The sequence below is a fragment of the Opisthocomus hoazin genome, chromosome 13 (genome assembly GCF_030867145.1).
Source record: "Opisthocomus hoazin isolate bOpiHoa1 chromosome 13, bOpiHoa1.hap1, whole genome shotgun sequence".
Classification (NCBI taxonomy): Eukaryota; Metazoa; Chordata; class Aves; order Opisthocomiformes; family Opisthocomidae; genus Opisthocomus; species Opisthocomus hoazin.
Window position 1 is genome coordinate 18,618,542 of NC_134426.1, and position 60,948 is coordinate 18,679,489.

The 60,948-nt window shown below is 61.2% G+C and overlaps 5 protein-coding genes across 16 annotated transcripts in view; 1 reads left to right on the top strand and 4 right to left on the bottom strand.

Moving 5' to 3' along the window:
- The window catches only part of HORMAD2 (HORMA domain containing 2), a 24,896-nt gene extending 11,817 nt beyond the window's left edge, over nucleotides 1-13,079 (top strand). For 6 of the 9 annotated variants that reach the window (XM_075434372.1, XM_075434371.1, XM_075434373.1 and 3 more), the window contains 5 exons: nucleotides 390-541; nucleotides 1,117-1,370; nucleotides 2,226-2,334; nucleotides 3,420-3,481; nucleotides 12,737-13,079. In XM_075434372.1, coding sequence (XP_075290487.1) covers nucleotides 390-541; nucleotides 1,117-1,370; nucleotides 2,226-2,334; nucleotides 3,420-3,481; nucleotides 12,737-12,841 — 682 coding nt within the window. In that variant the 3' untranslated portion in view covers nucleotides 12,842-13,079. Of the gene's footprint in view, nucleotides 1-389; nucleotides 542-1,116; nucleotides 1,371-2,188; nucleotides 2,335-3,419; nucleotides 3,482-12,736 lie in introns of those variants that run through there. The other 3 variants (XR_012765411.1, XR_012765410.1, XM_075434375.1) reach the window with 3 other exon arrangements.
- Nucleotides 13,080-33,145: 20,066 nt separating this feature from the next.
- Nucleotides 33,146-35,537, bottom strand: LIF (LIF interleukin 6 family cytokine). The gene is made up of 3 exons (XM_075434438.1): nucleotides 35,519-35,537; nucleotides 33,723-33,901; nucleotides 33,146-33,583 (listed from the first exon to the last, which is right to left on the bottom strand). Exons 1-3 carry the CDS (start codon nucleotides 35,535-35,537, stop codon nucleotides 33,146-33,148), a joined length of 636 nt encoding a protein of 211 aa, XP_075290553.1.
- A 5,176-nt stretch (nucleotides 35,538-40,713) lies between these two features.
- OSM (oncostatin M) lies at nucleotides 40,714-42,139 on the bottom strand. Of its 2 annotated transcripts, XM_075434920.1 has the most exons (3): nucleotides 41,883-42,139; nucleotides 41,548-41,763; nucleotides 40,714-41,081 (listed from the first exon to the last, which is right to left on the bottom strand). In XM_075434920.1, the coding sequence occupies exons 1-3, from the start codon at nucleotides 42,132-42,134 to the stop codon at nucleotides 40,818-40,820; spliced, it is 732 nt and encodes a 243-aa protein (XP_075291035.1). In that variant the 5' UTR covers nucleotides 42,135-42,139; the 3' UTR covers nucleotides 40,714-40,817. The 2 variants fall into 2 exon arrangements, with proteins under 2 accessions (XP_075291035.1, XP_075291036.1); XM_075434921.1 differs by having other exon boundaries at nucleotides 40,991-41,763.
- Nucleotides 42,140-45,916: 3,777 nt separating this feature from the next.
- CASTOR1 (cytosolic arginine sensor for mTORC1 subunit 1) lies at nucleotides 45,917-50,682 on the bottom strand. Of its 3 annotated transcripts, none has more exons than XM_075434656.1 (9): nucleotides 50,548-50,682; nucleotides 50,396-50,466; nucleotides 48,419-48,612; nucleotides 48,210-48,342; nucleotides 47,842-47,965; nucleotides 47,130-47,243; nucleotides 46,965-47,047; nucleotides 46,760-46,850; nucleotides 45,917-46,672 (listed from the first exon to the last, which is right to left on the bottom strand). In XM_075434656.1, the coding sequence occupies exons 1-9, from the start codon at nucleotides 50,658-50,660 to the stop codon at nucleotides 46,177-46,179; spliced, it is 1,419 nt and encodes a 472-aa protein (XP_075290771.1). In that variant the 5' UTR covers nucleotides 50,661-50,682; the 3' UTR covers nucleotides 45,917-46,176. The 3 variants fall into 3 exon arrangements, with proteins under 3 accessions (XP_075290771.1, XP_075290769.1, XP_075290770.1); XM_075434654.1 differs by having other exon boundaries at nucleotides 46,443-46,672; nucleotides 46,756-46,850; nucleotides 46,965-47,060; XM_075434655.1 differs by having other exon boundaries at nucleotides 46,538-46,672; nucleotides 46,756-46,850.
- Nucleotides 50,683-51,275: 593 nt separating this feature from the next.
- TBC1D10A (TBC1 domain family member 10A) lies at nucleotides 51,276-60,403 on the bottom strand. The gene is made up of 9 exons (XM_075434843.1): nucleotides 60,161-60,403; nucleotides 57,862-57,961; nucleotides 54,661-54,768; nucleotides 54,392-54,498; nucleotides 54,007-54,121; nucleotides 53,708-53,773; nucleotides 53,239-53,428; nucleotides 52,801-52,955; nucleotides 51,276-52,632 (listed from the first exon to the last, which is right to left on the bottom strand). Exons 1-9 carry the CDS (start codon nucleotides 60,364-60,366, stop codon nucleotides 52,252-52,254), a joined length of 1,428 nt encoding a protein of 475 aa, XP_075290958.1. The 5' UTR covers nucleotides 60,367-60,403; the 3' UTR covers nucleotides 51,276-52,251.
- Between the last annotated feature and the right edge of the window lie 545 nt (nucleotides 60,404-60,948).

The window sequence follows — 60,948 nt, forward strand, 5'->3', positions numbered from 1 at the left end:
TGCATCAGCTTTATATGGGATTCTCGCCTCATTCCTCTCATTCCTGAAATTGCTTAGGTGAAAGGCACTTATTTTATCGTCCTTTGATCCAACTTAATCATGTTCAAACAAGTGAGTCATGACATTTGTATAATGGGGTCCATTGCCCCAGCTTCAAAGTCTGTTCAAATGTAAATGTCGTGCCTCTTAGTTTAGCGCTGCTGTTTTGCTGATGCCACGCCATCCCTGGAGTCTGTTTCACTTCCCTGTTTATCTGGAAATTACATAAAGGCATTGTAGCTTTGTTGCTGGTGGTTTCAGACAAGTCAGTGGGCGCACTGTATTTGTAATTAGATCGTGAATATTCATGACTGAGGAAAACAAATCTGTTATTCTTCTTCTGATTGTAGCAACGAAGTGAACTATGTGAATGGGGTGTGCAGCGAGGACGTTACACAGGCCAGCAGGCTCCTGATCCGTAAACTCTACCTGTTAATGCAAAACCTCGGGCCGCTTCCCAATGACATTACCCTGACCATGAAACTCCTCTACTACAGTGATGGTAGGTGGAGGACAGCGTGCGCTGTGGGGAAAAATGCCCTTTCCGTCAGTTTCGGTGCTGATCGTGAGCCCCCCTAAAGTAAGTGAAGCGTAGAAAGGTGAAGTGGTAGAAGCTGTTAACTGCTAACAACGAGAAATGGTGTAAAACACAGTAAAGCCTTCTGATACATAGGGATGGCAGACGCTTTTTAAGACAGGGTTGGACATCTGTCTAAGAAGTGCAGCCATGCAACGTAAAAAGGAGACATCCTTCTCCTTCACAGTTTTTGTGTTTGTTTGTTTGTTTTTTAAGGAACAGGCATCCCGCCTTTGTCAGGTTCTGCTCCAGAAAGCTGAGCACATTAATGGTATCTCAGCATCCTAAAGTCAGTGTTTCTTTGAGCTCCCTGAGAACATTTGCTCAGCTCATTTTTTTGTTTGCATTCTTTCCTTTCTTCCTGAAAACAAAAAAACAGAGTATTTTTGGTAGTTGATGTTGTTACTGGAGGCTGGTGTACACCCGTTCTTTATAGATCAGATTAAGGAGCGATGGAACTTGATTTCTCTGACATTGGTGGGTTCTTTCTCCCTGTGTAGTAACTCCCAAAGATTACCAGCCCCCTGGCTTTAAGGAAGATGGCAGCCCTGGTGACCTCTTGTTTGATGGCAATCCTGTCAACCTGAGAGTGGGGTCGGTCTCCACTGGGTTCCACCTCATGAAAGTGAGAGTGACAACTGAAAAGAAAAGAATGGGGACAGTTCAAAGCAACCTGGTGGAGAAGAATGGCCCTACTGAGATCTCCCATCAAGGGTTGGACTGTGATGAAGAGGAAGAGGAGGGGAGCACAAAGGTACAAACAGCTCTATTTGGCTCTCACTGGAGAAATGGAGTTTACCCAGCAAAACTCTCCTTAAAAAAGTATTTTCTCTGAATCCCAGTTTAAGAAGTGTTTTGGCTTGTGTAGGGCAGCAGCGCTACAGCAGGTCGAACACTGAGGCTGGGGGTCCATAGACAGAAAGTGAATTTCATTCCAGCGTCTCCACTGACTTACTGAGTCGAGTATGCTCTCCCAGGAGAGGGCCGCGATCGTACAGACACACAACACATGTGTGTGCACATGTACACACGCACACGTACACACAGGTGTGCACAGAATGGGGAAAATGGCAAAGTTTTGCATTTCCACTTGGTATTTCTCAGGACTAAGCCATGTTCCACCATGTGGTTAGGTGGGATTCTTTCCGCTTGCTGCCAGCCATCTAGAAGGTGTCTGCTGTGTCTAGTTTCTCTAGGCCCCCCTCTGTGCTTAGTGGAGGAAGAGGCGTCTTTAGCAGATAATTCAGATAATTTCCTTGGACAACAAGGTAGGCTGGAATGAAGGGTCCTCTGGTGGTGGTTCTCCAAAGCGGCAGAAGGAGCAGCCTCCACTAGTAGCTGAGACCTGGCGATTTAATTTTAAATGGTCGGTACAGGGAATAAACCCCAGCATAACTAACTCCTGAAGAGAGGAAGCCATTTAGGTGGGAATTCCATCTTTTCTTAGAAAATGTCTCTCCTGAAGGACCTGTAGGCTTGTGAGAAGGAAGGCCTGGGCACCGAGGAGCTGTGAAAAATCTCATCCCTATTGGTCCTGGGTTCATGGACTAACCACCTGCGTATGTTTTTTAGGTTACCCTGTTAAGACAAAGCATCATTTGCTTTACAGAATCGCCCTGTCCCTGTCAAAGCAGATTCAAGTGAGTGTGGAGAGGACAAAAGTGACACTCATCCAGGCTGGAAAAAGGAAGCATCTTCTTGTCACCTTCAAGATACAGGTAAACGCCCAGTTTTGGAACTGAGGGAGCTTGTGCTCAGGGCTGTATCCTAGCATAACACTTAGCTGTTCTCACTTACTGAGAAACGGGTGGACGGAGTTTGTCGGGCTGTCTGAATTTTGTGTTAGATCAGATTGAACTGTAATGAAGCGCTTATTGTGTATGTTTAGTTTGTGAACAGAAACATTCATTTTTTTATCAGTATCTTTCCACTTCTTTATCTCAGCAGTTTTTTTTCAGTTGTGGAGGAAACGCACGGTGTCGTCCATACCGAGTTACATTATCTACGTTTTCACCAGTGCTCTTCTCCTTTAGCTGTTACAGCTGTTTAGTTGGATTTTGCTAATGACTTCTGTGTGTGAAAACATACATGAAAATACATGAATAAAAGCCTTTTCTCACACTTCAGTCAACCTAGCTTCTGATACACCATGCTGTATTTGACCTTTGAGGCTCTCAGATATAGCCTGTGGAACAATACCATCTAGTGACAGAATGGTAAATAGCATTCCTGAGCTCCCCAAACAGTCGAATAAAGCTTGCCTGCCTACGAAGTCACCGTTTCAGGTCTTTCTCCTGCAGCTTCTCCCATGACTAATAAGGGGTGAACTCATACCGCTGCCTTTTCCACTGTGGGGATATTAACAGGATCTTGCTCCTCTACCCAGTTGCCAGTTTTCATGAAGTTGAGGCGCTTTGGGCCACTCCATCCAATGTTGTTGAAACGGTCTAATAAGGTCAAGAGTTATTAGCCAGGGGACAGCTCCCCTGCATGCCCATACACACACACACGGGATAGAGCATATGCAGGCATAAGCTTGGCTTTCTTAGAAAACCAAGTTAAACTGGAGTTTAATCGATAGGAGCTGCTGCAGGTTGGTGTGTTGCACGTTCAGATGACACTTTACACTGAAATCCCTGTTTCCAGGAATAAACTGCCAATGTTGGTGCTGCTAAGGGTTACACGATTTCAGACCTGGCATGGGATTTTGCTACAGTGGTTTAGTCAGGCTTCTGGATTTTATTTCAATGAAATGTAGGGTTGTAACTTCAGAGCTAATTCTGATACGGTGTGTGCCTTGTAGGTGGAAAGAAGACAGGAGTAAAGGAGACTGGCAGGATGCCTTGCTCAAGGGCATCTCAGCAGGTAAGCAGGTTTTAGTGGCTCTAAGATACGCTGGGCAAGGTGGAATTCATTGCCACAAAACATTGTCATCTGGGATGGCACAAGATTTAACTGACATTGGTGGATTTATTGTGCAGTATTGAAACACATAGAGGCTACAAAATATTAGGGCATAGAGATACAAGATACAAGCATGAAGGAAGAAGCTTTCCATGGTCAGCTTGTTTCATACTATTTCATACATCCAGTACAAGAATTTTGCAGGGTTTTCTGGATTTGGCACTTGTGAATTACACAGGCAGACTAAACATATCAGTGTCCCGACCAGGCTGGTTCACCTGTGTGTGTTTTTGGATTAAGGTTCTGAAATCACCACCCAGTGTTAGGTTTGAAGGGTGTGTTTGTCTGTTGCCTAACATGGTCTTCACCTCTCCTTGCTTGCTTCCAGATTCTCTTTACATGTGAGTCACAGGTACGTACTGGATCCTGTCCCTTTTGGCTGCCTCTGTAGGATAGGAAGAATTATCCCCTGGAGGTGCTGATTTCTTTTTCAGTGGTTGTTGGGGCAACCCAAAGAACTAGGGTAGACCAGACATGTAATTTTAGATAAGTAATGTTATGTGAAATTAGTTCTGTCCTGAAGGCTGCCCAGGCCAAACCCTGAGTCAGAATCAGAGCTGGAATTCATGGGCTTGGGCAGAGGTTTTTTCAGTGACAGGGCAAATCTCTGAATACCACCAGACTTGCCACTTGATCCTCCTCCCATTCAAATTAGTTGAAAATCGTGTGAGGTTGAGTGTTCAGAAGTTAAATCTTTACAGGATAAGTTAATGAGAGTAGGAAATTGCTACTAAAATTTTCCCGACCTCTGTTGAAAAGAATCCCGGGGTGTCTAACCCAGACAGCAACTGGAGACTACAACTTAACGTGTCATTCAAAAGGCATCTGTGAAGTATTTGCCTTGACTCTGGATCTTAGAAATGAACTTCTGTGCCTAGGCTGGTATTTTTCAAACTCTAACCACTTTTTTTTTTTTTTGGTGTCCCATCCTCCAGTTTCCTTCTGATGGTTGTTTATTCTGTCGTCTGTGTGAAAACAGGAGCCTTTTTTGTTTGTAACTCGTGGTTGTCCCACTGATTCATGCTCTGACATTCTTTCGGGTCTGTCCCGATTGTAAGCAGAGCACCAGACACCTCTCTCTTGCAGCATGTGAATTTCATTAGAATACAGTAGCGATAGTGAGAGTGTCTGAAGGTGGTGGAAACAGTACCAGTTACTGAAAAAGAGAAGAGTCACTTTATCCATTGTATGCTTCCAAAGACTTGGGAAAAAAAAAAATTAAAAATCCCAGGCCCTGTGCCTGGTAGATTCTGCATGGCAGAGGGGTTTTTTAGTGTATTCTTTGATATGATTTTTTGAACTGTAATAGCTTACAAGTTGGCTAATATTTCAGTCAGCTTAGGGAAAACCAAAGTCAAGTCACCAGTTAAAAAGTGCAGATCATCATTGTAAAGCCAACAGTGTCATAAAAATTTGACACCATTTTCCATATGAGAGGGACTTTCCCCTCTTTTCTGAGGGAAGTGGTTAAAACAAATGACCATTGTGTATTCCGCCTGAATCAGGAAGCCAAACTGGTGAGCGTAAGTTTGTCTGAAAAAATGAGGACAAGCTTGGGTGGACGGGAACTCTGCGTGAGGTATTATCTAACAGGGTCAAGCACAGGTAAGATGGGTAGAAGTAGGTCCGTTGGGGTGTGAATGCAAACACCTTGTTGCTATCCAGACTGCAATACAGTCGAGCAATAGCCTTTTCCAGCTGTCAGGTGTGTTCAGAGAAGCTCTCTGCTTTGAAGAGCTAGAAGGTCTCCAGAGTGACTTGTTTTCTCCTGAGTTTCAGTGTTTATTCAGCTTGGTGTGTGAGGGGCCTCGAGAACCACCCTAGCCTGGGCTGTGGAGGTCTGGTTTCCTTTGGGCAGACATGAGCCCTTAGACTCGCAGTGCTGGTGCGTGACTTTGAGTGTTGGATTTCCACCAGAAGCAGATCCCCTTGGACTAGCTCACAGAATGATCGCTCACATACCAGCACTGCTGTAAGGAAGCAGGCTAAACTGGACGGTGAGGAACGGGCGCAGAGGGCCTGGGAGGGAGACCTGCCCTTCTGGGGCAGCCATGTTAGCTGTTCAGCTGTCCATGTAGCAGCACCTCAGGGACTGGTCTTTGAAGGTGCTCTCTATGCACTTAAACATTCAGCCCGAGATTTTCAGAACTAACTAAAACAGTTTGGAGTGCCCTAGAATTTGGTATCTGTACAAGGATTTGCTATTCAAGAAGTATTGAGTTCAGAAATGTGGTACCTGCGGTCACAAGTTGCTCTTGGAAACGTGGATGAGCCTGTTGCTGCTCTTCATCTGAAGTGAACTGCTTTATTCTTTCTGATTCCTTGGTTATCAAAAATAAAAACTGTGCTGTTGGAACGGAGTTTATTGGTTATTATCTCCCTGACCTATAGCTCTTCAGGAAGACCAGGAATGAAAGTATTAAAGGCTTATTTTTATCTAATCGACATGGGAGAGGCATAAGATGCGGATCTGCCAAAAGAGAAGCAGCTATTCCTGTCCAGTTAGAGCCGTAACTGGCCTTTAGTAATGGCCATGGAGAGTCTCTGACAGAGGGCTTCTCAGATTGGAGAAAAATTTACATGCACTCAACTGGCTTGTTATCTGCAATCTCATGATTGATGATACTTAGGATCAAATGAGAGATTGCCCTTTCCCAGCAAAGCATCTCTGTACTTAATCATCCAGAGTTAGACACCAGCATGTAAATTAGCCTACCTCTGCTGACTTCAGGAGAGTTTTTCTGATTGCATCAGCCGAGGATTTGGCCCAGTGTGCTATCTTTGTGTGTCCTGCTACTTTCCACTGGCATTCTAGTTGTGAAGAGTTGGGTAAAATAGGGAATTGCTGCCCATTGATTTAGCTTATAGAAATCTGGTGATGAGAGTGGGGTCCTGCACTGAACTTAAGATAACTTCTGGAATTCTTCAGCATACTCCTTTATCCTTTTGTGAATCCTGTAATGTTCTTGTCCTGCAGATTGATGTTGGTAAGTGTTGTCTTCATGTAAGCAAACGTTGTAGTGGAATGAGTTTGGAATGGAACAGAACTACAAGATGAGTACAGTCTGACCATATGGATGCCTCTGCAGGCTTTTATCTCCCATCAGGAAGCTGTGGGCTGAAATTCTGGGGTGGTCCGTCGAGCACAGTCTCACTGCGCAGTGAAGCAGCCGTGCAGGGAGCCCTGAATCACCCCTGACCGAGCCTGCGCCAGAGCTGGAAATGGTGTGGCTGTATCAGCACAGCACAAGTCAGTTCTGCCTCCCAAGTTTCTGGCGTCATTAGCTAGGGCCAGACACCGCTTATGCTGCGAGACCACTGTGGGACGTGAGGAAGCGCGTTGACAGTTGGCCTTGTGTGGACATAGTTTGGATCAATGGTAGCTCGGGGGTCTCTGCGCTGCGATTCACTGCCTGCTGTAGGCACGCTCCTGCCGTGCGGGTTAGCTCTCTTAACTGGAGCTGTCTGAAAGTTGGACGTCTAGGGAGAGCTTCCTACCGAAGTGGTGTAACTCGGTGCTGGTTTAGACCTCAGAGGATAGCCTGTCTGGCCTCCAGCTGCTGCTCCCATGCAGAAGGCTTGGCTACCTGGCCATGTCCCCTTTGTCCAAGGGGACTGTCTAGCCGTGGAAGCCAGTGCGAGCAGAATCCTTCACAGATGACACATTGCGAGTAGTATCTGCCATGTTTGCCAGTGATCAGTCTCCTGTTGGTGCCCAGGGCCATGGTCATCCTGACGGAGGTTTGTCTGCCTTTGCTGAGCTTCCGTGTTGTGCGCAGCTTCTGTCTGAAAGTGAAGGTCAGCGCAAGTGGATTCAATGGCAGAATAACAGCTTGGAGATCGAGACCTTTGTTGTCTGATTTTTTCCCAGGCAAACCACTTCTAGAATTGCCATGACAGAAAGCAGTTGAAGGGTGAAGCCTGCCATTTGCAGAGCAATAGGAAAGCATTTTTCTGTGGCAATGTCATTATCTTGAACTTTTGCAGAAAAGAAAAAAAAAGAAAGGTTTATCTCTAACTGTCTATCAAGAGAGCAGTATCTGATGAGAAGTTCCCAGAACATTTTCTCCTCCAAACCAGCTGAGGCTACACAGACCCAAACAATGAAGAGAGAAAGATTCAGAGATGAGCTTGCCTCGCTCCTTCCTGTGAGCTCAGGCCATTCTGGGAGGAGTGAGCCAGGGAGGTCAGGAAATTCCTGGCTTCTCTCAATTCACGTCAGATCCTTAGCTGTGTCTCGGGGCCGTTCATCCCTTTCATGAGTTATCCCTGTCTAGTGTGCAGGAAACAGTTTGCTAGTGATCTCTTCATTCAGAGGTGAGGCCCATCACCCTGCGGATCCGGGGAGATTTAACCCTTGCGCCCTCAGAGTCCCTGACAGCTACCACAGGGACCTCCGCGGGAAGACGTGGAGCTTCCGCGCTGGCTGCCTTTATGTGTGTTCATAATGTACGTGTCAGCAACCAGACCCTCTAGAGAAGTCTGCATAAATTAAGGTTGGACAGATCCAGTATCCCATGAGGGACTGAGCTGGTTAGCAGCCTAGTAGGCAGAAGGAGTGTCCGTTGCTTTTCGCCTCCTCAGTTAGCATGCTGGGATCTTACAGGAGGAAGGCTTCCAGTCCGGGAGGCATGTTGGATTGTGATCCTGCAGTCAGAATGGCCAGCACAGCAGCATTACAGGGTGATTGAGGGCCCTGGAAGAAGTTAGAAGGAGAGGGACTGAGAAACTTTTTTTCTTCAGATATTTCTGAAGAATTTTTTTTTCCACACTCCGGAAGAATCTTTTGGTTTGTGCTTTAAACGCTACCAGATACATGAGGTACAGGGTAGGCCCGTGAGACTTCCAGTTTGAGAAAAAGAAAGTACGTTGAATGTCAGAGATTTTAACAGTGAGCTATGGAAAGGAAGAGGACTGGTGGTAGTCAGTGATGTGTTGGCATGGCTTCCTGGGGACAAAAATGTGGCAAGCTTCCACAGAAGCACCACAGTGACTGTCTTACATTCTTCCACCTGCGTAAACTGGCTTTCATGCTAACCAGCATGATTCTCCTCCGCTTGTACAGATGAAAATCGGGATTAATTCCACTGATGCCAGTGTGATCACTTTACTGGAAACTGATACAAGACCAGGGCTGAGCCCTATATCGAGCATTTAACCACTGTGCTGCCTTTGTGGAGTCACTGAGGTCAGAAGGGACAATTGGAAATTGTCATGTCCAACCTTCCTGCTCAAAGCCAAGTGAAGTGGAGCAGGTTTCTCAGGACCTTGTCCAGTCAGGTGTTGAGTATCTCCAAGGACGGAGACTCCACAGCCTCTCTGGACAACTTGTGCCAGTACTTTTTACTGTGAGGGCAATCAAAATGTTTGTCGTTATGTTTGAACGGAATTTCCTGTGTTTTAGCTCGTGTCTGTTTCCCCTTGTCCATTCACTGGACACCATGACATGCCTTGTGAACCTTGATTTTTGCTGTGCTTGGGAAGCACGGAGCAGCCAACGGTCAGTGGGTCGATGGGAGTTACTGCCTTCAACCAGAGAGAAGCGGCCACTCGCCAGGGATGCCTCGGGTCTTAGGGGGACAATTTCAAGAGCCACTGGCTTGATTTTTGAAAGTGGCAAGCATTTGCTGTGCTATCGAGTCAACGTTAGCTGCAGCGGCAATCGCGGGATACATCAGGCACTGGGCGCTCTGTGATTAAAGTTTCCTGATGATGAGAGACGTCCCATGACGCCTGAGGATCGTTTTGCCTTATTTCAGCAGTTAAGTCTTCTCTCTCTGTACTTATTCTTCTGGCTCGCTTGATGGAACTGGGCTTCTTTTGACATTAATGTGCTTCTGAATTTGTCAGGGTAGTTACAAGGTACCAAACTAAACATTCCGTGTCCCTAACAAAGGGAACTCTTCTGAGGGCATAAAATTTGCCAAGTACCAAACCTCAGCATGGGGCAGGCCAGGGACAAAGAGGGATACAGTCGAATGCTCTTGTGCAATTTTAGCTTTTCTACATAGGATGCCTTGGGAAGCAAAACACATGTCAGAAGAGCTGTAAATTCACTTCAATTTATGCTGGGAATTTTTGGCCGGAATACGTGGGGACGCTGGGGATTGAAAATTGCGGAGCACAAAACTAGGTCCTGATTTTGTCTATCTAAGAATAGCAGTGTGGCTGTGGTCTGCTCATTCTGCTTCGTCCACCAGTCTGCCTTGGGAAGGCTTTAATCTAAGTCTAATCTATTTTTAGCCTGATATCTTCTCCAGACAATGTGCAGCTGTCCTGCTAGTTTTATGCCAGAAATTAGTAACACTTGTATGATTCACAAGTTAACGGTATTTTTACAGAAAAGTTCTGCAGCAACATATTACTTTTTTACACGTAGTGCGGTGTTGTAAACCAGGAGGTTCAGACGCACTCTGTGTTCATGGTGTGACCTAGACCCAGAACTGCACCTCGGACTGAGAGTCAGGAGGTCGCGGGGCTGTTCCTGCCTTTGCTACTTGACTGGGTCTCGTCCCTCCTGTCCTGTTGTCAGCGTGGTCACTTTGCAGGCCAAGCACGCGAGGGTCCGGGCCTTGTACCGTGTGCTTTTATAGCACCTGGCTCGTCAGTGAACCGGGGGCCTTGGGGTGGTTGTGTAAGACGAAAAAACAACATTCGTACAGCACAAGCTCTCCCATCAGGTGTTCAAAGTCAAGCATCTCAGTACATGGGAAAAATTAGAATTAATCAACCTGTGGAGGCTTTGATTGTGTGTTTAGTCAATGGGAGGGATTTCCTGCTTGTCACCACACCGTTGAAGAGGTTTATTTTCTGGTTAAAGTCAAATAAACATACGTAGGATCTGACTTAATCCCATTTAGAGCAACATTTCTGGGGAAGAAGCTTGAGTGTTTGGTGAAGGATGGGACCTGAAAGTTGGACTTGGGGTCTGTTTCTGGCTCAGAGTTCCTACGTGAACTTGTAGCTGGGCACGGGCAGGACAGGACATGTTGGCTTCGGTGAAATACGTCACATAGCTGACATCTTATTCATTCAGTAGATGAACGATGCTTGTCGAGAGCACTTGGTGGCTTGCAGAGATGTTTTCATTCTTCTCATCTCAGGTTCCTGTGAGGTGGTCGTGCGGCCCGTGGTAAAGGGGAGGTAAATGTCGGAGAGTTGCAGTGGGCTCTGCGTGAGCAGCTGCTCGTTGTGGTTGTTTCTCCCACCTCAAAAGTATCCCATCCATGCAGAAAATTTTGGAGGAATAGCAAAGGGGTAGAAACTTCAGTGAGTAGTTGCCTGTGCTGCAGAAGATCCATTCCTCAGGAGAAGAAATAAAAGCACCGGCTCTCGCTGGTGCTCTCTTTGTGCGGTTTAGGCTAAAGTAGAAGGAGAGCTGCCTTTTTCAGGTGAGTGGGGGTCATCGCTTTGCTGTGTGGGCAGCAGGACAGGGTACAAACCCTGCAGCTGTGTTAGCACGGGAGAGGTTTTGGATGCAGCGTTTTATCCCCTCTGGGCCCTTTAGTTCGAAAAAGGAAGCAGACAGGTTAAAACGACGCCAGGGAGAGGAAAGTAAATAACTGCCTGAGGTGCCAGTTTGAGCAGCTGGGTATCAGGTCGGGAGCTGTAACACAGAGATCCACTCACTGCTCTTTCCTCAAGCAAATACGCCTTGGGCAGCGCTGGAAGCGTTGTCAGCCCGAGTGTGCAGGACGAAGGAGAACCTGCCCGTCCCACTTTAGCAGATTCTTGTTTTCTCTGGTTTTATGGAAAGGAAATTGTACTTTCTGCATTAAGCAATATTGTGTTGCTCATAGTGAAGAGGAGGGAAGAGGGAAGGAAAAACAATTTGAAACACGATAGACAGGCACAGTGAGGTTGTTTCAAACTGTTTTGCTGTTAATCCATAATCAGAGTTATTTCACACATTAGAAAGACCATTGCTATGTAGAGATTAACCAAAGCCTCATACCAAGGTCAGACAGAAAGAAAGCCTTGATGACGCGAGTGGGGAATTCTGTAATGACCACATCTTGTAATCTGGAGACCTTGTGCCTGTCTCCAGGATGCGTTCTGGAATAGCTCTTTAACAACTCCTTGTGTTTATCCTGCCTCCGTTATGGGATTCCTCATGTTTTACGGTGAAACTGGAGTAAAGTACTCCTGTTTTGGAGCAGGGGCTCGGTTAGCACTCTTTTTCCTCTGCATTCACCTTGTTTTCATCCAAATGAACTTTCTTTTGGTGGCGAGGTTGGAGTGGCGTGCTGTGATGTGTCCCTTCAGCTCAGTTCCAGTGAGAGCAAGAGAGGTTACATTGCCAGACTGTGTGCTTTGTCCCTTCTGGGTGGGCAACAACACACGTTACTCTCTGCAGCTCCAGATTATTATTATTGTAAAAATGCAAATATGTTATGTGATAACGAGAATAAGTGAGTTTGTCACTTGGCACAGCCAGAGCTCCAACTGTTGTTCTGGCTGTCCGTCTCGCTGTGGTCGGTCTGAATTGCCTCTACCGTTGACCTGTTTATATTTGAACATTTATGCGTGGCTCTCAACCTTTTGGTTTGTGAGCCTCTGAATATTTTTTGAGGGAGGTTTGGGTCTTCCTAGAGGGATTTTAAGCCTCTTGGGGAAAAGCTTGCTTTGCTTGGTTATTTTTCGTGGACTCACAGGTAGTCTTTGAAGTCTGAGATCAACCAACTTGTGTTGAATTTCCCTGATGTACAAATAGTAGTACTGTGTGTCTCCTCTTTAAAGGTTGCTTCCAGTGACCGCGAATCTGACAGAAGAGTCCCCCGTCTTTTACGTACTTTTATGATTATCTGAGGTTGCTGAAAAAGGCTATGCCCTATAAGCTATTATTTCTCAAAGTTCTCCTTGCTCCTGATATTTTCTGTTGGTGGCGGGGAGATGGGTCCTGTTCCTTGTGCCACCAAAACCATTCTCTGTCCCTGAAGCTCAACCTGTTGCATTCACAAATCTTACCATCCCAGGTCCATCCAGTACTCCAATTTTGATTCCTTGCCTCGTTGGTTTTCTGGAGAACAGGATCACACTGAACAAACCCAAGAGGATCCAGGAAAACACGTTGTAGTTTTGGGAGTTGTATTTCTTGACTCATCTAGCCTGAGCCTGTACCGTGAGAATGATCACTGTTTCTGATGGTTCTTACAGATAAGCTGCCTGAACCTTGCCTTTAGCCAGGAAGAGGTAATAGGACCCAAGAAGAAAAGAAAGGTCAGCGAACCAGAGGAGCTGCTTCTGAATGGCGGGAAATGATGGCCGTTCTGACACACAATACATTTTGGAAGGTGTGAGTTTGCATTGTTGACTCACTAGTAAAGACCTTTACTCTCTTCCAGTATTTAACTATTCCACATGCCGCATGTATTTCTGCATGTTTAGTTGTCTGGTGCAAACTTTGGATTGTGAAGAGACAGCAAGCACCGTAATTGTCATGACAATGTCAACCAACAGCACTTGTTTGATGTTCTAAAGTTGAGGATCTATGACTCCATGTGACTGGTGTCTGTGTGCTTTCTCTCCGTCTCTCTTGCCCCCCACCCCCACCCCCCCTCCCAACTCCCTGCCCCCAGCTAAATTTCCTCCGCTGTGGCTGGACTGTCCTTTGCCAATACATCATCAATATTTAATGGCACTGTTTCAGGATGAACTCTTTGAGGTATCAATGCCAGCAAGCAACAAGTCTCATGGTTCACTAGATTGTGCCTAACTTTGTCCTATCTGCTGTTTCCGGAGCGTAGATTTTTTTTCAAAGGAGGGTTTTTATCTGTATTGAATACAGAGATAAAGTAATCTATACACATTTTCTGCCGGTGCTGAATGTTTTGTTTTCTGACGCTGCAAGTAGTGTTGCTATGACTATATTATCAGCTTATTTCTAAAACAGCAACCCACCATGTGCCAGGAAGCTTAGGCAGTTGTACGATATAAATATACAACACATTTAAAACCTGACTTTAATAAGGGTGCCTTGTGGCTGCAAATACAGGTAAGAACAACAGCAACAAAGGAAAAAAATTCTGCATCCCATAGAGAAAAGGTGCTGTGCTTTGTGTCACGTGGATTGCATGGCAGGCACTCTGTCAAGCCCTGATGGCTGTTACTGGAGCGGGAGCAGAAAAATGGTCTTAACTAGTCTTACACATTTTAAAAAAGCTGTTCAAGGAGCAGCCTTTGCATTACTTTACCGCAAAAGAAATACTGAAATATGAAACGGTGAAGAAGAGAATGTAGTGCACTCTCTTCCCAGGGTAATGTTGGTTGCCTGAAGTATTCCAATCTTACAGCGATGGGGAAGTAAAAGCACTAGAGTACAACAGAGTGATGCACCCAGTAGTGCAGCAGCTTCCCTGACACTTCAGATACGCAGCAAGGGTGTTTCAGGACAGGACTTACAGAATCATTGAATCGTTAAGGTTGGAAAAGACCTCTAAGATCGAGTCCAACCGTCGACCCATCACCGCCATGGCTGCTAAGCCACGTCTGGAAGAGCAGCAGCGGTTTTGGATGTAAGGTGTTGCGTTCATGGTGTATGTCGGGCAGCTCTGTGGAAAGCAGTGGGGATTGCTGACAAGTATCTGACCCATAGCATCCAGGGCATCTGATGGAAGGTCCTCAGCCACCAGTGCCATCGCTTGACACTCCGCGTTACCCTATCACCGTTAATATGGGGATGACTTCTGCTGTGGCAGTGCTCGAGGTTGGCTCCTGACATCAGGGATCTTCTCGCTGCTGAAACAGTGCTCTTTCCGTGGCTGGATAAAAGGTGGGGCCTGGTGCATCTCTCTGCTGCTTTTGCTCTGGCTGGCGATCTGGACGAGTTGAAAGCCAGACTGGAACTGGCTGACTGGGTAGAGAGAAGGCTGAAGCTGAACACCCCTGGATGTTCGGTCAGCCTCCTTCCCCAGGTAGCCGAGTAATGCGTGGCAATCCTGATGCTCATACCGCAGCTGTCCTTACTCGGCCCAAGGCAGACAGACCACCGACTGTCCCTGAGCCTGCAGCCGTGTCTGGCGGGTTTCGTGGCTTGATGCCTATTTCACAAAACTTGCAGAGCATGAGGGTTCTCCGTTTTATCCTCGCTTTCAGTCCTGTGTTTTCATTTTTGCACCTGTGGCCTAATAAGCCAGTTTGTTCACATGCCAGAGCAAACCAGGAATCTTCCTTCTGCCCAGATTTTGTAATGGTGCTTGCTCTCATGCCTGCACATCCACGGGAGGCCTGCGTTCTTCGCAGGGCAGCTACAGCTCGGGACCTGCCTTGACCTGAAAGCTCTGCCCTGGCACCACTAGACTCTGTGGCCTGCGTACTCCTGCAGCCCACTGACTCCTGCCTGCCCCCAAAGCCGTGTCGCGGTGGCGTGTTGTGCGTAGAGGAGAAAGTCAAACATGCCTGTGATGATGGCTGCATGAACAGGTTAGTCTTTCTCCTGTACACGTGCTGCCACGAGGCTTAGGGGCACGCCGGCTTGCTTGGGAGATGTCCCGCAGCGAAAGCGGAGTAAGCTGTCTGGTGTTACCACATAGTAAGAGTGCGCACACAGACACCGTGAAGTGGATCCACAGCTTAGTTGGCTGCACGGTGTCTTGGTCTTGTAGCCATGGCCAGAGACTCACTGTCTCAGTTCGCATTGGCTTCTAATCAGTTATTTTACGGTAATGACTTCTAGTCATTTTCATTTCAGGCTTGGGTAGAAAGAAAGTAACCTGTGATGAACTGCCACAGTAAGCGTCTGATTTTTCTTTCCCACAAACTTGTGGTTGCCATCAGATTCTAAGAAAAGTCTTTCCATTGCAGATTGGAATCGTGTAAGCCACTTACACATATCCTTTTATTTATTAGCAATTCTGCTTGGCTAGCTGAAGGTGAAGAAACCTTTTTCTTGTGTTTCAGTCACTTTTCTAGTTAATACTCATTAACTGACTTAATGTATGTTACACATCAGCAGCCTGATTCACTACTGACATAAAACAGAAGCAATTCGTTAGTAACGGTCCCTTGCCAATTAGTGAACCAAATTACGTTTGAACAATTTTCTTCAAAGATTCTCCTCCTCCCCCCACGCATCATTTGGCAAGTCCCCTGGATGCTTACAGTAATTATGTGCGTGCAGTGAAAGGAGACTGTTACCTCCTAAACCAAAATAAATGAATATGTGATCTTTGTGCTAATGTAGCAGTGAGTAATACAAAGAATCACAGACATCCTCCCTTTGATCTCCCAGAGATGCGAACAGCAATTAAGATTACAAGCTGCTTGAAAAACCTGAATATTGGGAACGTTCTGTAAGGGGAAAGTGAATGCTTCACAGGGTTTTTCAGAAAGTCGGCGAAGAAAGGGAACCCTTTCTCGTTTTTCGTGACCACAGGCTTTTTAATAGATGTAATGTGGACATCCTCAACCTGCCGAGCCGCAAACAGGTTGGCGGTGCTTCTAAAAATCGTTCCTTGTTTCTGGGATGGTGTTTAGCAAGAAGAGTAGTATCTCTGTTTCAAACTGAAAGTCAAACTGAAGTCAAACGGAAAGCGCATTGTCTCAACCACATCCTTGAATACACTGTCCTCAACGAGAAAATAACCCCAGCCCCGGCACTGCGCAGCGAGCTTGGGAACAGGTGGCAACCTTCGTTTTTCACCTGAAAACCGAGGATTCTTTCGGGATTTCCACTGCCACGTGCCATCTACGAAATCATCTGATCTGGTTGCTGCTGCTTTCGGTTTTGGAAGGAGAGCAGAGAGAAGAAATGAAACACAACGCGGGAGCAGGAGAAATGAAGATTCACACTTAAAACAGGTTTCAGTGGAGTGTGGAGGGACCTCTGTCCGTGGGGGTAACACAAAAACCATACTGTAACACTGTCCAAATGAGCTGAGCGATCATTTTTTTGCTCCGGTGGGTTTCTGAGGTGATACCAGTAAATACCTTGGACACACCGTGCTAGAAATGTGGTCAGAAACCAGCTAGTATTTTCATGAGTGTAACTCTAATCATAAATCTTTACCTGAAGAACCGTTCCGTGAGATTACCATCTCGGGATTTTGGCTGGAACTTTAATTTTGTCGGTTCTGCATTCTTCCTCTTGAGTCAGCAGGTAAAGTATGTGGCTGTGGCCTGCTGCAGTGCAGCGCCTGCGTCTGTCATGCCACAGGGCTGCCCTTCTTGGGGGCCAAGGTCCTCGTGCCAGCAGCATAATGTCACCCTGCTGGAGTCCCACCCACGTGTGTCGCTGGGCAAAGGCTTTTTTGTTAACGGATGAGTAAAATTTCATCAGGCTTTTGTTGTCCTCACGAGGTAGGTAAGAGGGATTTGCATCTGAGCTGGCACATTTTCCATGAGCAGTTTCCAAGGCTAATTTAAGTCGGGCTAGCACGTATATCTTTCCTTTAAGCAGAGGCTGAGATTCCAAAGCCTCACAGGAGTTTTCCGTAGGAAACACCGCCCTGGGTATCTGTGTGCCAGACGTGCCCGTATGGCATTTCCCGGAGCATCAATGACCTACTGTTCTAATGCAGAATCGATTGGCCGCCTTGTGACGTCTGCTAAACACCTCGCTGTGGAGTTTGTCGTTTATATGCTAGAAAAACAGGAGTTAAGGTACTCTGGCTGTCCAATACCCTTGGATTCGACACAGTGGTCGTACTGTCCGGTTGTCGCGGAAATAATACAACTGTCCCCGTTTGCTTTGCATGGTTTCTGCTGGACAGGCTAACGATTCCCCGCGCAAGAGTCTTGACGTTTTCTTGCCCGATGAGCTGATGGCTTAGCTCTGCATTTAACGCCTTTCTAAGGAGGGGATCTTTGTTGTGGGGAAGACAGAGCCTTTAGCCAGGTTCCAGGCCTGGTGCTGCTATTGACAAGAAAGCACCCAAGGCCGGCCCTGGAGGACCTGGAGGAGGCTCTTGCCGGTGGGAGAAGGGGGCTGTGGTAGGCACGTCCAAGGTACCGGGTTCTTTTACAAGCACATCATGCTACATTCCGCTCCTATGGCTTGTATTTCTTTACAGGACGTGCAGCGAGGCGATGTTTATTCTGATGAAAGTCGAAGCTTGATAACAGGAAACCAAGTCCTCTGTGCAGTAAATTGACCTTGAGTCACACACAGACCTTTTTTTCAGTAACAGAGGGTAAGACTGTCTAAAACACAGGAAAATGGTGTCTCTAGAAAACAAAGTGGCATTTTGAGTTGGCGAGAATCTCCCCAAGCCTTTGCCAGCCTCGGAACCGTGAATGTCAGCCCGAGCAGGTGGTGGAGACGCAGCCGCGGGTCAGGGCCTCGTCAGGAGACCCGGGGGCACAGTCGCCTTTTGTCCCCGGGCACTTGTTCTGAAAAGTTCAGTCTAACCAGCACGTTGAAACTGCGCGCCCGCGCGGGTGAGGCCCAGCGCCGGGATGCGGGAGACCTCTTTGCGTGCCCCAGTGGGGATGTGCCGTGGGCTGCTGAAGGACTCCTGCCACTCCACTCCTCCTCCCGTGTCGAGAGCGCTGGCCGTTGGGGGCAGGAGCCACGTCTCATGAGTCCTTGCAGGAGATGCTATTACAGGGCTTTGGTCGTGTCAGATGTTGCTAGATGGTTCCACAGCTTTAAGAAAACAGCATGATGGATGCAGGTGTTTTTTTTTTCTCTCTGCTGTTCCAGCCTGGCATCTGAGATCTTTGCTCACACACCTCCAGCTGTCCTCTGCTACAGCTCTCCAGTGTCAGCATCTTTCCTCCCCATTTACTGAAGACTGGATCTTGTTCACTGGAGGCAATAACTCACCATTGATCATTCCTGGAGGCCATAAGATCAGGCATCAGCAGGGCTTTGGTGATTCCTAGCTGGGTCTGCTAAGCAGAGAGCAGGGAAGGGACAGCACAGGTAGCTTACGACGGCTGCATTCCCTGTCTGTTCTCCTAAAAGCTCAGGTCAGCTACCTGTTTGTTGGGTTACTTTTCAGCCAGAACCTTTGCCTGGTCTGGCCAAGCCTGTGGCCAAGGGGCTGATGATGGTACAAGGAGAAGGGTGAAAACGAGCTGGTGGCTGTGGGGCAGGGGGCAAGGACCTCTGGTTTTGGCACCGACCTCCAAGTAGACCAGCTTGAAGGGGAGCAGGAGACTGTGGCACAGCACAAGGCGCGACTCCCCCGGATCGGTCTCGGTGTTATTCCACGGTAAAGAGGTTCTGAATCAGCGCAGGCTTCAGACGAGTGGAAGGTATCGGTAAGCGTGACACCTAGACAAAGCATAGTTGCCTGTACACAACCAAATATTTCCTTTGGCTTGTGGTTGCTGGGCTTTTACCTGGTTTCCCTGCCGATGCAGTGGAGTTACAGATCAAAAAAAGAAATGGGCCGGTCGTCTGGCAGGATTTACCGTCTGCTTTCAAAGTACTGCAAAGAGAGCCTAACCTGCGGCTTTGGGGCAGGAATATCCCCCGAGAAACCCAAGTGCTCGCAGCATCTTTGTACAGTTTGGAGGAGGCCAGACGGGCTCATCCAAAGATGCTTGCTGCTTGCCTGAAGTTTGGGGAAGTTTTGTGTGCTAAAAAGCTTCGGGTGGCTGGGAAAGCGGAGCCACGGTGTTTCTGCAAAGGAGGTCCAAGGGCGAGCAGGGGTTCGACACGGATGTGTCAATTTTCTGCTTTGAAAGAGACATCGATCTGCAAGTAAATTTGCTGTGTCGGGGGTGTTTTGGAGAGTCGTCACCTACTTATTTTCAGAAATTTTTTAGCCGATTGGCTGGCTGGCTTTCCTTTTCCCAGGCTGTCTGAGAGCATGTAAGAGCTGAGCTACTTGGCTACAAGAGATTTTCTTCTCTGAAATTGGCAGCTGCTCATTCCGGAAGGGAATCAGCATATTTGGCCACTGATTGCAAAGGAAAAGGGAAAACCATTATTTTTCCATTTCACGTATTTAACTGTCCAGTGGGAGACATTGACTGTGTTTGGGTGACCCTCATTGCTAAGGCATTGCTAAGGCTTCCCTCCTCTGCCCTGCACTTAGAAGTCAAAAATAAAAATATTCAGTTCTCAAAAATGCATATATTCTCCTTGGCTGGGCTCGGAGCAAGCCGATGCCAAGTGCCTAATTGTATCAGGCCTTACACAGCAGTATAGTCAACGTCACGGCTTCATGAGTCAGGATTTTCTGTCTGAAAAGGATCATGTCAAGAAGCCCGGGACAAAAATTCCCTATAGCCCAGCAACAGAGCTTGCTGTGTAAGAAGCCCTGTTAGGAAAGAGCGTTCGATGTGAAAGTCAGAGATTTCTGCCTGGGCATCCTTCCACGCTGGACAAAGGAAGTACTCAGTGACGGTCAGCGAGGCTTCTCATGACTCAAGTGCGGCGATAATTGCTGCTGGAGCGCAGTGTGTGAAACTCCACAAACCTGCAACGTGACCGGCCGCGCCGGTGGAAGGGCAAGGGGTGGCTCTGCTGATGTCAGGGTGCCTTTGAAGTCACTCCACCACGCCGCGCTGCTTGGGCTTCTCCAGCCGAGGGAACCGGGTTGGGCTGAAGCGTGGCGGCTGTTGTTCAGGCTTGCTGTGATCTCACGGTAGCGTGCTGAGAGCTCCTCGTCGTTAACGTCACGAGAGCTTTGCTGGTGTCGTGGCCAGCCCTGTGTGTATCACTGTGGCCAGAAACGCTGCCCGTGGGCAGGCGTGGATTTTTCGGTGTCTTGCAATGGGCATTTCCTCTGCTTTCCGACAGTAATTCCATTAATCCATCAGTACTTATTTCATCTGCAGATCACAAGGTTCTTTGCGAATGAGGTGGAACATCTTTATTCCCACTGTAAAGAGGGAGAAGCTTAAATTTAAGCTGGAAGTGACTCTCCTGAGGTCACACAACTCTGCCAGGGACAATGTGGCAGAGATCCCGGTTCTTCAGGGTGCTGCCATCCAGTGCTTCTCTGGAGTTTCTGATATTGCATAGGCTGCTATTAAGAATTTCCTTTGTTAATCTGCAATATTACTGGAGGGCCTGGTGAGGCAGGACTTGGGGAAACAAAGTGTTTGCTACATTCAGCTGTTTGCTGGGTGCCGCCACACTTTCGCCTGTGGTCTGCGCCTCGGTTGTGTGCTCTGGTGACATTTTGTATTTGAGGGAGGAGTCTAAGAGAGGTCCCTGCAGAGTGATGTTTTGCTGGAGCTGAAGCTGGAACCCTTTCTGATGGAGTGTTCACCCTAATCTGAGGTGTTTGAGGGGGTCTAGCTGAAGGCCAACGGCCCTCAGCTCCGTATTTGGTCAATGAAGAGAGATCAGCTCTTCCCCAGGATGATTCAGAGCAGAGGTGGACTCTTATTCTGAATCACCCAAAGGAAGTCTGTCATCTCTCTCTCACCGTTATCTGGAGAGGGACGTTTCCCCACTAACGATGGTGTTTGAACGACCTGATGTGAATAGCCGTCCACATCGTGCTGGCCTTGACTAGCAAAGCCAGTGGGCTTGCTCTGGTGCCCTCGTATGGGGTGATGAGAAGTCGTGCACGACCAGGTGATTTTGCGTCTACGCACCAAGGAGGCTTTGCACCTTCCTCTGGAGCATCTGGTGTGAGTTACTGCCAGAGGCAGAGGCTGGCTGGGTGGGCTGTAGGTCCAATCCGGCCATCCCTGTCTTCCTTTGATCCACAGCGAGGTGTAGCCATCGCTTACTGGTGCAGGAAGGATGAGGATTCTGCTGACGTTGGTATTTCTGCAGCCCTTTGAGAAAGAGTCACTTTCCTTGGGTTTGGTGATCCCGGAGATTGGAGCTGATCCCTGTTGTGGTGTGCGCAGCATTCCCGGGAGGCGTGGACGGGCCACCCCGCGCCTGTCCGGCCCCGTCGGGGCGAACGCGGGGCTGCGGAGGGCTGGGTGAGACCATGCTTTGGCACAGGGCAGCAGAGCAAAGAGGGGATGGGAAGGTGTGGGAATCGTTCAGGGGTCTGGGCCCTGGGCCATCTACGGGTGTTGTGGGTGACTGTTTCTCACTCCTCAGAAATTTGGTTTTCTGCTGAAAAAAGTGGTCTCACGGAGCATTTGTGGGAGGACATTCCCATGAGGCGCTTTGGGAGCCGCACTGCATGGATTTCTGAGCCTTATCTACCGGCCTTTTCTGAAGAAGGCGGCAGGCAAAGGAGGGTGAGAACCTTCCCCCGGATTCAGCCTTCTGCGTGCAGGGCACAGCGAGGGCTGCGCCGACCTGCTTAAACCGAGGAAGGAGGGAAAAGCGCTTCTTGTTCTCAGGGGCCCCCCTGCTCTGCTGCTGCTGATCCCGCAGCCGGGGAGCGCACCTTTGTGAAGGAAACGTGTGAGCAGGCAGCTGTTTGCGAGGAACGGACCCCATCTGCGTGGGCCGGGAGGAAGAGGGAGGCCAGCTGCAGCAGCTGCCCTCTGGCAGGCAGGAGGCTGCGAGAAGCCTCGATGCCTTCTGAGTAAGAGCGAATTCTTCAGCAAAGCGAGGGCGCAGGTTCCTCTCCGCTGGGAGCGAGACAAGTCTGTTCTTGGTTGGAAGTTCCTCCGTGGAGACTCACCTGGGGAGGAAGAAGGGGGACATGGGAATTGAGGGGCTGTGGTCGGCCACGCTGACGGGGCAGAGCGAGTCCAGCCCCGTGCCAGGCAGTGCCGGAGGGGCTTCCCTGGTGTGTCGGGAGCAAGGTGGCTCCGCGCCCTCGGGCTTTTGGGCCAGATGTGTTTTACCCAGGGACACAAACGCACAACCGGCTTTGCGAAGAGGGAGGAGGCCCTCGGGTTTCCCCTCGCCCAAGCTGCTCTGCTTCCCGGTGCTCTCCCGGATAGAGTCAAAAAGGAGAAGCTGCCTTGCTCTTCCCATCCTCCTCCCCGTGTGGCACGCTGCCGGGAGCGAGCTATCCCCAAGGCACTCGGCTGTGTCCCTGAGTCCAGGGTGGGCAGCACCAGGCAGCCTCCTCCACTCTTCCCCCCAAAAGCGACTTCAGTTGAGGGCCGAGAGATGCCCGAGCTCCAGGGAGCGGCCAGGTTTCGCCCGGTGCCTCCCTCCTGCCCTGCTCCTCAGGGGTGCCACTTGCTCGATGTTCCTGTCCTTTGCGCTTAGACCAAAATCCCAGGCTCTAGACCAGGCTCAAGCCCTGAAGGTGAACCGCGCTGGCACCGGCTCGTGCGCGGGGCTGGATGTCTCCCAGCACGCTGCGTTGAGGGCTGTGGGTGACCCTGGGGGGCTGCGTGGATGGTAGGACGTGTTGCCATCGGCACCCATCCCTCCTCGCCAGCTGCCCGCAGCACCCCGAGGGAGCGGCTTTGCTCCTTGGAGCAGCGGAAGTGGCTGCCGGCACGCCGAACCTCCTGCCACGGCCAGGGCCACCGCCAGCCCCGAGCAGCCGCGTTTCCTTCCCCTCCGGCTCCCGGGAAGGGAAGCTGCAGCGCCTTTGCCCTCCAACGCTGCCCCAGCATCAGCAAAAAGGCTTGGGGTGCTGCGGGGGCATGCCGGCTGCGCCGCCGCCTTTTGGGCCAGCCCTGAAGGAATTCTGCGGGAATTGCCCCAAAGGGGTGGAGAGCAGGGTCTGGAGGGCGAGGGGGGTTTGGCTCCGGCCGGCCAGCCGCGTGCCGTGGGGCTGGACGGGGAGTCGCTGCCCCGGGTTATTTTTTGGAGGAGTTGGTGTGTTTCTGGGGAACTGCCTTGCCTGTGTGTTCTGCCCAGCTGGCTCCCTCCTCCCCCGTGGTTACGAAAAGATATTTTTCAGGCCAGAAACGACTTGGTTCCCCAGCCCCTCTCTGCAAGCCTTGTGACACTGCCTTTAGCGGAGGCAAAGTGGGGATCGGTGCTCAGTGCTTTCCCACAATGGGCTGGACACCGCTGTAAGGAAGCCAAAAAAACCTTCCGGCTCCAGCAGGGATTTAGACCAGCAAGCCCATCCTGCTGCCTGAGTTCAACCCCTTGCCCTGGGCGTCTCCGAGCGGCTCTCGCCTCCGTCTGCTCTCAGCCAGGCTGGTTGCACAGCCCGCCGGGAGGCTGAGGGTGGGAGAAAGTCTGCGGGGTTGGGGACTGATGCTTGGAGGTGCTGTGCTGCTCTGCATCCCCATCCTGCCTCTTCACGGGCTCTTCCACGGGCGGCAAACCTGGCACAGCCCTAGCCTGGCTGCAGAAAAATCTGCCCTCAGCATCTCTCGCGGTGGTCGAAGCCCAGAGGTTGTTGTCTCATTCTCCTCTGATGGAGAACGGATCGCTCTGCCCTGCTCGCTGCAGCTCCCACCCCACCTTTTCCAGGCGAAGCCAGCGCCGGGCTTTCCCATCCTTTCTGGCAGGCTCTGTTTCCCATGCCGGCTGGGCCAGGGCTTGCTCGAAGCGCTGAAATCATCCCACAAGCTGGCGGCTGGGGAAGAGGGGTTCCTCTGCCCTGCCACGGTTGCCGCCAGACCGCCCTCAGCCCTGCTTCCCACCGCTCTCCCATCCTCTGGCACTGTTGTGGTGGTCCCCGTCCAGCTCAGCGCCTAAACCTGCGCCGACACCTTCGCTGTCCCCCCGGCTTTGCCGGTAACTGAGCCTGTCCCCGGCGGTTACCTCCGGCTGGGTGCTGCCAGCTGCGTGCCCACGGGGACGGCAGCAGCAGCTCTCCTCCCGGCTGGCTGCGGACGCTTGCTGCGCAGTGCTCGCGTGCAGGCAGCTGGAGGAAATCAGAGGAGCCACTCAGAGAAAATCTGGGCAAAGGCAAGGGGAAAAAAAAATCCTGGGACCTGGCAAGATCCTGCGCAAGTTTCCATGAGAAATCCAACATGGCCATGGCCGGCCCGCGTCGGTGCTGGAGCCCTCCCAGGCCTCTCCCGGGGTCAGCGGCGCTGCCAATGCCCACCCAACTTTCGACGGAGTCCTGGCCAAGCCTGGTCCCGTGCCCGCGGCTCCGCCGGCTCCGCCGGCTCCGCCAGCCCTGCTCCCACCGCTGCTGGGAGGGGACGGTTCCCAGACGCCGACGGCCTCGCGTTACTCCCATGACATATTTATTGCTATCAGGATAGTCTTTAATTTCCTTTGTTTCAGAATATCTGACGGCGCAACGAAGAAGGCCTGAAGGGAAACGTGTGTGCTCGGTCATCAGCCCTGCGGTTGCTGTCTGTCTGGATGCGGCGCTGGAGCCGGGCTCAGGGAACAGCTGCCAGGCTTCCAGGCTTGTTTTCGTTGTCGAAGAGGTTAGCTGAAAGCCCACTGCGAGCAGACACCCCTCCGCGCCCAGAAACCCCACCACACACCCGGAGCCACACGCACACCTACGGAAACACACACATAAACACAGATGCAGGCCGACACGGGGAGACGTAAACAGACCCGCGCGCCAGCGCAGCCGCGGGGACGCGGGATGGAACCTGCGCTATCCATCCCAACGGGTCATGGTGCGGTGGGACGGCGATGCCGCCGGCTTGGGGCGGGGAGCCCGTTGCACTTGACACCTCTGAGCCATGAAGTTGTGGCTGGTTCTGCCCCGGCTCCGTGGCGATGGGGCAGGTCCCTCCTGCTGCTCGCCCCGAGCCCTTTTGGGGGAAGAGCCCGGTCATGGTAGCTGCGAAGAGGCACAGCTGGGGCTTGCTTCCTCCCGGGCTTGGCTGCGAGGCGAGCATGCGGGGATGTGTGCGAGGATGCGCCCGGGGTAGGGGCTGCACAGCGATCCCCGCCGGCACGGGGAGCCAGGCTGCTCCCCTCTGCCTGGGAGGGGGTGAAGAAAGCTTTAATATTAATTGCAGCAGGGTTAGAAAAAGAGAGAGACTTTCACTTTGCCCCCGGCGGATGGTAAAACCTGGTCCTCGAGGGGCTGCGGCTCCTGGTGCCGTGGGGACTGGTGGTGCTGGTGTGACGGGGACCAGTGGTGCTGGGGTGACAGGCACTGGTGGTGCTGGGTTGATGGGGACCAGTGGTGCCGGGGTGGTGGGGACTGATGGTGCTGGGGTGTTGGGGACCGGTGGTGCGGGGGACCGGTGGTGCCAGGGTGACAGGGACTGATGGTGCTGGGGACCGGTGGTGCCAGGGTGACGGGGATCAGTGGTGCTGGAGTGCTGGGGACTGGTGGTGCCAGGGTGACGGGGACTGATGGTGCCAGGGTGCTGAGCGCTGGGGAGAGCCACTACTGTCTCACACAAGGCTGACGTGCAGCAGCACCCAGGCGTGGAAGGGTTGGCAGCACCAAGGTGGGGCAACCGCAGCTTCCGTGTGGAAAGCCCCATCCCAGAGCCCGGTGGGCATCTCGCTGCGGATGCCAGGAAGAGAGGGGCTTGGCTTGTGGGGAATGCTGGGCCGGGAAAGTACTCAGGAATCTTTCTAGGAGCAGACAAGTAAGTCAGTCTTGTCGTTCCCGGCAGGTTCGTGCCTCGTGGCGCCCGGCTGCAGAGGAGGAGAGTCTCGGGTGGCTGCTAAGGGCTGGGTTCGTGCTGCAGCTTCCCCGCTGCTGCAGGGGCTCGTCTGGGGCTTGCCCCTCTCCAGCTCCTGTCTTCACAAGACGTGTCGGAACTTCCTATCTCTGCAGCCTCGGGCCCTTAGTCGAATCTGGCTGGCAGCCGCAGGTGCGCACACGCTCGCCCGGCGGGATCGCACGCACACCTTGTTTGCTTGGGAAACGAGACTCCAAGCACCAGTCGCCGGGGAGAGGGGAGCGTGACCCGCGCCGGGTAGCACTGTCAGCACGCTTCGTTTTGTTGCAATAAGTCAACACGTCCACTGTCCTGGCCCCTGAAAGATATCCCAGATGCAGCTCAAGCCGGGGCGGATGCTTGGCATCCCCACGGCGCGTGGAGCTCCTGGGTGAGGGAGGTGCAGCTGAGCTCGGCAGGGACGGCACAGCTTGGGCTGGGGTCTTGCCGGTGGGGTCCTGCTGGGGCCAGCTGCTGCGCAGCGGAGGCGGTGAGCGGGCTGCTGTGGGTGCTATAGGGTCGGGCATCCCCCAGTTCTAACTGGGAGCAGTTCCCTCTCTCCCCGCAGCACTGCTGGGCTGGAGGTGCTGCTGCTCTGGGGGCTGGAGAGCTTGGGGAGAGCAAAGAGCGGGTGGGTGCTTCGGGTACGGGCAGGTTCGGTCGCAGTGACGGCTGTTCTGCCGTCTCCCTTGAGCGTAGCAGGATATCTCTGCTCTCCATTTTCTCTGTTTCTCCGTGAATCTCTACCGCCATTGCGAATTTTCTGGCTTTGTCTTGGTGGGAAAAATGATGGCCGGAGCTCGCCTTCCCATGGAGCCACGCTGATGTGCAGCCAAAGGTGGCACAGCCCCCTTTGCTCTCTGGGGCCGGGGACCGCAGGCTGTGGCGGCAGGAGGGGCACAGGGGTCTTCAGTGGCGTGTGCCCGCTCGGCCATGCTGCCCTGGCTCCGGGGACACCAGGGAGCTGCCCCAGCTCCCGCTCGGTCCCCGGGCTGGTCCTTCCCCACCGTCCTGGGGGGTGTCTCCCGGTGATGCCCACTCCCGTCCCCAGCTCTGTCCCCAGCTGTTCGCCCCTGCCAGCCCTCTGCCTCTGCCCCCGAGCCCTCCCTTTCCCTGGGTGAGATTTCCCCTTGAGCCCTGGCTTTTCCCCTCCCCAGGCACGGGGTGGGTAGGTTCAGGCCTGTGTGCAGCAGATGCACCTCAAATCACTTCAGCCTGGCGGGTCCTGCTGCGTTCTGAGCTCAGGGTCCGTGCTCAGCATCCCAGGAGACCCAGAGCAGGGCTGGAAAAGCCGGGGCGTTCGCTCCCTATCTGACGCTGCCGGCTGGGTGCTCGGCACCCTGCGTGTCTGGTTGGGGTACCGAGCGCTTTATCGAGGCTCCGCCATCAGTGGCGAGAGCACCCGGGGCTGCAGAAGTTTCCTTGTCTGCTGTTTGAGGGCGATAGCTGTGCGGAGATAACCCCCGCCATCAGATACCTGGGTCCAGCCCCTGTGTATCACTCCCAGTGAAAGACAAGGCAGCACGTCCTGTCCTCACAGAGTCACGAGTCACAGCATGGTGGGCGCTGGAAGAGACCTCTGTGGGTCCCCCAGCCCAACCCTCTACCCAAGCAGGGTCACCCAGAGCAGGCTCCACAGCACCGCGGCCAGGCGGGGCTGGAATATCTCCAGAGAAGGAGACTCCACAGCCTCCCTGGGCAGCCTGTTCCAGGGCTCCGTCACCCTCAGAGGGAAGAAGTTCTTCCTCATGTTCAGACGGAGCTTCCTCTGCTTCAGTTTGTGCCCATTGCCCCTTGTCCTGTCGCTGGGCACCACTGGAAAGAGTCTGGCCCCGTCCTCCTGACCCCCACCCTGCAGATATTTAGAGGCATTTCTAAGGTCCCCTCTCAGCCTTCTCTTCTCCAGGCTGAACAAGCCCAGCTCCCTCAGCCTCTCCTTGTAGGAGAGATGCTCCAGTCCCCTCACCATCCTCATAGCCCTGCACTGGACTCTCTCCAGTAGCTCCTCATCTTTCTTGAACTGGGGAGCCCAGAACTGGACACAGCACTGCAGATGGGGCCTCACGAGGGCAGAGCAGAGGGGGAGGAGAACCTCCCTCGACCTGCTGCCCACACTCGTCTTGATGCACCCCAGGATCCCATTGGCCTTCTTGGCAGCCAGGGCACGCTGCTGGCTCATGGTCACCCTGTCGTCCCCCAGCACTCCCAGTCCCTCTCCGCAGAGCTGCTCTCCAGCAGGTCCACCCCAGCCTGCACTGGTGCCTGGGCTTGTTCCTCCCCAGGTGCAGGACCCTGCCCTTGCCCTGGTTGAACCTTATCAGGTTCCTCCCTGCCCAGCTCTCCAGCCTGTCCAGGTCTCGCTGAATGGCAGCACAGCCTGCTGGTGTATCCACCACTCCTCCCAGCTCCATGTCATCAGCAGACTTGCTGAGGGCACGCTCCATCCCTTCATCCCAGTTGTTGGTGAAGGAGCTGGACAAGACTGGGCCCAGCACTGACCCTGAGGAACCCCGCTAGCTCCAGGCCTCCGGCGAGACTCTGCGCCCTGCCTCGACGGGGGGTGAAGAAGGGTCCCCAAGCCCAGGCTCAGCCCTGTGCAAGGCTTGGGGGGGGTCCCCAGTCAGCCCCGCATCGGGGCGCAGCGAGGAGTGGCCTCTCCAGCAGCTCCACTGTGGCCGGTGTTGACCCCGCTCCGAGCTCGCTCGCCACCAGACTGAGCACTTGCTTAGCGAAGCTGCCGGCGAGGGTCTCGGGGGACCGCTGGGGCTGTGTCATCCAGCTCCTGAGCCAGCCCCGAGCTCCAGCGGTGTCACACAGCGAGTGGCTCTGCCGGGGGGGTCCGGATCTGGGCCCCCGCCCCCCCCCAGCTCTTGCCGGCCTGTGCCAAGTCCCCCGCCGGGCACGGAGACGACGCTGGGAGCCGGGTCCTGCGACAGAGGTTGCGTTCATCTCGCCTCCAGCCCATTGTCTCGTTTATTCGTTATGGTTGGTCTCCAATTAGGAGTTTGGACCATTCGGGGCGAGGGCTCTTTCTTCCCATGCGAACGTGTGGTTCCCGCGCCGCCGAGCTGTGATGTGGCTGGGGACCGCGGGAGCATCTGCTATTGCAGCACCGTGCCCGGGGACGAATGCGTTTCAGATGGGCTCGGCTTGGCTCCCCGTGCTGGGGCCGGCGGCCAGCCCGGGATGGCGGGGAGGAGCCACCGGCCAGCCCTTCGGACATGATGTTCCCCTCCTCGGAGACCCGCTGGGACCCGGCTTGGGGTTGGGAGCCTGCTGGGGAGATCGTTACCAGCCAGTGCATCTCCCGATATCGAGCCGTGGGGTGACCTCCCGGATGGGGAAGGGGCTCTGCCGTGGGCACCAGCGGCTCCGAGCCCAGCCCGGGTGGACACAGGGGCAGGTGGGATGCTCCAACCCAACCGCCGCCCCCGGCTTTGCCCATCGGGTCAGCCCCGGTTGGGATGCTCGCGCCGACCGAGCCCTGGGGATGCAGCACTGCGGGGATGCGGGGCTGGAGGTGCCCCGGCACCACACCTGCAGCCCACGGACGGCAAGCCCGGTCTGGCCGGTGGCCCCCGGGCAGCGGCACGGACCCGTCCGGCCGGGTTGCACGCAGCGTCAGTTAGCACATGATCCGTGCCGCGGGGCCAAGGTCTGAGGTCAGTTAGTCACACCCAGGCAGCGGCACTGACTTCACCGCGGGCAGGAGCGGCTCCTCACGTACCGCGCTCCCCGAAGGCACCGCTGACCCGCCACTCGGGGCCGATGGTCGGGCCGCTCCGTTATCGGGGCACGGGCATCGCTCCCGTCGCAGCGAATGGCTCCCTGGAGCTCCTGCTGGCTCTCGCCCCGGCCAAGATCATTTCTCCGGTCCCAAAGCCGGAGGGGAACCGCTGACGGGGTCCCGCCGGGGACGCCGCAGCGTGGGTTTCCCCCCCAGTGCTTGCGGTCCGGCTCGTGGGGCTGGCCCGCTTCCCCTGGGCGCCGGCTGGGTGGGATCGGCCGCTGGCTGAGGTCATCCAAAGCCCTTTCCATCTCCCCCGAGCCCGGGACGTCGGCCGAGCGTGGGGCGATGCATCATGGCTCCCTGGAGCCAGGTGTCCCCGAAACCCCAGGGCAGGGCGAGGGGTTGTTGGAATTTTAGGGTCTCGTCCTCGCGTCGACGGAAGCGGCGTTTCCAGGGAAGGAAGAGTTAATCCCCCGCCCACTGCTAACTTCACTGGGAATGACCTGACACCGGGGAGCAGTGAACCCATTGTCCTCGCCTGTTTGACTCCCTGCCAGGGAGGCTCATGAAACGCAGAGCCCGGGCGCGCGTTCCCGATTTGTGTCAGGAGGCTCTGATTTATTCTATTTATTTATTTTTGCCATCTGGTTGAGGAGGGACGTTGAACGCAAGCGTGAGAAATCCAGATGTGCACAGCTCCTCGCTGCTGCTCTCGCCGCGCAGGACCTCGTCCCCAGACCCGCTGAGCTCGAGCAAGCCCCGCGGCCGCTGCCACCCCCCCCAGCCCCCTGGGACGTGTTGGTGGCACCCCCGGGCACCTGCCACGTCCCAGCATTCACACCACGGGGTGTGAATATCTACGCGCAGACGGGCTCAGCCCAGATGTCCAGCCCTGGACTGCAGCGTACGAGGTGTTGGCCACACGCTGGCCTGGTAGCAACAACCGTGGGGACACCCGGGCGTCCCCAGCCGCAGGTCATGGTGGCCCTGGCAGCCGGCATGGTGCCGGCACACGCTGCGGGACCCGCTGCTTGATGCCCATCCCAGTTGGATGATGCTCTGCCCTGCCGCCATGCCCTGCCCCATCCCTCTGTTCTGGAGGGGTTTTTACGGGTCTGGGGACATCTTATCCGAGGGTGCAGGGTGGAAATGGGCCCCACAAACGGGCTGCGGTCCTGGGCACCCCCAGCACACCCCGGGTCCATTCCCTGATGGCAGCATGGGATGGTGGAGGAAAGCCACACCGTGCCCCGGGGATCAGCCGTGGCATCGGGGATGTCCTCGGGTGCCTTGGCTGTGGGGCGGGGAAGCCGGTGCCATTCTGGGGCTCATTCACTCCCGTGAAGGACAGCGGGGCTGGGCTGCAGCTGGCACCGTCACCGCTGGCGTGGCACGGGGCTGCCGGCGGCACGAGGCTGCTGGCGACGGGGCTGTTCAGGGGGCAAACCAGCACCGCGAAACCTCCCCTGGGGGCTGGGGGACGCAGCTGGGCAGAGAAAGAGGGGTTTTGGGGGGGAACTTTTGAATTTTCACGATGATTTTTTTGGTTGGGGCTCCTCCGAGACACGAGAGATGATCACACAGGATCTTAGCTCATCCGCTTGCTGTCTCATGCCTGGGAGGTTTGGCCGGAGGCCCGAGGGCTCCGGAGGAGGAGGAAAATTTCATCATCCTGCTCCAACGTCTCCTGTATAATCAGCCTCTTGTTAACCGATACGGCCCCATGCGAGACGCTCGCGGAGGACCGGGGCGCTGGAGGAGCCTTAGGTGGTCTTGGCCCTGGCGAAGCTTTGCTGAGCTCTCCCAGGGCTGCCTGGGAAGCGGCTGCGATTTTGTCTGCCTCCCCCCCGCCCCCCCACTCATTGCCTGCCTCTGTCTCTTCCCAGCCGGCTTTGGCGTTTCCCCGTACACCCCGGCATCGCCAGCATTGCCGGAGAGTGGCTCCTGGATCACGATGCTCCCTGTGCCGTGATGGTCCCCATGACATGATGGTCCCCATGCCATGATGCCCCCCGTATTGCGATGGTCCCTGCACCGTGATGGTCCCCACACTGTGATGGTCCCCGCATTGCAATGGTCCCTGCACCATGGTGGTCTCCACACTGTGGTGGTCCCCACACTGTGATGGTCCCCACATCGCAATGGTCCCCACACCATGATGATCCCCACGACATGGTGCTCCCCACACTGCGATGGTCCCCACGCCGTGATTGTCCCCACGACATGATGCTCCCTGCATCGTGATGGTCCCCACACCCTCCTGGTGCTGTCGAGCAGCTGGAGAGTGACATTGAAGCACCCCCCAGGGAAAATGCCTTCGCAGTCAGCCATCCCGTAGGAGAGGGAGAGGGAAGGAGGAGCAAGGGGACAAGGGACCGTGACCCCCAGCCTGCAGCGGTGCTTGGGGGTCTTTGGGGCAGCCCCGAGCGGGTTTCGGGGGAGAAGCAGAGGAGTTTGAGGGTAAGCGTGAAGGGAACCCGGAAAAGAGGAGCCAAGTATAGTCTTTTTCTGTCGGTTTATTTAAAAAAAGGGGGAAAAGAAGTATAAAAAAATAAATATTTAAATAGAATTCTATGCATATATTACCACAAATCTTATTATTAATAATTATTAATTATTATTATTAATAACATTATGAAAAGTCAGGTCAGAGCGCTCGGTGCACGCTGGGCTTTCCACCGAGGCAATAAATAACCCCCACAGCCCGCTCTGGTGCCAGGAGCGAGCCAGCGCCTCCTGCCACCGGCCTGGGGCCCATCCCTGCGTCCCCGCATCCCCGTGTCCCCGCGCCGGGGCCGCGTTTGGCCATGCCAAGCCCAGCCCTTGGCCGCTAGTACATTCAGAGCCCTTCCGATGGGAAAAGCATTTTTCCGAAGGGGAGGGACATGCCCTCCGCACCCCGCCGTGCCCGCGCCGGGGGGACGATGCTCCCCGCCAGGGCAGCCGCCGGCTCCGTCCCCCGTGGGTGGCCTCATCCAAGGCAGCAGGACCCAGCCCTGACCACCGCGGCCACCCCGGTACCCTCAGTTTGGCTCCTCATGGGGAAGCCCAGTCCCGAAATGTGGGTGTCCCTGCGTCCCCTGCTCCCTGCCAGCCACAGCATCCTGGCGTCCTTCGTCCCAGTCCTTTCTCCTGGAGCAAGCAGATGCTTTCGGATGATGCTTGAGGGTGTCCGTCCGTTTGTCCTCCATGATGGAGGGGACCGGCCGCGGGGCGCAGAGTCCGTCCCCTCCGCCAGCCCCTCGCAGTACTCGCAGCTCCCTGCACCCCGAGGGAGGACGGGGACAGCTGAGGGGCATCCCGGGACTGGCCCGCGTCCCGGTGTCACCTCAGGGACCCCCAGCTCTGCTCCGCCCGCGACACACCGGGCTGCGACGGTCACCCCACAAGGGGCAAATAAATTACCGGAGGGCGGACGGGGCCAGCGCAGGGTCCGGGGTAATAAATAGGAAGAGGGGAGGTCGGGAGGCAGCGGTGGGGGGCAGAGGAGCCGGGGCGGGCGCTCACGGGGGGCTGAGGTGAGGTAGGAGGACGCGGGCCGCCTGGGCGATGACCTGCACGTACTTCCTGAGCACCTGGCAGCCCTGCTGCTTCTTCTTGAAGGTGCTCTTGCCCTTGGAGCTCTCCCCGTAGCTGACGTCCACCTGGAAGATGTTGTAGTTCTTGCAGAGGAGGCAGGTGAGGTTGGAGATGAGGCCCCGGGTGGTCTTGGTGGTGTTGTGGAGCCGGTCGAGGAGCTCCTTGGCCGTGGGGTTGAGCTCCTCCTGGTCGCGCGTGATGTTCCCCAGCGAGGCGTTGAGGAAAGCGAAGAGCTTGTACATGGCCACCATCACCTCCTTCTTCTCGCTCGTCCGGTTGACGCGGAAGGCGGGGAAGAAGACGCCGCTGGGGTTGCAGAGCTTGTCGCTCTCGCTGCTGAACGGCTCTCCTTGGCACTTCAGCTGGGAGGAGAGGCGAGCGTCACCCCCGTGTCCCCTGTCCCCATCGCCGCCACCGCCCCGCGGTGCCCCCATCCCTTCCACACATGCAAACCGCCCAGGGGTCCCCGCGGGGACAAGCCACCCCGCAGGAAACACTTACGTAGAGGCTGAAGAGGTCCTGGGCGGTGGCGTTGAGCAGCGCGACCTGCCTGCGCGTCTGCTCCTGGACGTTGGAGCGGCACAAGCCGTGGCCGGGGCAGCCGGAGCCGGCGACCAGCAGCGCCCGGCCGGACACCGGCCGCCGCTGCAGCAGGAGCAGGGCCACGAAGGGCACGACGCCTGCGCGGGGAGAGAGGCGGGCGTCACGCCGGGCACCGGGCTGCTGGTGGGCCATGGGGACCGTGGCGACGCTGACGGCAGCCCCCCAGGCCACCCCCAGCCCCAGGCAACCAAGGGGACCCGTCGTGCTCGGGCGGGGGTCCGGCTTGGCTGGCAGCCCCCGGAACCCTCTCTTTGCCGTCCCGAGGGTCCCGTCGCCCTCCCGTCCCCCTCACCTGCCCCTCGGCGGGGGCTCCCCAGCCTCCCTTCCCGGCGGGGCGCCCCGCGGCATTCCCACATTTCGCAACCGGCCCGGTGACGACCTGCCGGGTTTAATCAAATATGCAAAGCGCTTTCCCCTCCGTTATCCTCGGCCGGGCGCTGCGAGAGCGAGGCCCCACCCCGGCCCCGGCTGACTCAGCGGGGCGCCCGCAAGGAAACCTGCCCTCGGCATCGCCTCCCGCCTCCGGCCCCGCCGCCTGCCTCAGTTTCCCCGTCTGCGCAGTGGGCGCAGCGCTGAGGAGCCCCGGGGAGAGAAGCTGCAGCTGCCGGAGGCGCCAGCCAGGAAATCCCTGGACGCAGGAACAAGGGGACCCTTGAGCGGCCGGCAGCTGGGTCGCCCTGGCATCCTCCTCCTGCCGTCGGGGCGGGAGCGGGGTGCTCCGACCCCTCATCCCTGGGGTCCCCCCAAGCCAGCGTCCCCGCTTGGGGAGGCCGAACCGCCACTGGAGCCCTGCTGCCCCCGGGGCATCGCTGCTGCCTGGTGACCCGGGTGCCACCAGCAGCCCCCCGGCAGGGTGGGGGCCCCGGGCGATGCTGCGGGGGGCTGCCAGGCGAAGCCCCCAGGCCTGACGAGCCCCGAAGCTGCCCGCGCCCCCGACGTGCCGCCGGTGCCGGGCAATCCAACCCTGGGTTGATTTACCCTGCCCAGGTGGGAAAGGACTTACCTGGGCGCGTTGCGATCCCCGACCCGCCGCCGCTCCCCTCCTGCGGAGCATGGGGAGGGGGGGACCCTGCCCCTCCCTGTCCCTCCCCAATCCCCGGGTGCTCCCATGGGACGCAGCTGCCCTGGCCCCCCGCGAGCCCCCCTCGCCACGTCCCCCCGGCCGCCGCCTTCTGCCCATTTCACAGCTGGGCAGGGCGAGGCTCAGCACCCACGCGTGCCAGGGGCTGCAGGCGGGGGGTCCCGGGTGGGTGCTGCCCATAGGACCCCGCTCCTGCGCTCGGCGGCCTCCCCAGCCCTCCGGTGCCCCCGACGCAGCGGCGTCGAGAGACCCAGCAGGCAGAAAAGCGGGAGGCGGAGGGGGGGGAAATCTTAAAAAACCAAAAAAGCCCTAAAAAAAGAAAAAAAATAAATAATCCCCCCCCCTCGCCTCTCGTTCTCCTCGCTGGCAGGGTCCCCGGTTAGAGAAGGGTCCAGATGCTGGCCGCCCCGCGCCAGCCCCCTCTCCGCTCCAGGGATGCTCAGCCCGGGGGGGACACGGCACGGGGGACCCTCCCCCCCCAGCACCGGCCACCTCCGGGACGAGCCGGGGGGGGGGAAAAAAAGCAGGGGGGAAAGGGAAATAGTTCCCCCAAAAGTTGAATATATTTTTCTTTTTTTTTTCTTTTTCTCTCTATTTTTTTTTTTTTTTTTACCTGCCGGCACGAACTTCATCGCGACCCAGGGGCGACCGGTGGCGGCAGAGGAGGGCTCAGAGCGTCGCCGTCATTCTGGGGGACTCCTCGGGGTTTATATCGCGGCCCGGCGGCCCGGCTGTGTTGTAAGAGGGGGGGGGGGGGGGGCCGCGGGGGGGGGGCAGCACCGCTATCGTTACTTCTATTGAAACTGGAAATCAGGAAGTCGAGGGCTTTGGAAACCCTGAATGATTCTTAGAAATAAACTTCTGATAAAGCTGAGGTCACCGGCACCGGGCGGAGGGGGGGGGGGGGTTCTCTGGGGGGGGGGGATGGCGGCCCCCCGGGTTGGGAGGGGAGATCGGGGGGCGGCGGGGGCCGCGCTGTGACTCACGGAGCCGCCGGCACTGTCACCCCCCCCGGGTGTCCCCCCCCCCCCCAGGGCTTCCCCGTCGATGAAAGGGGGGGGGGAACGTGGTCTGGGGGGGGGCTTTGGGGGGCCGCGGAGGCATCGGCAGCCCCCGTCCCCTGCAGAGAGAGCGGGGGGTGGGGCTGGGGGGGTGGGTTTGCTCGGGGGGAAAAGGAGGCAGCGGGGGGGGGGGGGGGGGGCGGGTTGGGCCGGCCCCCCCTGGTTAACCCTTCCCTGGGCGGGCGGGCGGGGCGCGGGGGGACCGGCATGGTGCTAAAATCGGGGGGGGGGGGTCCAGGGACCAGGGCTCTGCGGGGCCGTTTGTGTCCCAATTTGGGTGAAAAGCTGGTTAAAGGCAGTTTCGCCTTTCCTGTGTGTGTATATATATATATATTTTACAACTATTATTTTTAAATCCCCCCCCCGCCAGGGCACGGCCGAGGTGAAGCCCTTAATCAGGTCTAGCAAGTCTGTGCCCTCGGCAGCGCGAACCCGCCTGGGGTGACAGTCGAGGAATGGGTGACGCAACGGCTGCCGCGACCCCGGCCACAGCGGGTGACACCTCGGGGGGGGGGGGGGGAAACACCAGGCCCCCCCCGTGCTGGGGGTGTTGGTCGTGTAGCTGCTGCCTGCCTCAGTTTCCCCGCGGGTTCCCGAGCCCAGCCACCAGCAGCGATGCCCTGGTACCCAAAGCCCAGTTTAGCCCAGTCTGGCCTTACTGGGACGCCAGGCGGCGAGCGGGGCTGGGGCTGGGGAGCGAGGGGCCTGCGGGACAAGCACCGTGTGTGTCCACTCCCCCAGCCTCACGCCTGGTTTTAGCGGGGTGCAGCAAGCTGCACGTCCCGTATCAGTGGATATTTGATGGCCTAATGGCACTTCATTAACGAGATCATGGCGTTTTGTAATTAACGGCCCTGGGGGTGGCGGGGGGTCCGGTGCGGGGGTGCCCACGGGGTCGTCACTTGCTGCCCGTGCCCTGGATTTCGCGGCGGCAGCGACTCGGCCCAGGCCTGTGTCCCGGCGCTTGGGGGGGTCATTTCGAACAGATCTCCCGGGGGGGGATGGAAAGGGGGGGTTCCCTCTGCAGGAGACCCCAGACCCCTTGCCCGGGCAGGCTGGCGGGGGGAGGTTTCCCAGCGATGCCTGGGAAAATCCCCCTCCCCGACCCCCCGGGTAGTGGGAAAGGGGTGACACGGGAGCGGGGAGAGATGGTGACGTGGGGGGGTCCTGGGGGGTCCCCAGGAGGGACCTCGAGGGGCTGGAGGGGGGGAGCCAGCCCTCCCCATCACAGGGGCTGTGGGGCTGGGAGCTGGTGGGTGTCCCCGGGGTGTCCCCGCTTTGGGGACCCCAGAAGCAGAGCTGGGGGCGGGTTGGGCAGGAGGCAGCAGCGTTCAGCTGCTGTCCTCACCGTCCCCTCTGTCCCCTCCGCCAGCCTGGCTGGGCGCATGGGGGCGTGAGGACATGGAGACGTGGGGACAGGGGCACATGGGGACATCAGGAAGTGGGGATGTGGGGACATGGGGCATGGGGGCATGGGGATGTGGGGACATGGGGGCATGGGGATGTGGGGACGTGGGGACAAGAGGGCATGGGGACATAGGGTCATGGGGACATGGGGACTTGGGGACGTGGGGAAGTGCCTGGGTGTCCTAAGGCCACCGCTGTCGTGCTGCTGCTCTGCTCCCCACACAGCTGCCCCCTGCCCCGCATCCAGCTTCCCCGGCCCCCCCCGCGCCATCCCTGTCCCCATGCTGCCCCCTGCTGCCCCAGCCCAGAACTGTCCCCATCCCTTAATTACCCCCCCATCCCCGTCCCCAGGACAGAACTGCCCCCATCCCCACCCCCGTTCCAGAATCAACCCCCCCCTCCCCAGAGCCGCCCCCAGCCCCACCCCAGACCTGGCCCCCCACCAATCCCAGAACTGTGTCCCACCCCCCCGCCCCATCCCACCCCGAGTCCCCCCAGGTCCCCACCCCGTGCTGTTCCCATGCAGGGGACACCCCCACCCCAAGATTTCAGCCACCCCCGCCGCCCCCGGGGGGTCCCGCAGGTCTGGGGGGTGGGGGCTGAGTCCGGGGGAGTGGGGGGGGGCAGTAAGGCCGGTGTCCCCATGGCAGGTACGTTACCTTGCCCGGGGCTGCCCCCCCTGAACCCCACCAGTACCACCCTCACCAGTACCACCCCCACCAGTGCCACCCCACCGGTGCCACCCCCACCAGTGTCACCCCACCCCATCCCAGCCAGGGGGGAGCACCCCTTGCCCGTGGCGGGATGTGCAGTGCCCTTGGGGACCGTGGCCGAGGGATGTCCCAGCTGTGGGGTGGCTTTTCCTGGGGGGACACACTGGGCTCCAGGGTGGGCAGCGGGGTCCCCCTGGGTGGCCCTGCAAGGGGGGACCCTGACCTGTGGGGACACCGGGGCCATGGGTGCTGCCAGCGTCCCCACCCATGACACTCAGCTGGGGTGTCACCCCGGTTTTGGGGTCCCCGCACCCCTCCATGCCGGTGCCGGAGGGGGGGGGGGGTGGTCACGTACCTGTGCAGCCCACGCAAGCTGCCGCCTCCTCCTCCTCGGAGCCGGGAGTGCAGCTGGGCAGGGACTGGGTGCCGGCGGGTGGTGGCACGGTCACGGTCACCCACGATGCCACAAGCCGGCCCGGGCTGCTTCATGGCAACATCGTCCCCACACCAAGTGTCCCCCGACGGCGGCGGGTGCCAGCGCGGCAGCGGCCGTCCCGGCAGCGATGCTCCCCGCAACTGAGTCAGGTGGCGCGGCCGGGCACCAGCGGGCACTGGCGCGCGGCGGGGAAGAAGTGACTCCGCGGCGCCGCGTGACCGGGTCTTGGGAGTTTTGACTCAGTGGGGCCGGTGGCAGCAGTGGCCCCGGCTGGGCAGCGGGGACGTGGCTCTCCGGTTGGGCTGCGGTGATGTCCTGGCCCGTGTCGGTGGCTGTGCCGGGCCGCTTGTCGTGCAGCGTCGTGTGACGCGTGGCACCATGCGGCGTTGTGCCACACCGCAGCACGGCACGTGTCGGGCGGTGACAGCCTGTGTCGTGGGATGCCATGCCACATGCCACGTGCCACACCACGCCATATGCCACACCGTGCCGTGCCATGTCCCACCGCGTGCCATGTGCTGCACTGTGCCGTGCCACATCCCATCGCATGTGCCACACCACACCATGTTCCACACCGTGCCATGCCCCGTCCCATCGTGTGCCATCTGCTGCACCGTGCCATGCCACGTCCCATCCCATGTACCACGCCGTGCCATGTGCCGTGCCGTGCCATGTGCTGCACCCTGCCATGCCACATCCCATCCCATGTGCCACACCACGCTGTGCCACATCCCATCCCGTGTGCCAAACCGCGCCATGTGCCACACCATGCCGTGCCACGTCCCATCGTGTGCCACATGCTGCACCGTGCCGTGCCACATCCCATCCCATGTGCCACACCATGCCATGTGCCACGCCGTGCCGTGCCACGTCCCATCGTGTGCCATGTGCTGCACCGTGCCGTGCCACGTCCCACCCCATGTACCACGCCGTGCCATGTGCCACACCGTGCGGTGCCATGTGCTGCACCCTGCCATGCCACAACCCTTCCCGTGTGCCACACCGCACCGTGCCACGTCTCACACCATGCCACGTGCCCCAGCGAGGAGAGCAGGGATAGCCAGGCTGCGGGAACGCCCCCCCCGCCCTGCCCACGGACACCCGGACGCGGGGACGCGGGGACGTGGGGACGCGGGGACGCAGCCACTCAGTGGCCCACAGGCCGAGGTCAGCACTTTATTTCCTTCTGCCCTTGTACAAAAATAGGGGGGTGCCACGAGGCCGGGGTGGGCGCCGCCCTTCTCACAGTACCAAAAAATATTGATATCCATAAATAAAACCTTCTTACATTCATAGTTTAACATGATACAAAAAGAGTTCTCACAAAAATAGATATTTATATATTAAAAACATGTCCTTAAATAGTTCTTCCCACGCGGGGACGTATTAAATAACCCCGAGATTCAATAAATACGATCACAGACAAACACTCCGGTATAAATTAGTGTGGGGGGTGGTCACAGTGCGGGGGCACAGCCCCGGGGCGCGGCGACCCCCCTGGGAGGTCCCAGGGGACAGAGGGATGCTGAAGCATGCAGGGGGGACCACGGGGCCACCGCACGGGGCCAGGCGCAGGGACAGCGGGCGCATGGAGAGCACCGGGATGAGCGCAGGGCGCTGAGGGCTTGGGGACACGGAGCGTGCAGGGACAAGGACAGGGATTAGCACAGGGACACTGAGCTGGCGGCAACGCTGAGCTTGCACAGACACCAAGCACCCAGGGACACCAAGCTCGCGGGGACACCGAGCTCTCAGGGACACCAAGATCATGGGGACAACAAGCTCATAGGGACACCAGGCTCGTGGGGACACCAAGCTCATGGGGCACCAAGCTCATGGGGAGGCTAAGCTCACAGGGACATCAAGCTCAGGTGGACACCAAGCTCGCAGAGACACCAAGCTTGCAGGGACACCAAGATCTCTGGGAAACCAAGCTCACAGGGCACCAAGCTCACGGGGTCACCAAGCTCACGGGGACACCAAGCTCACGGGGCACCAAGCTCGCAGAGACACCAAGCTTGTGGGGACACCAAACTCACGGGGACACCAAGCTCGTGGGGATGCCAAGCTCTCAGGAACACCAAGCTCACGGGGATACTGAGCTCACAGGGACACCAAGTTCGTGGGGACACCAAGCTCTCAGGGATACCAAGCTCGCGGGGACACCGAGCTCTCAGGGATACCAAGCTCGCGGGGACACCAAGCTCTCCAGGTTGCGCTCCCAGGCGCTCCCCAGGCCCAGCACAGCCGGCGCAGGGCAGGCGGGGACAGCAAGCAGCTCTTAGTCAGGCCAGGTCACCGGACCCATTGAATCACTGGAAAATCCGTCAGGGCTCGGCGGTGAGGGCCGGCCCCATCCCGCAGCGGGACTGCCGAGGCGTGGGGCGGGCTGCGGGGCAGCGGAGCGGGGCTGTCCTGCAGCCGAGCGGTGGCACGGGAACGGCGTGGTCCCCGCCACAAGTTGAAGCGGTGGGAGCTGCTCTGAGGGGACTTGTGCCTCACCCACGCGAGCTTCGAGGGTCTCTGTGGCGCGTCCCTGTCAGCCAGCGAGTCTCCGTCCTGGGAATGGGGACAGGATGGGATGGAGATGATGGAGATGGAGATGGTGGAGATGATGGAGATGGAGATGATAGAGATGATGGAGATGAGATGGAGATGATGGAGATGGAGATGATGGAGATGATGAAGATGACGAAGATGAGATGCAGATGATGGAGATGGAGGTGGAGATGGAGGTGACGGAGATGACAAGGACAGGGACGGCTCCGGGGACGGCAGGGCTACGCTAAGAGCGCACGGGCAGCCGCGATCCCCGGCGCGATCTCCGCTTCTCCTGGCGGCTCCTGGCCTCCAGCTGGGCGCTGAGCTTGGCCATGAAGCGGGCATAGCTCCAGAGGATCCGGCACCCCTCAAGCTTCTGCCGGAAGACCTTGGTTGGTGCCGTGGGGCTGGGCGGGGGCCGGCGGCCGGGCAGGGGGCTGGGGGCCGGGAAGAGCCCCTCCAGGTTGCTGAGGAGCCCTCGCACCTTGAGGTGGGTGCTGGCCAAGCGGCGAAGGATTTCGGCGCCGGGGGGGTTGAGGTCGCGCTGGTGCCGGGTGATGTCCTGCAGCGCCTGGGCCATGCGGGCCATGGGCCCCCGCAGCCCCCGCAGCCCCGTGGGCCCCGTCGCTGGTCCCCGCAGCCACGCGGGCGGGTGGTTGGTGCGGCAGAGGTTGTTGATGGCCAGGCGCTGGTCTTCCTCCTGTCCGGAGATGGGGAGGAACGGTCAGGGAGGGGGAATGGGAGCAGCACGGGGACCCCCCCCTCCCCCTCCAGCCCCACGTCCCCCCGTGACCCCTCGCCCCAGGGAAGGGGACTCACGTAGAAGGTGAAAAGCTCCTGCGCGTCCTCGGCCATGTGCCTCACCAGCGCCTGGACCTGCTGCAGGGTGGGGGGCTGCGGGGGCCGCCCGCCCTGGCCCGGCACTGCCCAGAGGATGAAGAGCCCCTTGGTGACAGCTGGGGAGGAAGAGGAGGGAGATGGGGGACACCGGAGCACAGCAAGCAGCCCCCTCTCCGTACTGGAAAGGCTGGAGCTCGCCGGCCGGCCCCGCGCCACGGTGATGGCTGCCATGGGCAGAGCTCGTCCCCGTGCGCCCATCGCCCTGGCGTCAGGCCTGGAGGCGAGAACGGCGCGTGCCAGGCACACGCGTCCCCCTGCGCCGATGTCCCTGGTACCGCCACAGGGACAAGCCAGCCCCAGTGCCGAAAGCCTGCTGGGGACCCGGCGGGGAGGAGGAGGAGGAGGACAAAGCCCGGGAACGCGGCCGAGCTGTGACCCAGCGGTGACGCCCCCGGCTCCGCCGTCACCCACAGCGGTGGCTTCAGATGCGGCGCTGGACCAGCACGCGGAGGGGTGCAGGATCCGTGCCACCAAGCTGACCCCTGACCCGCCGCCATCTGTCCCCAAACCCACCCCGCAGCGTCTCCCCTCCTGGCGCCTCTCCTCCCCCGGGGACAAAGGGACCCCCCGCCCCTGGTGCCATGGCGGGGGACATCCCCACGCCCCGCCGGCGCTGCGGGGAGGTGACACCAACCCCGGCATGGGGAGGGACAGCCTCGGCGACACGACCCGCTGCTGCACGCCGACTCTCGTCCCGGCCGTCGCGGCGCGGCCGTCACGCGAGCAAGAGGGCGGTTGCGGGGCGCGGGCAGACACCTACCTGCCAGCACGCCCAGGGGCCGCCCGTCGCACCGCATGGCGCTTCGGCGCGCGAGCCACTTCCTCACTGCCGGGCGATGGGGAAGCGCTCGCCTTTTAAAGTGCACCCATTCGCCCCCACCGCCGAAGGAGGCACCCGGACCCGGCGGAAAGGCAGCAAGAAGTGAAGCCGTGCCACGGGGGCCAATGAGCGGGGCGAGCCGCTGCGGCGGGAGGAAATGATGCCAGCCGGACGGTGAGGTTGTTCTTCGAGTCAGTTCCTCGAGGGAGTCCTGGCGGGTCCAGCGGCGGGAGCCCGCTGTACTGGACCCGGCCGCGATGGCGACACCGGGTCCCCACACCCCGGCTGCTCGGGGAAGGGTCGCTTGGAGTCACAGAATTCCAGCATGGTGGGGGTTGGCAGGGCCCTCTGTGGGTCACCCAGCCCAACCCCCTGCTGAAGCAGGGTCACCCAGAGCAGGCTGCACAGCACCGCGGCCAGGCGGGGCTGGAATATCTCCAGAGAAGGAGACTCCACAGCCTCCCTGGGCAGCCTGGGCCAACGGGCCGGCTGAACCGAAAACGGCCTTGGCTGCCCCGAAACCCAGACGCAAAAGAGGGTGGTAGCGGGGTCAGCGCCTGGGGGCGAGGACATCGGCTGCACGGGGACACCCGCGTCCCATCATGGGGGGCTTCGCATCCCGAGCCCACCCACGGGAGCCGGAAAAATCCCGCCTGGGAAGGAGGGAGGCGGCAGCCCAGGAAGCACGGAGCATCCCGGCATGGCTGGGGACCGCGCCCAGCGACGCACGCTCCGTCCGTCCGTCCGCTCACACCCTCCGGGTGACAACCCCGGGTGCTGGCCAAGCTGGGGACACGCGGCTCAGCCCCTCAGCCCAGCAGCACCCACGGGTGCCCCCAGGGAGGAAACGCAACCGCCCGGTGCCAAACGGCCGCACCGGGACCCACGCGGGGCCCCGGGTGTTGCCCAAGGACGCCGGAGCCAAGGGTGGCGGAAGCCCAGAGTGGGCAGCAATGTGGGCAGCGCTGCCCTCGCCGCCGCGTCCGGCTTGTGCAACGCCGCCGCGGGAGAGCCCTGCCAGCCCCCACACCCCTCAGCTCCCCAGTCCCGGCGACGGAGCCTGGCAGGAGCCCGGCACTGGCAGGGGCTTTCTCAGTCCCATAAAAAATGGATATATCTTATCTTCAGATGCGTTGCACTCCGGTTGACTTTGGTGACCTTCAAAAGTTGCCAGCGCAAGCAGAGGGAGCCGTCCTGCTCCGAATTTGCACGTTCAGAGGGTTCCGCCGCGGCACAGGGCGACAACCCAGAAATAACATCTCCTCCGGAGAGGAAGAGCGCGGCCATGACTCACGTCCAGAAGAAGAAATGTTTCCTTTTCCCAAAATTTCCCCTCTCCGTGACATGCAGGACTCCCCACTGCGGGAGCGGGGCCAGCACTGCTTCCTCCACCAGCTGCCTCCTCCTCCTCCTCGGGGCATCCCCAGCAGCTGGGCTGGGTTTGGTGGGGCCAGGGCAGGCAGGGCTGTGCCCAGGGCAGCCCTGGAGCAGTGGAGGAGGCAGGAGAACATCCTTCTCTCTCCACACTAGCTTGACTGAAGTTAGCTGCTAGCCATCTGTCCAACCATCTACCTGTCCATCCATCCACCCATCCATCCATACATCCCTCTGCCTGTCCACCTATCCATCTGACTGTCTGTCCGTCCATCCATCCACCCATGCATCCAATGAACCAGCCATCTGCCCATTCATCCATCCATCTACCCATACATCCCTCCACCTGTCCATCCAATCCATCCACCTGTCCACTCATCCATCCATCCATCCATCCACTTGTACATTGATCTACCTGCCTATCCATCCCTCCACCTACCTGTCCATCCATCCATCTGTCCATCAATCTGTCCATCCATCCACCTGTCCATCCATCCATGCCTCCATCCATCCACCTGTCTGTCCATCCATCCATCCATCCATCCATGCTTCCATCCATCCACGTGTCCGTCCATCCATCCATCCATCCATCCATCCATCCATCCATCCATCCATCCATCCGTCCATCCGTCCATCCGTCCATCCATCCGTCCACCTCTGCACCGATCCACCTCTCCATCCACCTATGCCTCCACCGCTCCCTCCCCGACGCCGCAGGCCCCCAGCATGCATGATGCCATGGCAGGACCCCTGCGCACCCCGGCTGGGCGAGCAGGACCCCGTGGGCAGAGCGCACCCACCCTCAGACCCCCCCAGCCACGGGAGCCCCAGCACCTCGCGGGGGTGCGGGAAGGGAGAAGGCCACCGTGGTGTCCACCCGCCGGAGGGAAGCGGATGGTGCAGGACTGTGCAATACCCAACGGCGACAAAAATAGCGCCGGTGACCGCATGGGCCGGCAGCAATTTCTTCACCGCTCCGGCGCACGTCACCAGCGTCTCATGACTCCGGAGAAGAGCGAGACAGGAAAGCGAGCGCCCGGGGAGGCTGCAGGAACCCGCGCGCAGGAGCTGACGCAGGGAGGACACGGCCGGGACCCGGGCACGCTCCTGCCTGGCGCAGCGGAGAGAGGGGGCCGCTTTTTGGGGAAGGGACGGGGGCAGAGCTGCTTTGGCCACCGGCCCAAGCCCCGCCGAGCTGCCCACCCAGGGGAGCAGACCCCGGAGAGGCGTCTCCCGCGCTCGCGCTCCCGCCGAGTCTCTCTCGTTGACCAGGCGCTGCCCTGGGGACAGCCAGGGGCGGCAGGTGTCTCCCTCTCATGGCCACCACCACACAGCCCAGCCCCCAAGGGGGGACAGGAGCCCCCAGGCACCCCAGGAGGGGACAGCCCCGACCCTGCGCACCCCACTTTCCCGGGGGGTGCTGCTGGCAGCGGGACAGGACAAGGGGACGCAATGACAGCGCGGCAGGGGCACCGTGCCTCAGTTTCCCCCGGACTGGGGGAGCTGGCCCCGCACGGGGCAGGAGAGTACTGGGGGAGGGGGGCCGTGCCTCGGTTTCTCCAGGGCCAGGGACGTGCTGGGGGGCTGCAGCCTTCCCCCCTTTTTCCACCCAAAATACGAGGCAAGGGAGCTGGCCCTGTCCTGGTCACTTTACGGGGGGGACACGGCGAGTGCCACGTCCCCCCGCCCCATCCCACCCAGTGTCCCCACCCCCCCCAGTGCCACCATGCCGGGGCCCCCAGCTACGTGGCAATAAAAATAATAGGGCTTTTATTGACTTATTAAAATCTCTGTGGGAACACAGCCTGGGGGGAGGTGGGGGGACACCGCCATCCCCCCGCGATGGGCAACGGCCCCAGCAGGGGCGAGGGGGCACCCCGGGAGGGACACGGGGCTGGGGCTGAACCGCAGCCCCCCGTCTCTACCTTGGAGAGCGTCGGGGGGGGCGGGGGAGCCCCCGCCCCGGGGACGCTGTCACCCCCGCCGGGGCCAGCCCATGGGTGCCACCCCCCACCCCCCTCAGGGGACACACACAGGGCGTGGGGACACGTCCCCCCGCCCCGGGCTGTCAGCCCAGCAGCGCGGTGGCACCTCACCGCTCCCCAGCGTGTCCTCCCCGTGTCCCTTCCGAGGACATCCGCTCCCCCTGAGCCCCCCAGCCCTGCAAGCAGGCCCAGAGGCAGAGGATGGCACCGTGCCACCCTTTGGCCTCGCCGGCGGGGTGGCATGGGGGGATCGCTCCCCACTCCTGCAGGACCCTGTCCTGCTGCCCCCGGCTCCCCGAAGCCACCATGTCCCCTGTCCCCAGGGGGCAGGGAGCAATGCCGCAGCCACCTCTGCCCCGTGCCTGGGGAGCCTTAAAATTAAAAAATAATGAGGGGGGGGTGGGGGGGAAAGGGGGAGCCCACCGTGGGATGCCGCTGGGCTCCCGGCACGGGGACGGCCAACGCTATCTGCCACTCTCCTGCCGCTGCCGCAGCAGCTGGATGACCTCGGCGATGACCTCCTCGGGGACCTGCGGGCACGGGGATGGGGGTGTCAGCCCCTTGGGGACCCCCCCCCAAGAAGGTGGGCGCCCGGGGGTGCACAGGGGCTCACCAAGGCGTGGTCGAAGTTGAAGGTGCTGATGTAGTACGCTGAGATGTCGGCGGCGGCCAGCGGCTCGGCGATCTGCGCCACGATGCCGCACTCGTCTGGGAGGCAGAGGGGTCTTGGGTGAGCGGTGGTCCCGGCGGCACAGCCGTGGGGGGTGGGGGGAATGGGGGGTTGTGGGGGGCATCACCCCGCAGCGCCGCGGCCACACTCACCGAAGCCGAGGGGCTGCCCGCCAATCCGCACCATCCGCCACAGCTCCCCCGACGAGCTGGTCAGCAGCAGGTCGCTGGGGAAGCTGGGGGGGACACCTGAGCATCACCCCCTCGCTCCCAGAGTCCCCAGCCCCAGGGACGGACGGACAGACAGACGGCACCCACCGCTTCTGGGTCTCGGCGTCCATCACGATGGAGATGTAGCCCTCGATGAGTGAGAAGGCGAAGAAGGCAATGGAGTCGAGGTCCTGGTTGCCGGCATCAGGCTCCCTCAGGGGGCTGCAAGGGGGGGGTGGGGGGGGAAGAGACCCACGGGGAGGGGTGACGACCCCCAAAACTGGGGCTCGGCGGTGGCCTCGGGATGCCACGGGGTGAGAGGCAGGGACGGGAGCAGGTGCTTCCCGTGGGGTCTGCGGCTCACGCAGCCGCCGGGGTGGGGGGCAGCAGGGGTCGGCCAGGAGGGGACAGGGGTGACAGCAGGCTCTGGGGCATTCCCGAAGCCCCCCGCTTCCTCTGGGGTGGGAGGGGCCCCCCAGAAGGGACCTTGTCCCAGGGCAGATGGCATGTCCCAGTCAGGAGCACCCCCACACCCCAGTGCCGCTGCCACCAGCCTTCCGCAACCCCCCCTCCCCACTCCTGTTTGCAATCCCCCCCCTCCGCGCTTTGCATCCCCCCCCTCCGCGCTTTGCTGCCATGGGGGGGTGTCCCCAGGGTCCCCTCGGGGCTCCCACATCCCACGGCTGCAGCCCCCCAGCACGCTCCAGGGGGCCAAACCAGTTTGCAAAACGCACCCAGCGCTGGGAAAGCCACCAGGAGTAAGGGGGGGGGGGCAGCGTCAGCGCGGGCGAGGGGCCACGGCCACGTCCCCGGGACCCACCCGTGGGAGTAGAAGAGGACGTCGATGAGCACGGTGGCGATGGCGGGCAGCGTGTCGGGGGCCACGGTCAGGACGCAGAAGCGGGTCTGGGGGCTCTGCACGGGGTGCAGCGTGGGGCTGGCGGCTGGGGGGGGCGCAAGACACCCTCAGCATGGCATGGGGACGGCGTGGGGACAGTGTGGGGACCGTACGGCAGTGCCACCACGTGGTCGCCGCAGCCTCACCCCGCATCCCGTTGGTGCTGACGGGCTCCCGTGGGAGCTGGAGCATCCCAGGGGGTCCGGGTGGCCCTGGGATGGGTGACCCCAGGGACCCAGAGACCCCGAGGACCCAGTGGCATCAGGGACGCGGGGCTCAGCGTCACGCACCCGGCTTGGGCTTGAGGAAGCCGTTGCTGGCGTCGTCGCAGGCGACGGGGACGCGCTCGCCACTCTCCTCCTTGTAGATGTCGAATTCCCCCGCCAGCGTGTGGATCACCACTGGCAGGTCCCGCTCCCGCACCTGCCCGGGGGTCCAGGATCAGGCCCCCCGCCCCGGGGGCAGCAGGACCGCTGCCCCGTCCTCGCCCGGCGCTCACCAGGATGAAGTCGGTCTGGTAGGTGGAGAGCATCAGCACGGAGACGTGGTGCTCGGCCAGCGGCGCGATGACCGACCGGGCGATCTTGGTGACGCCGGTGGCCTGGCAGCCGGCGGGAGCCCGCCCGTTGGAGACGACGCTGAGCACCAGCCAGGTTGAATCCGCCACCTGCATGAACTCGGAGGGCGGCAGCTCTGCGAGGGACCAGGGGAAACTGAGGCACGGGGCTCGGCGCGGCTGGGCGGCGTCTGGTCCGTGCCACGGAGCTCACGCTGGCTCCGGCACCGCCGTCCCGCGGGAGGGGAGCTGGCACCGGGATGGGATCGGCCCCGGGCGTGGGGGTGGAGGCGCCGGTTTCGGGGCGCAGCGCAGCCCCATCCACCAGCGGAACGAGCCCGTCGGGACTCAGCCGCTCCAGGCCGATGGATTCGGCCACAGGGACAAGAGGGGCCGAGGCTGCGACCTCCCCCAAGCCCCGGACGCATCCCTTCTCTCACGCCGGGTGCAAGGGGGTGTGGGGGTGCACCACACCCCGAAAGCAGCACTGCCCGGCTCACCCCCTGCCCCCAGGAGCCCCCAGCCCAGCACCGGAGATGCTCGGGGGGGACACGGGGCAGTGGGGGGGGTACATGGGGCAGTGGGGGGGACGAGGGTGCTCCCTGGCAGCCCCTTCCCCACCCCACGGCAGTCCTGGGAAGGGATAGGGTGGGGTGGGCGCCCGAGGGGTCTCCAACCGCTCCCCTGCCCGGCAGAGGCGGGGGGGCAGCACCCGTGGGTGCCGGCCCTGCCCAGGCACCCAGCCTGGCTGATCAACCAAACTCATCACAGCAGTGGCGGAGGGGAGGTCATCCCCGGGAGGGGTCTGGCACCCACGGAGGGGGTCCCCGCTGTGGGACGGGGTCCGCACCCTGCTCCCGACCCGCGGCTCGGGGAACGGGGCTGGATCCGGGGGCCTCGGCGGGTGTTCCCAGGGCCGGATCCTGCGCAGGAAGAGGCAGCGCGGCCTCGGCTCTGGCCCAGGGCCGAGCGCTGGGGCCGGAGGGGGGATGCGGGGGGACGTGGGGACCTGTCCCAGCGCTCGCTGCTTTAATTGCTTTTCAACGCCGCGCTGGGCGAGGCCATGAGCGCGCGGGGGGGACCCCGCCGTCCCCCTGCCACCCACCCCGGGGCTTCAACCCGGCCCCCCGAGAGGCAAGGGGCTGCAGCGGGGGTCCCCTCCCCGTCCCCAAGGCAGGGGACGCTGGCAGCCCCCCAGCCCTGGGGGGGTCCGCGGGGCGCAGCGGGATGCCGGCTCGCCGGACCATTGTTCGGCACTTCCCGCCCTCCCCTCGGGATTGAGGGACGCCTGCCCGCAGTCCCCAAAACCGAACAATAACGCGGGGAGCGGCTCCAGCAGCGGGACGGGGGGGCCCCGGCCCCGCACCCTCTCCCCAGCGAGGGGCTGGGGGCAGGCGGAAGCAGCCGGCCAGCGGCCCATGGCCGGAGCGCTGACCCTCGCTCCTTGGGGCACAGCCAAGGCCTTGGCAGGAAGGTTCGGGCGGGGGAAGCTGGACGGGATCTGGCCCCTCCGGCGCAGCCCGTTGGGCCGGTACCGGCGGCGAGGACGCGGCTGCGTCACCGGCGCCGCCGCCGAGCGACACCTCCCACGGCAGGGCCACCGGCCTGGAGGGGCTCAGCCCCTCCCGGGACGCCCCGAAACCCGGTCCCTGGCGCCGGGCAGCACCCCAGGCAGGGCTCAGGGAGCAGAACCGGCCCCGCAGACCCCGGCAGGCAGCGGCACCGGGAGAGCCTCGTCCGGGCGAGCCGGTACAGGCCGGGAGCTGCGTGGCTGGGAGCCCCGGGGATGGGCAGGGACCGGAGGAACCGCGCCACAGGCCGGGACTCGCCACGCGCGGCCCAGCGCCCCGAGCGTGGCTGCGCGGGGCGGGCTGAGAACGTGCACAACTCGTGGCGGCGATGGCGGCGAGGAGCCGTTACCTGCGAAGCCCTCCTCGTCCAGCATGATGGTGTAGTCCTCGGGGGTCTCCGTCAGGCTGAAGAACTTGCACCTGGAGCAGAAACCGGCGCTGCCGACCCCAGCCCCGGGGGGTGGAGGAGGAGGGGGGTGGGGGGGTGGGGAAGGCCGGTACCTGCAGCGCTGGGGCAGGAAGAGCAGCTTGAGCAGCGGGTGGGTGTAGAGCCAGAGCCCGCGGCGCGCCAGGCTCAGCACCCGCACCCGGTGCTCCAGGATGTGCAGGTCCATGGCAGCCGCGCCGGGCCGGGCCCCCCCCTGCCGCGGCTATGAGAGCGGCCACGCCTCGCCACGCCCCCGAGGAGGGGCGACAGACGGCCCCGCCTCTCCAGGCCCCGCCCCGGGACGGCCCGCCGCCGCTGTGGCTGAGTGCGGCCACGCCCCAGGGGAGGGGCAACTCCGGCCCCGCCCCGGCGGCTGAGCGAGGCCACGCCCCCAGGGCGGGGCAACCGCTAGCCCCTCCCCCGTGCCCCCAGGTTACCCCGCGGGTTCGAGTCCCCGGGGTGCCCGAGCCGGGACCGGCCCCAGCGGGAGCGCGAAGGGCGGCCCCGCCGTGCCCCCCCAGCCCGGCCGCGGGGGTCCCAGCCGGGCAGGGCTCCGCCTCCTCTTGTTTACCCCTCGGCCAGGGGTAAGACCCCTCACACCAGGCGAGACAGCACGGGTGGGTCGCGGCTTGGCCCCCCTGGGGCGGTGACAGAGGGGTGACAGCAGCAGGACCCCCCCACCCACACCAGAGCACCCTAGGATGGTGGATCCGGGCCAGGGCGCAGCAGGAGGTGGGAGGAGACTCCCCGCCGCCCCCCGGTACCGACAGGCAGAGAGGGTGGGAGCCGCGGGCGCCGCGCCTTTACACAGTCCTGCTTTATTTACCCCTTTGTACAAAACCGCTTTTCCCCCGCTGTATTTTACAAAGCTGCCCCGGCCCTCGGGGAGGGCGGGGGGGAGGGGGGACCCCCGCAAGCGGGGAGCGCCCGGCCGCTCGCCCACCCCATCTCACCTTGCGCCGGGGCCTCGGGGCAGGCGGCGGTGGGTGGGTGCTCTCCCCGTGCTTTGGGGAGCGCAGGGGGGCTTCAGCCCCACGGTCGTGGTCTGACATCAAATCCCGCGGCCTCCTGCGGCTCCCGGCCTGGGTCCCTGTCCTGCGACGGTGACTGCCACGGGGGAATAATAAATAGGCTCGGTGAGTAGGTGAACCCGGTACTACATCTAGGGCTACAGCTCGATATATCCTCACTAGATAAAGAGGAGGGGGGCGAGGGGCCTCCGGCTCCCCGCGTACCCCCCGTCCCCCTGCGCCAGGCGCGAGTGCTCGGAACCGGGCAGGGGTTTGCCCGGAGGGCGGGGGCTGTGGGAGGGACCCTGGGGACGGCGGGTCGGGGGGCTCCAGGGCGGGGAGAAGGGCCCCGAGAGGCAGCTGGGTCCCCCCCGGCCGCGGGGAGGGAGCTGGGGCGGCTCAGCCAACCCCCTGCCGGGGCTCCCACCGCCCGTGGTGCCAGCACCCTGCCTTCCGCGGGCACCCCCGGCTTCCCGCCCGCCACAAGCGGGTGTCCCCGTGCACGGGGAACCATGGCATCCCCGCACATGAGGACCACGGCGCCCCTGCACACAGGGACCATGGCGTCCCCACGCACGGGGACCACGGTGTCTCCAGCCCATCCCCACGACATCCCCACGCACGGGGACCATGGCATCCCCAGCCCATCCCCACCCCTCTGGCCCCCGGTGCCACGGGTCCCCGCGCAGCCCCCCGTCAGTGTCCTTGAGCCCGGGTCCGCGCGCAGCCCAGCTGAGCCCGGGGTGCCGGCCCCATGCCGCGCCGGCCCTACAAGTACGTGTCCTCGCTCTCCCGGGAGCTCAGGCTCTCCTTGGACTGGTGGTGGTGGGGGGAGGCCGGGGGGGGCAGCAGCTCCCGGGCCGAGCCGGGCGCCCCGTTGCCCTCGGCGGGGCCGGCCAGGCCTTTCTCTCGGCTCTTCTCCTTGCTCTTGCGGGCCTTGGGCACGGGAGCGGGCCCGGGGGGGACGATGATGGAGGGGACGGTCTCCAGCGCCTTGCGGGCGGGGGGCTCGGCCTCGCTGATGGCCTTGGCCCCGTGCAGGCGCGGGGGGGACTTGCACTGCAGCTCCCCGTGTGTCTCCCGCCACTTCTTCAGCTGGATCAGGTGCTCCCGCTCGATCTGGCGCTCCGTCACCGGCAGCTCGATGACCTGTGGGGACAGACGCGTGCCACCAGCACCGCTGCGACACCGCCCGGGACCCCAGCCACGGGGACAGGGTGTGGGATACCCCCCCCACACCCCAAATCCAAGCCCCCAGCCCACGCCAGCGCTGCCCAGTCCGGCCAACTGGGCGGCACTGGGCACCCAGCCCCTCACCTCTTGCACCAGGAAGGTCTCCTGCATGATCTTGGGGCTGAGGGCCCTCAGCCTCTCCATGGTCTCGTACTGGCCCTGGCAGGACTTGAGTTTCTCCGAGGAGCCCAGCGTGTGCTTGAGCAGCACCAGGCCCACGCGGAAGATGATCTTCACCCCTGCGAGGCGAGAGGCGAGGCTGCAAGCGCCTGGCGATGCTGCCACCGCGTCCCGACGACGAGCGGGTCCCAGCCCCGCCAGCAGCCAGGACTCGGGGCGTTTGGGGTGCGGGTGACCTCTGGACCCCCGGAGCAGAGCCTGCTCCCACCCCAGGCACGTGGCTGCCCCAGCCTGCCCCACAACACGTCCCAGGCACGGGCGAGCCCCGAGCGCCGGCCATGTGCCGTGGGGTCCGCAGCCGGCTGCTTCAGAAGGAGGAGGAGGATGGTGGGGAGCTCCTACCTTCACAGAAGAACATGTCCCAGACGCGCAGGACAGAGCTCCAGGGCAGCGTGCGGGAGAAGGCGCACATGAACCACTCCGTCATGTAGAGGATGGGGTCGATCTTCTGCTTGCTCAGGTGCTTGTAGGCCATGGGCGAGACCTTGTGCAGCAGCGAGAAGAGGATCTGCCCGTCCAGCTGGATGGCCTCCTGCAGGGCCGGCGCCGAGAGCCCCCGTCAGCCCCCCCCGGTGCCCGGCCCCCCATCCGGACACACCGACAGGAGCAGAGTTGTGCCCCGCAGACGCTGGCGGCAGAGCTACGCCGAGCCCCCTGCCCCTGACTGCAGGGTGCTCCCGGGGGCCACGGCACAACGCGGAGCCCCCGGGATCACCCCGAGCTCGCTCCCTTCCCCAGGGCGAGGCGCTGGGGGGGCTTCCAGGCTGGAGCCACCGCAGGTCCCTGCCACCCCCGCGGGCCCCTCACTCACCAGCTTCTCGCTGTAGTAGCCGGGGAGGTACTTCTCGCAGATCTGCACCAGGCACCAGAACGCTTGCTGCCAGCCAAGGGACAGCGGGTCAGCACCCAGGGGTCCCCGAGGACGTCCCCGCAGCCCCCCGGCCAGAGCAGGGAGAGCACACAGGCACCGCCCCGTGCCAGCCGGGCTTCAGGGCAAGCAGGGGCCGTGAGCCAGGCACGCTGCCGCCCGGCACCACCCCGGAGCGACCCACGCCTTCCCGCTGCTCCCAGCTGCCCAGCACCGGGTCCCCCCGCGCCCGCTGCCCGTACCTCAGCCGGCATGTGCATGAGCAGGACGGCGGCGACGGGCGCCTGCGCCTGGCAGTAGCCCTCCTCGGGGCGGTACAGCGTGTACGCCTTCAGCACCCGAAACAGGTCCTGCTGCCTGTGGAGACACCCCGGGGAGCGAGAGCTGGGGAGCGGGCACGGACAAGGCCCGGCGGACCCCCCGGCCGAGCCCACCGCGGCGGCGGCGCTCGGTGAGCCGGCCATCGCGCCTCCGTGACGCGCCCGGGTCCGTCCACACAACCCCAGGGCTACGGGACACGATGACCACGGCTCCGCTCCAGGAAGCTCTGCCCGGGGGGAGGCAGCGGACCAGCCGTCTCCCAGGGGTGCTGGCCGAGGGCGAGCCAGGGAACGGCACTTCGCTCACCCGTGGCCTCCGCGCGAGACGAACATCTCATGGAAGGGGAACTGCCGATGGAGGTCCCGCTCGATCACGTCCAGCCACTTTGGGTCCCCCGGGAGGAGATCCAGCTCCTGGGGAGGGGAGGGCTGGGGTGAGCGACACCCCACAGCGAGCCCGAGGAGCCGGCTCTGCCGCGAACGCCAGCCACATCAGCCCCCTGACCCCCCACAGCAGGAACGAGCAGGGTCCGGGACCCCCGTCCAGCAGCGCAGGAGGGTCCCGGCGGCACTCACGTCAAACTTGCCGATGTTCTGCTCCAGCTTGACCTTGCTCCCGGAGAGGTACTGCCAGGCACGGCCCCGCAGCGACGGCGGGATCCCCTTCTGGCACCGCAGCCGGATCTGCCAGGAGAGACACCGCGTCACCGGGAAAACCACAGAGCCGCGGGGGGCACGACGGGAGCCAGGCTGGTCCCCACGGCCGCCCGGCAGCCCTGGAGACAGGGTGCCCAGCCGCACGCCCCGTGTCACACAGATCCACGGGACCGCACAGGGAGCTGCAGCCGAGACCCCGCGGGGCTCCGGAGGGGTCTGCTCGCCCCCTCCTCCCCAGCACCCGGAGCTCCAGCAGCACGGGGAGCTGCGGACGGGCGCCACGAGCCCGGCCAGGGCTTTGCGGCTCGCAGACAGCTCCAGACAAGCCCGGCTCTGCCTCCGAGCAGAATTCTGCCAAGAGATGGGAAAGCAAACAGCGGAGCCAAGGTGGGGAGCGGGCGGCTCCCTCCTCACCCCAGCACGGCCCGCGGGGAGCCCCGGGGACGCAGGGGAGGGCTGCGGGTCCCCAGCCCGCCTCGCTCGGGGCCACGGAGAGTGGGAGATGCTCCCTGCCACGCGTCCCGGGTGAGGGGCAGGCCTGGCCGCGGCTCCAGCACGGCCGGCTCTGTGCCCGCAGCCGGCCCCCAGCTTCCCTGGCACAGGGCACAGCCAGGACCAAAGTCCCGGCGGGCAGCGGCGGTGCCCACCCCGCAGCAGGGAGCCGAGCACGCTCAACCCTGTGAGGAGAGGCTGAGGGAGCTGGGCTTGTTCAGCCTGGAGAAGAGAAGGCTGAGAGGGGACCCTAGAAATGCCTCTAAATATCTGCAGGGTGGGGGTCAGGAGGACGGGGCCAGACTCTTTGCAGTGGTGCCCAGTGACAGGACAAGGGGCAACGGGCACAAACTGAAGCAGAGGAAGCTCCAGCTGAACCCGAGGAAGAACTTCTTCCCTCTGAGGGTGACGGAGCCCTGGCCCAGGCTGCCCAGGGAGGCTGTGGAGTCTCCTTCTCTGGAGATATTCCAGACCCGCCTGGACGCGGTGCTGTGCAGCCTGCTGTGGGTGACCCTGCTTGGGTAGAGGGTTGGGCTGGGGGACCCACAGAGGGCCCTGCCAACCTCCAACATTCTGTGAACCCCGCTGCTGCCAGCACCAGCGGGGACCGCAGCCGGGGCCCCCAACACGTCCCGGCCCCGCTCCCGAGGAAGTGGCACCACTGTCTCCCCACGGTCCCTGGCCGGGGCCCGCAGCAACGCAGGGACCCACGAGACCAGGGCTTTCAGCACGGTCACCCCACAGAAAACGCCTCGCGTTTGCTCTCCCTTGCCGCCACGCTGGTCGCTATCCCGGGCCCTGGGCTCTGTGCCCGCAGGAGAGGCAGCGGGCGATGCCCAGGGCAGCTGCGGGCAGCTCTGCCGGTGCCAACGGCTCCCTGCTCCATCCTCCAGCGAAGCTGCTGGGAACGCAGCCCCGCGTGGGCTTCGCTGTGGCAGCCCCTCCGACTCGAGCACCGCATCCCCCTGGCTCCATCCTGGGCCCCGCCATCACCCCCGCACTGGGGTTCCCCAGCTCCCGGGACCCCACTGTGCCCTTCCGGGGACCGGGAGTAAGTCCGGGCTCGGGAACACCGAGAACAAAACGCAGCCGGAGCGCTGCCCGTCCCCGGAGAGTGGCGGGAGCTGCCCACGCGTGTCCCCTCCCTCGGAAAGGGCAAGGCCCGGCATGCCGTGCTGGCACGGCTCGGCCCCACCGGGATCCGGGCCAGGCGGGCGAGGAGGGAGCACTCCGGGACCTGGGAGCGGCACAGGTGTGTGCGAGCCCGGCAGGAGCCGGCCCGAGAGACCCCCGGGTGCCGGCCAGCCCCGGGCGAGGTGGCCGGCAAAGCACCAGGGTTTTCGGTGACACGGGGAGCTCCACAGCCCCAGCCACACCGCGTGGCCCGTGCCAGAGCAGCCAGGCTCCGCGCAGAGCGGGGACAGCCGGCATCGCCCGAGGCAGCCCAGGCACCCTTCCCTGACCCACCCCAGGGCCCCGGGCGCGGAGCAGCTCTCTGGAGCAGACCTCTGAGGCTCCCGGCATGGATTTTTGTGGCTGGACAGACCACACAGCCCCACGGAAAGCCGCAGGAGCTTGGCCCGAGCATGGGGAAGCTCCTCTGCCAGACGCAGGGCTGCCAGCGCACCCACCCGGGGCCGGGGGCCACGCTGCGGCACGGCCGGGGAGCAGCGGAAACCACCCGCAGAACCAAGCGCCTGCCTGCCGCCTCCCGAAAAGCTCCCCCAAACCCTCTGCGAGCGGCCAAGAAACAGATGTGGGATCCCCACGTCGCTTGGCAGGCACCGAGCGGGGACGGTGCTCCGGGAGCGTGGCACAGGAGTGGTGCCAGCAGGCTCTGCCAGCGGCGAGGAGGAGGAGGAGGAGGAGGAGGAGGAGGAGGAGGAGGAGGAGGAGGAGGCCCTTCGGCCGCTCTAGGGCACAGCTGACCCGCGCCAGCAGCCTCCCCGCTCCCGGCAGACCTGTTGCATCCCGTCCCTGCCCCATCCACAGGCTGGGGAGGCTGAGGAACGCCACCGAACCCAGCCACCGAGCCCCCGGACCACCCCGCCACGGGTCCGAGGGACCCCGGCTTGCAGACCAGCGCACGTCAGGCTCAAATATGTCCTACCTGGAGCTTTTTTTGGTCTACAAGATGCTCAGGACAGAAGTTTCCGTGACTGAACAATTCCCAGGGCCGCCTGCAGGCAGCCGAAGCAGCCCGAGGAAGGCTCCAGCCCGGCTGAGCCCCCCCAAGCTCCAGCTTCCCCCCACTATGAGCAGCGTCACCGGGACAGATCAGCCCACCCGCGGCAGCACGTCCATCTGCGGGGACCGGGTGACAGCGGGTGGCCCCAAAGCCTCCCGGGGACACCGCTGCAGACGGCTGTCCCTCCTGGCCACCTCCTCCTGCCCGCACGGCCGGGCTGGGGCAGCCCTGGGGACAAGACCACCGCAGACCCGGGGGACCAGGCCACTGCAGCCCCGGGGACGAGACCACCCCAGTCCCCGGGGACCAGGTCACCGCAGCCCCAGGGGATAAGGCCACCGCAGCCCCCAGGGACCAGGGCCACCGCAGCCCCGGAGACGAGGCCACCGCAGCCCCGGAGACGAGGCCACCGCAGCCCCGGAGACGAGGCCACCGCTCACCTTCTTGTGCTTCTTGGCCATCCACTTGTCCCAGTTGTTCAGCATGTCCAGCCATTTGGACTCCCGCTGCCGCAGCACCTCCAAGGGCAGCTCCTCCAGCCTGGGGAGGGGGGAAGAGGCCAGTCAGCGCGGTGCCGAGCCCCCCTTGCGCTGCAGAGCCCTGCCGTCCGCTCCGGCAGACCCCCGGGAGCAGCCTGCACCGCGCCTGCCATGTGCCCAGCCAGAGGGGCACGGGGCGGCGAGGGGCCACGCGCCGAGCGAGGTCCGATCCCGGGGCCATCAGCATCATGTCATCCGCACGGCCCCGGCCCTGCTCGCGCCCCGAGAGCCTGGCGCTGCTCCAGGCGCGGCGCCGAGCCTGGCGAGGGTCCCCCAGGACGGAGGGGAGTGCCTTCTAGCCGGGAATGCGATTTAACCCTGCCGAGGCAGGCGGGGATGCTGCCACCATGCCACAACCAGCGAGGGGGAAAGCGGTGCCACGGCCTCTGAGCCCCCCCGGCAGCCTCCGCCTTGCGTGGGGTGAGCCGGCGCGGGGGGCAGCTCGTCCCACGGCGAGCAGCAGCTCCATTGAGCTGCCAGTGCCAAGGGCCGGCCTCAGCAGACTCGACACCTTCACACCGTCCCGATCTCAGACCCTTCCCGAGAGCCCAGGGGCAGGGGTCCGGGCGTGGTGCATCCCCCTGCACGGTGCAAAGCACCCAGCCCTGGCTCCCCGCAGACCCCCCCGTGCTACGAGCTGGGCAGTGAGTGGCACGGCCAGCCCAGGGCTGCATCCAGCTGGCAGCGCGGCCCTGCTTCCCCGCCGGGTCCCACCCAGGCAGCGGGTCAGACGGGGCCGAGCGTGATTGTTTCGGAGAGCAAACCCTCCCCGAAGGGATCGGCTCCGCTCGGCACGGCCGCCCCACCCTCCCCGGTGTGGCTTGGGCACAGCCGGCAGCTCCCCGGCCGGCGGCGCTGGCCCTGAGCCGGGGCTGCCGGAGGAGCCGGGGCTCTCGGAGGCGTGGGAAGCTCGGGAGCGCTGGACGCGGGACACGGGAGCTGGCCCCAGGCCTGCTGGCGCCCCGCCAGCGCAGACTGGAAGCTGTTACCAGCTGATGGCTGCTTGGCAGCGGGCGTGGAGCGGGGACCGGAGGCGTTTCGATGGCCGAGGACGGGGCGGGAGGCAGCGAGGTGCCCGGCGCGGGGTAGGTGCTCCTCTGCACCCACACCGCGGGTGACAGCCCCACGGCTGCATCCTTCCCGGGGTGCCGGGACACCCCGCTTGCCCCCCAAGAACCCCTGCAGCTGGGAGCTCCAGCTCTGCCGGCACGGATGGAGCCCACGCGCTTCTGCTCGCCCGCTCCGGGTGGACGAGGAGCGGGTAACGGAGGGGGGGACACGGCCCGGCGCATCTCAGGGGCATTGGGGGACGGCTCAGGCCCCCGTGGCCACAGCCACCACGTCGTCACCACCCCAGGAGCTGCTGTGGAGCCCTGGGGACGGGGACACCCACCCAGGCACCCGGGGACAGCCGCAGGGACACGCGCCGGGACGCCCAAAGCGTCCCCAAGCCGCGGCGGGTGGCCGGGACAGGGCGATGGCCCGGGGGCAACGCGCCTCGCCCAGCGCCAGCCGCCGACCCCGGCGCCTTTGCTCCCCGCCGACGGGGATCACGAACGCTTGGCTTGGGGACGCTGGGAGCGGCACCAGGCAGGCCGTGGGGAGCCCGCTCCGGGTGACGTCTCGCGGCCATCCCCGCCGTGAAGCCAAGTCCTGCCGAGCCAGCTCGCCGACAGCCCCGCAGCGCTCCCGGGCCCCGTGGCGGGCAGCTCGCAGCCGGTTCCAGCTTCCTCCGGGCCTTCCTCGGCAGAGCGCGGCCGGCCAACGCCTCGACGCCTTCGCCAGCGGAAGCCGGTGGCCGGGCAGCAGGCCGAGCGCCGGGCCGGCCTCCCCGCCTCGACGGTGGCCGCAGCGAGCCGGGACGCGGCTGTCGGGGGGCAGCGGCCCGGCGGTGACCGGAGCGAGCAGGCCCCGGGGCCGCCGGTGGGCCCAGCCGCGCCGCCCGAGGCCGGGGGGAAGCGGGGACGGCGCTGGGGGTCTCTGGGATCCGCGGGGGGCCCGGCCCAGGCCTCTGCGGCACCGCGGGGTTCGACGGGCGGCCCCGGGCCCCCCCCGCCCCCGGCTCGGCTTCCGGGCCGCGGGGCGGAGCGCAGGCCCGGCGCCGGGGACCGACACCCCCCCCGCCTCGGGCAGGGCAAGGCCCCGCGGGGGGCTCCCGGTGGCGGCAGCGCGGCGCCCCGAGCCCCCCGGCCCCACTCACGGCCCCTCGGCGCTGCGGCTGCCCACGATGAAGCCGAACTTGTCGACGCGCCGCTCCTCGGGGCCGCCGCCGTTGACCTCGGAGTCGGAGCCGAGGGAGCTGAGCTCGTCGGCGCCCGGCTCGGCCAGGCTGTGGCTGGAGCCGGCCAGGCCGCGGTGCCGGTCCCCGGGAGAGCCGGGCCCGCCGCCCCCGCGGCTCTTGGCCATGGCGGCGCGGCTCAGCGGCGGCGCGCCCGCTCCTCCATGCCGCGGCCACGGCGGCGGACACGCCCCCGGAGGGACGGGAGCGGCCCGCCCGGCCAATCAACGCCGCTGATGGCGACGGGCACCGCCCGCCCCGGGAGGGGATTGGTCGAGCGGGCGGGAGCCAGCTGTCCGTCGGGATTTGGCCCCTCCCGCGGCGGTGCCAGCGAGGGGGCGGGGCTGCGTGAGGCGAGGGGCGGTGCCAGCGGCGGCGGCGGGGCAGCGCTGGGACTGGGACCCATTCCGGTTCCGTACTGGGAGCGGGCCGAGCCCACAGCGGGCAGCGAGGGTTGCACTGGGCGCCTGCTGGGACGCCGGGGGCTGAGCCAGGGTGGCACTGGGCACATACTGGGATGGAGCACGTACTGGGACTGGGCACATAGCGGGAGGATGCATATACCCCAGCCCACTGCGAGGCCATAGGCACACACATGGGTCCCTGTAGAAGCCCACCAGCCCCCAGCCTTGCCCCAGCCCCGTAGACCCCACCACTGGCTCACCACCGCATCCCAGTGCTCCCAGTCCAACGCCAGCCTGGGGCAGCCC

What these genes read in the sequence shown, in the direction of transcription:
- LIF (XM_075434438.1), bottom strand. An exon ending in AGGACCTCTTCAGCCTCTAC is followed by an intron (nt 33,584 to 33,722) that starts GTAAGTGTTTCC and finishes CTCTCCTCCCAG; the next exon opens with CTGAAGTGCCAAGGAGAGCC.
- TBC1D10A (XM_075434843.1), bottom strand. Translation starts at nt 60,366, where the DNA reads ATGGCCAAGAGCCGCGGGGGCGGCGGGCCCGGCTCTCCCGGGGACCGG. An exon ending in TCATGCACATGCCGGCTGAG is followed by an intron (nt 53,774 to 54,006) that starts GTACGGGCAGCG and finishes CTTGGCTGGCAG; the next exon opens with CAAGCGTTCTGGTGCCTGGT. An exon ending in GGACATGTTCTTCTGTGAAG is followed by an intron (nt 52,956 to 53,238) that starts GTAGGAGCTCCC and finishes CTCGCCTCGCAG; the next exon opens with GGGTGAAGATCATCTTCCGC.
- OSM (XM_075434920.1), bottom strand. Translation starts at nt 42,134, where the DNA reads ATGGCAGCCATCACCGTGGCGCGGGGCCGGCCGGCGAGCTCCAGCCTT. An exon ending in AGGAGCTTTTCACCTTCTAC is followed by an intron (nt 41,764 to 41,882) that starts GTGAGTCCCCTT and finishes ATCTCCGGACAG; the next exon opens with GAGGAAGACCAGCGCCTGGC. An exon ending in TGGCCAGCACCCACCTCAAG is followed by an intron (nt 41,082 to 41,547) that starts GTGCGAGGGCTC and finishes CCCCATTCCCAG; the next exon opens with GACGGAGACTCGCTGGCTGA.
- CASTOR1 (XM_075434656.1), bottom strand. Translation starts at nt 50,660, where the DNA reads ATGGACCTGCACATCCTGGAGCACCGGGTGCGGGTGCTGAGCCTGGCG. An exon ending in TTCCTGCCCCAGCGCTGCAG is followed by an intron (nt 50,467 to 50,547) that starts GTACCGGCCTTC and finishes TTTCTGCTCCAG; the next exon opens with GTGCAAGTTCTTCAGCCTGA. An exon ending in CGGGCAGCCCCTCGGCTTCG is followed by an intron (nt 46,851 to 46,964) that starts GTGAGTGTGGCC and finishes TCTGCCTCCCAG; the next exon opens with ACGAGTGCGGCATCGTGGCG.